The sequence below is a fragment of the Elephas maximus genome, chromosome 26 (genome assembly GCF_024166365.1).
Source record: "Elephas maximus indicus isolate mEleMax1 chromosome 26, mEleMax1 primary haplotype, whole genome shotgun sequence".
In the NCBI taxonomy this organism is placed as follows: domain Eukaryota; kingdom Metazoa; phylum Chordata; class Mammalia; order Proboscidea; family Elephantidae; genus Elephas; species Elephas maximus.
The window spans coordinates 15,690,917-15,745,005 of NC_064844.1; the positions used below are offsets into that span (position 1 = coordinate 15,690,917).

A 54,089-nucleotide genomic window follows, 5' to 3' on the forward strand; every position below is an offset into this window, starting at 1 on the left:
CATTTTCTTTCTCTTCCCTTACAGAGTTCAGATTGCTATTCTTAAATAGGTATGCATAATATACCTACCACTTGGTACCTCGATATAATGGTATCACTTGGTCTTTCGAACCTTTGTTTTCAATGCCTGCAAACTTATAATTTATTCAGCCATCCCAACAGTAACTGACGTTTCAGCTACTTTCAAATCTTCATTGTAATAAATGATGCTATGATCAGTACATGGCTTTTTAGTGGAATCCATCTGTATACAATGTTTTGTCTAATTATTAAATTAATACACACATGGTAGAAAAATTTGAAAGGTCCAGAATAGTATAAAGGACATTTAAACCGCTGATAATCGTACCACTGAAAGATATACCATAGTAAAAACATGGGTCACTGTTCCTCAATTCTTTTTGTATGCATACATTGGGTGTATGGGCACACGTGTATATACAAATATACACATCACTAGCCTAATGATGTATTTGCAATGTTGCATCCTATCTTTTTATTAGCTACTATTGCTGCTAACCAAAAGTTGGCAGTCCCAGTCCACCAGCAGCTCCTTGGAAATCCTATGGGGCAGTTCTACTCTGTCCTGTAGGGTCCCTATGAGTCAGAATCGACTCCATGGCAATGGGTTTGGTTTTTATTGTGGCAGGCAGTTAAGAGATGGGGAAAGGAATTAAGAGTTTGGACTTCATACTCAGACTCTCTGGATTCAAATTTTGCCTCTGCCACTTATTCAGCTAAGCCCTTTGGGTTAACTAAGCTTCAGTTTTCATATTTTATTAGCTACTCAACCTTAAGCAAGGTCCTTCTCTAGGCCTCGGGTTTTCCAAGAGGGATGATAATAGTATCTCCTAAGGTTGTAAGAATCAATTCATATAAAGGATTTAGCAGAATGTCTGGCACATGATGAGAGATCAGCAAATACCAGCTATTGTTACTCTGTGGATGTTTCATTCTTGATAATTTCTTGGAAATCGCCATTGTTTAATGACTGCATAATATTATATCGTTCTTACATGCCCAGACTTATCAGATATGTATTTTTCACAACAACAAAAGCAGTGAGTTTTGTGTACCAAAATCTTTGCCCAGTCGGGATTATTTCCGTAAGTCAAGCACCCTAGAAATGAAATTAATGGTTGAAAGAGTATGACGGTTTTTAAAAGAATTTTTTTTAATTTTATTTTAAATTTTAGTGAAAATATACACAGTAAACATACACCAATTCACCAATTTCTCCAAGGACAATTCGGTGACATTGGTTACGTTCTTCAAGTTACCCCACCTTTCTCAATATCCTTTGCCAAATTATTTCACCATCGTTGACACAAACTCACTTCCCCCCTAAGCTCCTCATCTAACCTTTCGAGTTGCCATTTGGATAACTTAAACCCAGTAACCCAGTGCCGTCCAGTCAATCCCTTGGATAACTTAAAGGACTCTAAATACTAAACTGCTTTGGCACCAAAGAATGTAAAGAACTGAGCTTAAGCGTGCTTTCCCAGCTGCAGCAGCAAAAAGCGCTCCCTTTCTGTCTTCCTGCCCTTAACTTGCATGTGGAGCCACACTCTTCAGTCTCCCGGACTTTTGAGACGGTCCCTTGGTGTGAAAAAGGGCCAGCGCCCGGGAGAGGGAGGAGGAAGGCAGAGCAGGTTGGAATGTCTTAAACGCCCCGACTGTCTTAATAATTGTATCACAGTTGACAGACGCGGCAGCGGTCACGTGACCCGAGCATGACCTCATAGTTTCGGCCTCTCTTCTCTGCCTCCTGCTTCTCGGGCTCGGGAGCCCGGACCCCAAGACAGCTGGAGGAGGGGGTGGGCGATTTCGTCACCCCAAGTTGGCAAGTTACTTAAAGGAGACCCGGGAATTTGGGAACTCTCGTTTGTTCCCTGGGCAAAGAAGAAGGGAACCAACCGCTGGGAAGCCCAGATTTCTCTAATCGCTGGGAAGCGTGAACGTTTAATCGCACCATTAGCAAGTGTTTGCTAAATGCAGCTGGGTGCCCAGTCCTGGCTGCAGGCCAAGCTCCGTGCCAGGCGCCTTGCAAATTTCATCTTACTTCACTCTTATTATTCACATCTTACTGCTGAGGAAACGGGCTGGCAGGGGCGGGGTCGGACTTGGGGACACAGATGAGTAGACTTAGGATCTAGCTGGGGAGTCAGGACTAGCCCGAAGTCCCTGTCAACTGGAGGGAGCCGTGGATGCTAAACTGCGTAAAATCGGCCTCAGCCCCGGGGCCAGCAAGGCTTGGGGTGGGGCACGACCGGCTGGGAAAGCTTCCGGGAAGAAAGAGGAAGGGGTTGAGGCAGGAGGGGAAAAGGCAAGACAGAACACACCCTGACCTGCGGGGCATCTGGGGTGGGGAAAGCGGGATTTCAAAGGAACGCTTAAAATAAAACAAGAAAGCAAAAAAAGACCAAACAAAAGTATCGATAACTGCTTGGCTCCTTTCTCACCAACCCAGCCACCATCGAGAGCTACCCCTCCGCCTCCGGGGCTTCCCTGGGTTCCCCCAAAGACTTAGGGATCCTTCCTAGGCTTGATTTAGCGTTCATCCTAGGCACACGCCCCCTTGCAGGCTCGGGCCAAGCTCCAGGACCCTGGCGCTGTAAACATTTTTGCTTGCAGACTCCTGAAAGAATTTTGAAAATCTACCCTCTTGCACAGTTTTTAGAAGGAAACATTGAAAATTTTTATCATAAGTTTCAACAGTTACATAGGATGTACTCTCTAGTGTATTGCAAATATTGACATTTTAAAATAAAACTGTTACATTAATTAATTACTCCCCCCAAAATGTTTCTAAATACAGTACGATAGTGATTGGACGTCCACCATCATCCCTTTTAAAAATACATGAGCAAGTTCTTCTCTAACAGTTGGAAATTTTTCATCTTTTTTCTCCTTGAACTTGAATTTCCATTCCTCCATGCCTAGGGCATTTTATCCTAGTATCTTATGATTGAAAGTCTTTTACGTATCACCCTATCATACTTCTCTCTATCAAAACTAGATAAAATTCATTTATTTTGAAAATTTCCTGTGACCACAGACTCTAAATGTTAAAGAATATTTTGTCTGGATTTGTACAGTGACTACTCAAAAAAAAAAAACAGGAATCAAACCTATTGCTCTCGAGTGGAGTTCTGACTCATAGACCCTTTAAGGAAGTGGACAGCAGTCAACTGCATCTTTCTCTTGATGAACGGCTGGTGGGTTCCAATTGCCAACCTTTCAGTTAGCAGCTGAGCTCTTAACCACTGTGCCACCAGGGTTCCTTGCAATGACTACTGGTACATCATTCATTAAAACAAGCACTATCGCAAATTTTAACAGATGATAAGGAAGCATTAAAAAAGTTTAATTGGAAATGCATGTTTTAATGAAACTTTTTTTTCTACCTCAAATTAATTCATGTATCCATGGATGAATATTCCTTATTGCTAGAAGGGGTCAGGGGTTGGGGGTCAGTATTAATTCTATTCCTTTTTTGTTTGTTTGTTTGTTTTAATCAGCTGAGAAACCTTGTTCACATACATAAGTACAAAGGAAGGCAAGGAGTTTCGCTACAGCAGTATCACTTAATTTTACAGAGTCCTTTGGATTATATACCAAAAATCACACGGATCGAACATTGAAAAACCTATCAGCTGACGAGAAACAGATTCTCCTTCTCTCTGGATGAAAGCAGAAAATTAGAAGCTAGCTGATTTGCACAGTCACTGGCGTCACTTCTCTCAGTGTGGATTGCTGTTGTGTGTTGTGGAGTCGGTTCTGACTCACAGTGACTCTTATGTACAACAGAACAAAACATGGCACCATCCACACAATCGTTGTTACGCTTGAGCCCATTGTTGCAGCCACGGTGTCAGTCCATTTCATCGAGGCTCTTCGTCTTTTCCACCGACCCTCCACCACTTACCAAGCATGATGTCCTTCTCCAGGGACTGGTCCCTCCTGATAACATGTCCAAAGTATGTGAGACAAAGTTTTGCCATCTTTGCTTCTAATTAGCATTCTGGCTGTACTTCTTCCAAGACAGATTTGTTCGTTCTTCTGGCAGTTCATGGTGTATTCACCGTAAAAAAAATTTTTTTTTTTACCAGGACTTTAATTCGCACTTTGTTGCACTGGACAGCTTTCCTCCAGCTCAATGCACCATGGTGAGATTTGTGATAGTAAGAGGTGTGTCTTCTTTGTGAAAGTAGAATGGCTATTGTGGAAGGGGAGGTAGGAAGGAGAACCAGCACCCCTTGTCCACAGGCGTGTGCTCAGGCAGGACACTTGTACAAGGCAGCACTTGCGGATGTTGAGGACTTGTGTGATTCCCTTAAAGTGACTCATGCCAGAATATGAACTCCTTAGGAAGTCTTGGTGTACCCCAGAGAGCACCTGTACCTTAGTTTGTACTGGTCCATTGCTGGATTGATGAGCAAAGGAAGGGAAGGTGGTGGGTGAGGGGTTCCTGGAGGTTCCGAAGGCCTGTTAGGAGGGAAGGTGCTCTGGGTGGATGTGACCTCCCTGAGGGTGACCTCTCTGTAGGGCCTTTCTGTGGAGGGGTCAGAAGCAACAACCATCTGAATCCCAGGCACCCTACCTGCCATCTGTCTCTCCAGACCCAGATTCTTCTCTCAGAGCCTTCTTTCTCCTTTCAGTTCAACCTGCCTTGAGCTCTTGAAAGAACTTCTCATTCTTCCTTGTGTAGCCGAAGGGCAGTGTGGGTCCCCACCAGACCAGTCAGCGTGGAGAATAGAGTGGGACCAGCTAGGGCCAGGGAAAGCTGGTGTCCCAGTCAGGCCCTGAAGGAGTCCTGGCCTCCTTTGCTAGTGTGCCTCCCCTCATCATCCCAGGGCCTGCTCATTCCTGGGGTCTTCAATGGCCTCTGTGGCACCTTTGTGTTGCTAGAAAAAGGCACCCTTCTGGGCAGCTGCAGCATCATGGGCCAATGGGGTGGGGAGCATGTGTCGCTGGTTGGTGTTAACTTGTCACCACCTCCCTGCCCCCGTCATCCACAGTGGCACACTAGGGAGGTGTGGGGGTGTGGAGAGCACCTCCTGACAATGTCGGAGGGGGTGACGCCGAAACAACCCCAGGTTCTGCGGCAGGGCAGCGGCAGGTGGGCTGGTGGCAGGGGAGGGGCTGCCAAGGCAGTGGCGTCACTAGGGTTGGTGTCACCATCGCCCAGTGCGGTAACCCGTCACTGCCCACTAGAGTACCCTCTAGTGTCCCAGCACTGCTCTCAAATGTTTCTCAGGAGCTCCTGCTGCGATTCCCTGCTGATCGGACTATGACATTCTATCTTAAAAAGTGTCCGGCAGACACAGAATTCCTCACGTGGCTCCTAGAACCATCTAGTCTCCAGCCTGCACCTCACATACATGCCCCAGTGCGTGGGCTCAGCTGAGAAGACAGTATTGAGAGAAACCATTAAACTTCAAGGTGGCTGGTGGCCATGTGTCAGCTTTCTCTTTTAGCCTGGAGCAAGAAACCATGAATCGTGTTTCTCAAATCCCTAAATGCAATCTGGGAAAACCCCACACCAGGATTCACTAGAAAAAAAAGTTCAGATTGATTTCTCTGACAAATGTAACACCTCCTCCCAGCAGGTCAGCTCCTAACATTTGTGAGCGCTCAGGGCAAAAGGACAAATGGAAGGCCACGGAGAAGTGTGCAAATACAACTATAAATCAAGGTACCAAACTGCTAAAATGTCCTGTCCCCCTCTCTTGAAAAAAATATCTTCATAATGACCTGGAAGGTTGAGTTTGAATTTGAATTCCTAGACTCTTCAGACTGCCACGCTGGAGCATGGGGGCCGTGGACAGAGTCAGCTCCTAGCCTCCCCACAGCCCACATTCATGACCTGTGACCTGCCCGCTTCTCTTCTCACCCCAGCTCTGCCTCACTCTTTGGAGGGCCTGGTGTGTACAGATGTGGCAGCCCTGTCTACATATCCAAGTTCCAATCACACCCCTTGTATACTCACTAGCAGTGCCATGTACCCTTGAGAAGATGGACCTGGGGAAAAGACCCAGCAGGCTCTAGACACAGGTTTGGATCTTTTGGGCAATAAATTCCAGGACCCTGTGTACCGAGAGTATGGTCTAGGAGGGAGGAGGTGTGAGCTTGGGTGAGCATATCCACTTGGCCCCAGACTCCTTACCCTTCCCCAAGAGGGGGGCTAGAATGGAGCCCTCTTACAGTGCCCACAGTGAGGTCCTTCTTGTCCAGATCTAAGGGCAGTCCTGCCTCCCAGAGTAGCAGGACAGCACACCCACTCTTCCTTGTGCCCCCACAGCACAGACTGGGCAGGAACCTCAAGAGTCGTATTGAGATATAATCCACATACCCTACAATTCACCCACTTCAGGTGTACAATTCAATGGCTTTTAGTATATTCAGAGTTGGGCAACCATCACCACAACCAATTTTAGAACATTTTTATCACCCCAAAAGAGACCCTACACCCCTAAGCTGCCACTCTCCAATTCCTCCCACGCCCATATCCCTAAGCAACCATGATTCCAGTTTCTTTCTCTATGGATTTGCCTATTCTGTGCGTTTCATCTAAACAGAACCATATAATATGTGGCCCTTTGCTTCTTTCACTTAGCGTCATGTTTTCAAGGTTCACTCATGTTGTAGCACGTATAGGTACACCATTCCTTTTTATTGTCAAATAATATTACATTATATGTATATGCCACTTTTTGCTTATCCATTCATCAGTTGATGGACGTTGGGTTGTTTTCAGAGCCTTGCTTTCATGGACCTCTTGTGAGTGCAGTGCTCTGCAATATTGGAAGTATGCAGCATACACTTCTCTGTGAAGTCTCCTGCTGGTCATTTCCTCTCAGCCAAGCACTGCCACTGTTTCCGTGACCTGCTTATCAATGCTCCATCCTCTCATGGTGCCAGAGTATGGCTGTTTTCCCTTAAAAAGTGGGGAAATGGCTCCCTTCTCTACTGAGGGGCACACATTGTCACCCTCACTTCTCTTCATGTCTCTCCAGCTCTGTTGTTTAGGTTCATCTTCCACATCTTTCTCCAAAAGGACAGGGCAGGAACAGACGCCATGATATCTCCTCCATTAGTTATTGCTGATCCCAGGTACCAACTCATGTAATCCTCTTTTCTTTAGCCAAAAGGGAAAACCCTTGAATGATTCAAGACTCTTGGTTGCAAGTGACAGAAAACCCAATTCAAGTCAAAGTTAATGGCAAAAGTTGAAGCTGAAAAACTTAGGGATGTCTCTAAAGCTTAGAGGCTCAAATCATGCCACCAAGGATTCACTTTCTCTCTCTCGACCTTCTCTCTGTCTATGTCCTCCCATATCTGACTCTGCTTCTCTCTATATCAACTTTATTCTTGGGTGGGCTTTCCCTCTGTGGAGGAAAAGGGCCACCAGCAGCTCTGGACTTACATTCTACCAGCTTAGTGCCCAGTGGAAAGTTTTCCCCGAGTTCCAACAAAAGTCCAGGGTTTGAGACTGACTGGCTAGGCTTAGATTATTTGTCTGCTCATGAACCAATCATTTTGGCCAGGAGATGGAATGTTCTGATTGGCCAAGTCTGAGTCTTAGAACCACCCCTAAATTGGAAGCTGGCCCACTTGAACCTCATGAACTGAGACTGGGGAAGAAGGAGATTCCCAAAAGAACATCAAGGGGAAGATGAATGCTGAGCACACACTACACACACCCATCGGAGCCATTCTATGAATTGGCCTGCTTGGGGTCTGCAGAATCAGTTTATTATACATGTTCACATGTGCCTGAACCCTAGTAGTGAACAGTGCTTAGGCTGAAGCTGAGACCCCTGCTAAACAAAAACAAAAACTACCCATTGCCATTGAGTTGATTCCGACTCATAGAGACCCTATAGAACAGAGTAGAACTGCCCCATAGTGTTTCCAAGGAGTGGTTGGTGGCTTCAAACTTCCAACCTTTTGGTTAGCTGCCGAGCTCTAAACCACCGCACCACCAGGGCTTCAAGGGATCCCTGCTACATATGATAAATTAATTTTTCCAAGATTCTAAAAGTTGATAACCAAGTTATTTTCCTCCCTAATGACAGTGCACTTCAACATGAACAAAGCCAAGAAATTTTGCCCTAACGGTGGAATTACAGACTTGATGGCAAGACAGTGGAGAAAATATTTTGACTCTAAGAGGTCTTTTGCAGACCCAGAGGCACAGCAAGTAGGTATCCACTCAACCTACCCACATTTAGAATCTACATGTCCTTGACTTAATTTCATAGTAATTTATGCACACAGGCATGATAGACACAATCAGGATGGGGAGGTATCAGAGGGCCTGGGGAGTCACTGCCAAGGGTACCCATGTGATGAAGAGATGGATGGTTGTAGGGCGGCAGCACAATGTAGTCTTCCCTAAGATCTCTTCTTACTCTTCCCCTCCCTTTCCTTCCTCCTTTGTCACCATGGCAACTCATGATGCTCCCTTATTCTTTTCCCTGCTCTGGCTCCCTCTGGTCCCCAGGCCCCACCACTCTTTGTCTGACCAACTTCACAGAGCCGGCCTCTATTCACAGCTCTCAGCCTAGGGGACCCCAGCTTTGTCCTCTTTTCACCTCCACCCCCAACAGGGCTCCCATATCGTTTCTCTGCTCCCAGGTCCCTGCTGTGCCCCTTCCTTACTTAATCTTGATCCAGCCTTTAGCCAAATGCCCATCTTCCTTTAAGAAGTTGTATGAAAATTAGATTTTTGCCACTCTAACCTCATTTGAAATGCATTAAGAGATCTGTCTTTTGAAACATCTCAAGGTGAGGCAATTTGTGAAAGGAAGACACATTCCCTACTGCTGCTTCTGTGTTTGCACGTTGTTAGAGTGAATCATGTTCTATTTTTGCACCAGGAGTGTTTTCTGTTTAAAGAAACCCCCAGAATGTCTCTTAGTGAGAAGAGACCTCTATCACAAAGGAGATAACACCTCAAGTTCAGAGACTGCGCCCACAGCCCTATAGCCTTTTCTTATGTTCATAGAGTGGCTAAGGAATAAAAATAAAAAATTCTCAGGTATCACACGAATAGTTGGGATTTCTGGCTGCCCTTAGAAAACCAGACATGGGGCTTGCATCCTTAGATGGTGAGGAGGGGCCACCTCCTTTAGATGGCTCTTTGTTTCTTGTCAGTGACACCCCTCTAGCTTCCTTTTTTGACTTGACCCTCCTGGGCCCTACAGGTATCTGAGTTTCTACCCCCCACCTAACTGATCAGTTTTTACAATAAAGATTGTCACATAGTGCTGTATGACTCACAACAGAGTCACCCGGGGCTCCTCTGAAGTTAGGCTGACACCTGAGAGGAAATGAGCTTTCTACCGCTGTACTGTACTTCTAGAATATTTCAACCAAAGCTCATCATTTTATAGGAACCCATGCGGGCTTTGTGTATACGAGGATATGGAAATTGCCCAGATGTGAAAGCCAGTGGGAGTGAATTGTGAGATTTTTCTCTCAGTCTGTCCACTTCCCTCTATTTCCACCACCTGCATCTGTCTCAGACGGTACCATAGCATCTGGGTCTTTACAGAAAAGGGTATGGCTTATTTAGAGGGAAATCCTCCAGACTGCCAGCTACAGATCCACTCGCCTGACTGGGAGTACCCAGAAGAGGATGTGGGATGGGGTCCAGAGGAAACTATGAAGGACTTTGGTTATTGACCTCTTGCCACTCAAGAAAATGAGGGTGTGTAACCTACACCCTCAAAGACATTTCCCTCCCCAGTCTTTCATGACAGGAAATGAGAGATAAAAACGCAGGCTTCTCAGCAGAAAACCATGGAAGCTGCTACCTCTAGGTGTACACATACAGAAAGACACAGTGTGACCACACAATACCATCTTAAATGCAATCACAGTACTCTTCACATATGTTATCAGAACAGCGCATAATCTTTATCCACAAACTCAAATAGACAAAATATGTCACATTCTTTGTTTTCTTTGAATTGACTTACCGCGATGTTGCTCTCCTAGCTACCAAACCAGAAAACAGCCAACCCTCTTGCCATCGAGTCAATTATGACTCACTGTGACCCTATTGGACAGAGTAGAACTGCCCCATAGCATTTCCGAGGAGTGGCTGGTGGATTCAAACTGCTGACCTTTTGGTTAGCAGCCGAGCTCTTAACCACTGCGCCACCAGGGCTCCAATTTAATCTCAGACTTCCCCACCCCGCCCCCCCATCTCGCCCCAGGATTGCACAGAACCCAGGGGCTTATGTGGAACTCAGAAGATGGGAGTAAGGCTCCACTCTCCAGTCTATGGTGGTCCCACCAACGCCATCTTTGTCCCAACTCATATGGCCGCTTGCAACTTTCAGCTCCTTGCTATGCTTGGTCTTTGCTACCTTCTGGAGCTCAGGCGATTCCTGAACCTCTTTGAGTCTGTTTTCTCATCTGCAAATTAGGTAGGGATGGTAATAGTGGCTACCTTATGGGTTGTCATGAGATGACCTAAAGTGCATTGGGTGGGGTCACAATACACAGCAGGCATTCAGTAAATGAGTTCTCCCCTTTCCATGAAGCCTTCACGGAGGACTCTAGCTCACACAGCTCTGACCTTTCTCAGAGTTCCTATTGTATTCTTTCTTTTGTTCATTCATTGTTCATTCATTTGCTCCTGAAGCACTCACTGGGCAACTGTGGACGTGTTGGGCACCAGCAGTGGGGTGGTCCACACAGCCAGACTATTAGCTTCTGTGGCCTCTCCAGGGCCTGATGCCAGGCCTGGACACTTGCCTAAGAGTTGCCCTGTGGGAGCAAGCGCCTGGCACTGGCCCTGTCTTTGGGGTGGAGGGAAGCTCTTGGACACTCCCGCCCCAAACCGAGGGTTCCCTTGCTCAGCACTTTCTGCCCTGGCTTCCTGGTGGCCGTCTTCCAAGCCCTGCTTTCTGCCCCAGGACCTCACAAAGGCGCCTTTGAAGAAAAGTTCGAGGCCAAGTGACTGTGTCATTTGATACAAATGAGGCCCTAGGGGGGTGAAAATGTAGCATTATTCTCCTATTTTGGGATGTTCTAGCCCACAGGAAAATGGTTGGTTGAATGGGGTGAGGGGTGGAGACCAGAAGGAGAGGAAACACCACCAAGTTGGAAAACCTGAGGCTTCTGTTTGCCCTATGATTAGCAGAAAGCCTGGAGCGTGACCTGCATGCTAAGAGGTGTCTCCCACTCAGCTGGACTCTGCTTGCAGAGCTGGTGGGGGCACGAGGGGGGCCACTTGGCCTGGGGGAGGCCTTTCCTCACTTCCACAGACCACCAGGCTCAGCATAACATATCCCCAGGCCTGTTCCAGTGGTCCACCCCCTCCATCTCCTCTCCCACCTGTTGATTGGGTGGAGGCTGAGGAGACCGCCTCTCTCAGGGTGGGATTTGTTGGACACCACAAAAGCCCGTGCCCCAGAAGGCCTCCATCTATCTCCAGGGCTGGTCTCATGAGTGTGTGACTAGGCAGTGGCACGGGACCCTGTGCTCAGAAGGGCTCGGTGCTTGGTTTCATGCTCTGTTGTCGCCATCTTGAAATTCTTCATATTTTTTGGACTAGGGGCCCAGCATTTTCATTTTGCACTGGGCCCAGCAAATTCTGGAGCTGGTTCTGTCACCTCTCCCAGTTCTTGAAATTCAGGCAGGCAATCAATACACATTCCCTGCTCATTTCCTGCTTACTAACACCTCTTATTTGTATACCAAACAAGACAAATCCATCGCCGTCAAGTCGATTCCAACTTATAGTGACCCTATAGGCCAGAGTAGAACTGCCCCATAGGGTTTCCAAGGAGTGGCTGGTAATTCGAACTGCCTACCTTGCGGTTAGCAGCCAAACGCTTAACCGCTGCGCTACCAGGGCTCCCTCTTTTGTATAGCTCTGTTTTATGGTGTGTTTTCACATCTGTCGTCATACTCAGGGGTGGAAGACCCAATAAGCAAGGTAAGCACGGGCTAACTTGTGCTTACTAATCTTTTGTGAGCAATTTCACATACGCTAACCACATGTGGAACAGTTCACTATAGATTAGTAACACATGTGAAATTGTTCACTACAAGTTAATCATTAAGCACAAGTAAGCCGTTGCGTACCTTGCTTGCTGGGTTATCTGCCCCTCTCAGGGACTGTAAATTTGAAAAGAGGTTTTGATTCTGTAGGAAGGTGCTGTGGGGTTGGGAGAGAGACAGATGCCAGCCATACCTAGAAGCAGAATCTTTGATGTGGTGAAAAAATGGTTCACTCCAGATGATCTGGTAAGCAGGCGCTTACCTTGCCTATTGGATAATCCACCCCTGGTCATACTTAATGGTCTCTACAGCCCTGGGTGTGGGTAACATCCTCCACCCCTCAAGCCTGAGGGGAACGCCTTCTGCAGTGATTTGTGTGATGAACCCAGGCCTTTGACACCACCCTGTTTGCTCTCTTTGAAGAACAAAATCGCCAACTGCCTACCAGTATCTGTAATCCCCTCCTGCTTAAGGGTAAGGAACTTTCAAGTCCGGAGCCGAATCCTCTGCTTCGCTCTTGAGAGCGGACAAAGCCCTATGAGGGTGCTTAATAAATACCGACTAATGAACCTGCAGCTGCTGCTCCTTGGGCTAATTAAATCTAAATAAGTCACGGACTTTAAATTATGCAACAAGGCTTGGCCAAAACAGCTTAAAAATGCGGGAGCCTCAGCTTTTCTGCTGTGCCCTGTGGAAAAATACCGTCTTTTAATCATGCTTAACCTTCCTGAAGGAACAGTGGCAACCTTTTAATAATGAATGAGCGTACACTGGCAAGATTCTCCCAAAGCTACATACAGAGGCGACAGATCAAAAAGGGGGCTGAGGCAGAGACAGGCCTGGGGGGATTCTGGAATTTTCTGGAGAATCCTGGAGTGCTGGGTGAAATTGTTTGGTTTCCCAGGAGCCCAGAGCAGGGACTGGTGAAAGAGCACGGAGGGAGAGGAGCAGAGGGGCTGCCTGTAGGCTCAGCATCCTGAGATAGCATAGCTGGCTCCCGCCATCTGGGGGCTGCGCTGGACCTTGATCAAAACCCTCACAGCACTTCCAGGGGTGACACACTCAGCTATCCCCCTCTCTTCTTATTTCCTATCTTGCCTTCTGTCGTGGATTGAATTGTGTCCCCCCAGAATATGTATATCAATTCGGCTAAGCCAGGGTTCCTAGTGTTGTGTGATTGTCTACCACTTTGTCATTTGATGTGATTTTCCTGTTTTTTTTTTGTAAATCCTGCCTCTGTGATGTTAATGAGGTGGGGCAGGAGGCAGTTATATTCATGAGGCAAGACTCAATCTATGAGATTGGATTGTGTCTTGAGCCAATCTCTTTCGAGATTTAAAAGAGAAAAGCAAACAGAGACACCCAGGAACCACCAAGAAAGCAGCACTGGGAGCAGAGCATGTCCTTTGGACTCAGGGTTTCTGGGCAGAGAAGTTCCCAGTCCAGGGCAAGACTGATGACAAGGACCTTCCTCCAGAGCTGACAGAGAGAGAAAGCCTTCCCCTGAGCTGACACATTGAATTTGGACTTCTAGCCTCCCAGAAAACCAAAAAACCAAACCCGCTGCCATCAAGTCTGACTCAAAAGCCCATGGCCCAGAAGGTCAGGGTGAGGTCAGCAGAGGTCAGGGTGAGGTCAACAGAATGAAGGCATTGCTGCTTAGTCGTGTGGCCAGGGAAAAAACCATGACCTTCCTACTATGGTATGTGAACTGCCCCATAGAGCTTCCAAGGAGCGCCTGGTGGATTTGAACTGCTGACCTTTCGTTTAGCAGCCATCGCACTTAACCACTACGCCACCAGGGTTTCCACTAACCTACTAACCTGTGAGAAAATAAACTTCTCTTTGTTAAGGCCATCCACTCGTGGTCTGTTGGAGCAGAACGAGATGACTAAGACACCTGCTCACACCCCCTCCTCCAAACACACACCCTACAGGTCAATGGCAGTATCTTCACAAGGGAGGACAGGTTGAATTAATGGAGCCCTAGAATTTCTTTTGGATGTGGCAGGGACCTCACCCATCACTCGGAGCAGCACTTCTCAGACAAATCACCCTGGGATAGTGTTAGACATCAAAATGCATCTGAGTCAGTCTGTCTTGGGGCCCAAGATGCTGTATTTTTAGCAGGCTCCCAGGTGATGCCGGTGCTACTGGTCTGCAGATCATACTTTGAGTAGCGAGAGTTTAGGTTTTCAACCCTGGCTGTACATTGGTTAAACTGGGGTGCTCTTAAAGCTACCGAAGCCCCGGACACCATCTCAGATCAGCTAAATCAGAAATTCTGAAATCAGGCCCTAGGCTTTGGTATTTCTGTATACTTTCGTAGTCTAGGTAGGAGTCCCAAAGTGGTGCAAATGGTTAACGCGCTCAAAACCAAAGGTTGGTGGTTTGAGTACACCCAGGGGCTCCTCAGAAGAAAGGCCTGGCAATCTGGCTCCTGAAAAATCAGCCATGGGGAACCCTACGGAGCAGAGTTCTACTCTGACACACATGAGGTTGCCATGAGGCAAGAGTTAAGTCTACGGCAAAACTGGTTTGTTGTTGTTAGGTGCCATCAAGTTGATTTCGACTCACAGTGACACAGCAGAGTTGCCCCACAGGGTTTTCTTGGTTGTAATCATTACAGAAGCAGGTTTCCAGGTCTTTCTGCTACAGAGCTGCTGTGTGGGTTTGACGCGCCAACCTTTCGATTAGCAGGAGAGCGCTTAACTGTTTGTGCTACCAGGACTGCTTGCAACTGGTATTAAAAAAATAAAATAAAATAAAACAGGAAAATCTATTGCTGTCGAGTTGGTTCTGACTCATAGCAACCTTGCCCATAGGATTTCCAAGGAGCAGCTGGTGGACCCAAACTGCTGACTCTTTGGTTAGCAGCCAAGCCGTTAACCACTGCGTAACTGATATAAACAGAAAAACCAAACCAAAAATGCATTGAGTTGACTCCAACTCATAGGACCCTATAGGACAGGGTAAAACTGCCCCATAGGGTTTCCAGGGAGCAGCTGGTAGATTCGAACTGCCGACCTTTTGGTCAGCAGCCGAACACTTAACCACTGTGCCACCAGGGCCCCGCACAACTGGTATAGTCTAGGTAATTTACAGGTGACCCTAATGAAGCCTAGAAAGCCTTACCGATTTGCTTGCTGTCGACTGCTAAATTGGGATTGGAAATAGCTGTGGCCGGAAAGTGGCCCTTGGAACTAAGCCTGCTGTCTTTTTCTTCCTGCAGATTTAAGCAGTCTCCCGACCTGAGTCCAGTCTTTGGGCTCAGGGCTGGAATCTCTGTGATTCCATTTGAGGACCAGGGACAATTTTTCTATCTTTCACTCCCTAATCCTGCCTGAAACTTCACTGTCAGTGCTTCATTACTTGGATCAGAGCTGAGTGGTCCTTTACAATACATAGAATCTGTGACACACTCAGTCTCAGTGGCTTGGTGTGAGTGTACTGATCAGAAGGTCCTTTGACTGGTGGGAGCGATAGAGAGGCCACTGGGCTCTGTTCTGGGGGAACTGGGACCCGGAGCAGGGAGGGACTCTGGACCAAACTTGCTTCCACTTGCAGTTTGCTGGAGGAATCCAGCACAGAAGTGCCCTTCTATGTCCCTGACAAGGCTGCTGTTATGGAAGGTTGTGGAAGGTCATCGAGCCTCTGGCAGAGGTCAGGGTGAGGTCAACAGAATGAAGGCAGAGCTGCTCAGTCGTGTGGCCAGGGAAAACCATGACCTTCCTACTATGGTATGTGAATGTGGCTTTAAAGCCAGGTCCATATTGGCTGCAGCCAGGCTCCACCCAGTTGTCTCAACCACCACGGAGCCTGGCTTTGGGGGCAGTTTGGGGAGGGAGTGGACGCTGGGCCTAAGACAGTAGGGTATGGTAGACACTGTTGTTTGCCTATTATGTCTACCCCTCACTCCCCATTCTATCAATCCTAGTTTTGTTCAAGACTACAACCAGGCCAGTTGCCTTCCGGTTGATTCCAACTCATGGTATCCCCATGTGTGTCAGAGAAGGGCTGTGCTCCATGTTTTTTTTAAACCCACTTTTTGTCATTGTTGTGAAGATATAGGTAACGCAACTTTTTCCAATTCATCATTTTTCATGTGCACAATTCAGTGATACCAATTATACCTATCACGTTGTATAACCGTCCATAGGGTTTTCAGTGGCTGATTTTTCAGAAGTAGATAGCCAGGCCTTTCTTCTGAGGTATCTCTGGGTGGACTTGAGCCTCCAACCTTTTGATTAGCAGCCACCAAGCACTTTAACCATTTGCACAACCCAGGGTCTCCAAGGCTGCAACAGTGCTCAGGTTAAAAACAAAACAAAAACAAAAATTACCACCTCACATTTCTGCAGTTAGGAGTAGCCACATAACCCAGTTGTTTTTGTTTTTGTTTTTTTAACTATTTTATTGTGTTTTAGGTGAAAGTTTACACTGCAAATTAGGTTCTCCTTTAAGAATTTTTATACGTATTGTTCCATGCCATTGGTTACAATTTTTACAATTGTCAGCATTCTCATTATTTCCATTCTGTTTGTTCTGTTTCCATTGATCTAGCTTCCCTCTTCCCTTCACCTCCTTGCCGTCTCATCGTTGCTTTTGGGTAAATGTTGACCATTTCGTCTCATATAGTTAATTGTTTAAGGGAGCACAGTACTCACAGGTGATAGTTTATTTTATAAGCCAGCCTATTATTTGGCTGAAAGGTGACTTGCAGAAATAGCTTCAATTCCAAGTTCAAGGCTATCTTAGGTGATAGTCTTGGGGGCTCCTCTAGTCTCTATTGGTCCAGTAAGTCTGGACTTCTTTAGAAATTTGAGTTTTGTTCTACACTTTTCTCCGATTCTACCCAAGACCTTCTCCTATGTCCCTGAATGGTCAGAACGGTCAGTAGTGGTAGCCAGGCACCATCTAGTTCTTCTGGTCTCAGGTTAGAAGAAGCTGTAGTTCATGTGGACTGTTAGTTCCGTGTACTAGTTTCTTCTCTGAGCCTTTTCCTTCTCTTTTGCTCCATATGAGAAGAGACCAATAGTTGCATCTTGGATGACTGCTCACAAGCTTTTAAGACCCCAAATGCTACTTACCAAAAAGACCCAGTTTTGACCAACGAAAACAGACATCTCTGGGGGGGCGGTCTTCATGGAAGCTTTTAAAAGGCAGCCCCTTTCCTCTTTTCTGACCTGGCAGGTGGACCTGCCACCTGCAGGTATAGCAGTCATTTGAGAGCCATGTGATAAGGATAAAAGCCACATGTTAAGGATGCTAGGAAGTCCCTGGGAGGTGCAAACAGTTAACATGTTTGCCTGTTACCAGAAAGGCTGGACCCTCAAGTCCACCCAGAAGTGCCTTGGCAAAAAGGCCTGGCTATCTACTTCCGAAAAATCAGCCATTGAGAAAACTCCGTGGAATACAGCTCTACTCTGCCATATAAGCTCTGCTGTGACTCCGTGGCAACTAGTTAAGGATGGTGGAGCTGGAGCAGAGTGGGTACTCTATAGCTTTCTAGAGAAGTTTCACCAACCTTGGACTGCCTACCTGGGGCTTCTTAGTAAGTGAGGAACAGAAGCTTCTATTTGGTTAAGCCCTATGGCTGGGTTTCTTTTTATCTACTGCTGAATGCAATCCTCATCCTCAGGACCTCAGAGAGAACGTTCCCGGACTGGAAACGGGAAGGGAAGATCAAGGCAAGGATACAGACAGAAGTTACCTGCTTGTTTTTCGGTCATCACTATCTCACTCTACAATCTTCCGGGGAATTCCCTATTTCCCTAGGGATTAAGTTCATATTCCTCAGCCCATCATTCAAGACCCTATAAAATTTGGCCCCCAAACATTTTTCCAAGTCTGTTACCCTTTATACCATTCACTGGAGCAAGGAACAGCTTTCTCTTTCTCCCTAATACAGATTTTACATTCCCACCCTGACCTTAGTTTATGTGAGTCCTCCTTTCTCCTACCTACCTGTTCCAGGCTTCCTCCAGAAAACTTTCCTTCTTTATCCTTTAATCTTCATCACTGAGCTTCTTAGCAAGGCTGTGAGGTTATCCAAGGCAGGATCTTGGGAGCATGGTAGCATGGAAGGGGCATAAGCTTTGGAGTTAGACTTGGAATTGAATCCTTGGTATGCTACTTCTTATCTGGGGTGATCTTGGGGAAGTCACTTAGCCTCTCTGAGCCTCAGTATCCTCAACCGTGAAATGGGAATAATATAAATTCCTACCTCCCAGGCTCATGGTGCAGGTAGCCTCTACAAATCTTTTAGCGGAGTGTGGCCACATGGCCGGTGCTCAGGAAGTGCTTGTATGTTGACTTGTTGCCTGCTTGGCACCCTTCAGCTGTCCCTCGTTCCTCTCTTATACATCTCTCTCTACCTTCATCTCTTTTCCTTCTGAGTTTCTGTGTTGCTTGTATACCAGGAGATCTGCACCAGGTTGCACAGTAGCCATGAGCTGTTCTCATTTTCCCAGAGGGCAGATGTTAGTCTTAAACCACAGAAAAGGGGAGATTTCATGCCTCGTCTCATGTAATGCTGTGAGATGAGGGATGCTAACTTAACAGGTCAAAGGCATTTAGTCTTTCTCAAAAGATTTTAAAGGAAAATGCATGTCCAGTTCTGTCTGACAACAGGAGGATAGACTAAATGGCCTTATAGCACTTAGCATTTTTTTTTTTTTTTTTTAACAAACTCCTAATTCTTATAACAAGGTAAGCATGTGAGTGGTAACCTCTTGAGATCCTTATCCCCTCCTCCCCGCACCTTGCTCCTACCCCGGAAACCATCAAATTAGATGCTTGTGAGAAGTGACCCATAGAGAAATGTCCTATGGTTGGAAGTTTAATGAGAAATGACAGTTTTATTACTTTTAAGTAAGTACCTGTCACACAGAGATATAAATGGGGGTGGATCCACTGAATAGGGTGGAAAATGAGACGTCACCGTAGACATAAAAGGCGTGATAATGTGTACTGACACTCAAGTCCCAGGGCGGTCTTCTTTCTTTCATGTGCTTGCACTAAGCTCCACTCAGGGGACTCAAGGACACAGAGCCTCGCCCCTGGCAAGACGAGGGGTCAATGAAGGCTTGATGGTTTGCACAGCTATGTCCAGCCTCATTTAGTTTTGCTGCATTGTCACTAGACTGAAGCCTCCTTTGCCATAGTGTGCCAGCCAGCCATCATTTCTGGGCTGGTGGGTCAGGTCAGCCGACAGTCTGCATGATGTGTGTGTGTGTGTTGGAGGGGGGTCTGAGGAGCTCGTGATTAAGGGACTTGAACTATTGTTATAAACACAATTAAAAAAAACCCGAAAAACAAAACTCATTGCCATCGAGTCAATTCTGACTCATGGTGACTCTACTGGGCAGGGTAGAACTGCCCCATAGGGTTTCCAAGGAGCGGCTGGTGGATTCGAACTGCCGACCTTTTGGTTAGCAGCCAAGTTCTTAACCACTGTGCTACCAGGGCTCCTCAAACATCTCGTGTAGCTTCATTTTTGGCCTCCTCATGAGCCGCCTATTGTCCAAAGTCTGTTCCTCTTGGTCGTTGCTGCATGTTTATCTGGGGACTTGTGTACGTATTTATTGTGGACAACCGTTTGCTTTGTATCTGTGTGTGTGTGTATGTCCTGGAGCTGGTGTATTTGTTTGGGGGCTAGCTTGTCTGCATGTGTTTGTGAGTCTGCGTTTGGGCTGGAAGTTGGTTGAAATTTGTGTGTGTGTGTGTGGGAGCACGCATGTGCACACATACACGCATCTTTGACGGTTAGGTTGTATTTGCCAGTTCTTTTTTCTTTTCCCACTTTTCCATTAAGGCAGCATTAATGACGTCCTCTAAGTCCAATTAGGCATTCAATTCCTGCTTCCCTAAACCCCTTAGATGATACCTGTATTCTGCCGCTCCTCCCCACCGGAGGGAAACACACTGCTCAGCAGTAAGGAGACCTTGCCCTTCAGGTTCTGATGGGCCTGTCCTGGGCTCCCTGGAGCTTCAGCTTCACTCCTTTTTAATCGTACTGCCTGAGGGCAGGGCCTTAAGCCTGCGTGGCTGACTGTGTACCAGCCTGCTCAGGCCCAGTGCTAAATGGAACCTTGCCAAGGGCCTTGGGATGATATCCTGACATGTCTCTTAGATGGAAAGAGCTCTGGGAATCTTGGCCCCTGTTTTAGTTCCCTACTGCTGCTATAACAAATGACCGCACACTGAAAGAACACAAATTTATTCTCTTACAGACATCTACAACAGATTGGCGGGGCTGCGTTTCTTTCGGAGGTTTCGGGGGAGAATCTGTTTACTTGCCTTTTGTAGCTTCTGGAGGCTGCGGGCATTCCTGGGCTTGTGGTCCTGCCTCACTCTGACCTCTGTTTCTGTCATCACAACTTCTCTGACTCTCCTGCCTCCCTCTCATAAAGGCCCTTGTGATTACATTAGGAGCTCTGGTGGCGCAGTGGCTAAATGCTTGACTGCTAACCGAAAGGTTGGGGGTTTGAATCCACCAGCCGCTCCGTGGGAGAAAGCTATGGCACTGCAAAGATTTACAGCTTTAGAAACCCTGAGGAGCAGTTCTGCTCTGTCACATAGGGTCGTTATGGGTCGGAATCAGCTCGATGGCAATGGGCTTTGTGACTACATTGGGCCCGCCTGGATAATTCAGGGTACTCTCCCCGTCTCGATATCCTTAACTTAATCACATCTGCGAATTCTCTTTTGCTATGTGAGGTAACATATTCACAGGTTCCTGGTATTAGGAAATGAACATCTTTGGAAGCGTCCATTATTCTGCCTATCACAACTTCCCTACCTCAGAGATGATCTAAGATGGACCCCAAGCCATCCTAAACCTGTCTTCCCCATAGGTACCCAAAGTCACCTATATTTTCTCTTAGAAACTGTCTAGTTTTGCACTGAAGGTTTAGGTCTGTGATCCATCTTGGGTTAATTTTTGTGAAAGGTATACAGTCTGTGTCTAGATTCTTTTCTTTTTTTGCACGTGATGGCCAGCTGTTCCAGCACCATTTGTTGAAAAGACTATCCCTTCTTCATTCAATTGCCTTTGCTCCTTTGTCAAAGATCAATGAGTCTATTCCTGGACTCTTTATTCTGTTCCATTGACCTATTTGTCTATTCTTTCACCAATATGGCACTGTCTTGATCACTGTAGCTTTATCATAAGTCTTGAAGTTGGGTTGTGTCAGTCCTCCACTTTGTTCTTCATTATTGTGTCAGCTATTTGAGTCTTTTGCTTTTCAGTTCAACTATATCCTTACTGATTTTCTGCCTGTTAGGTCTGTCAAGTACTGACAGAGGGGTGCTGAAATTTCCAACCATAAGAGTGGATTTGTCTACTTCTCCTTGCAGTTCTATCAGTTTTTGCTTCGTCTATACTGCTGCTCTGTTATTAGGCGCACCCACATTTACATTGCCTTTTGGAGAATTGACTCCTCTACGATTATATAATGTTCCTGTACATCCTTGATAATTTCCCTTGCTCTGAAACCTGCTTTGTCTGAAACTAGTATAGCTATTTCAGCTTTCTTTTGATTAGCATTAGCATGGCATATCTTTCTCCACCCTTTGAATCTATCTGTCTTTATATCTAAAGTGGGTTTCTTGTAGACAGCATATAGTTGCATCTTTCTTTTTCTCCACTCTGATAGTCTCTATCTTTTAATTGGTATATTTAGGTGGTTTAAATTTAAAGTGATTATCGATATAGTTGGATTACTTGTAACTACTTTCTGTTCTTACCCCCTTTCCCGCCCCCACCCCCAACTCTTCTTTTTTTGCCTTCTGTGGTTTCACTGAGCCTGTTATGTGATGCCATTTTCTCTCCTCTCTTAGCATATCAATTACACTTAAAAAAAAAAATGTTTCGTGCTTCCCCTAGAGTTTGCAATACACATTTACAACTAATCTTAAGTCCATTTTCAAATAACAACAGATAGTACAGGTACATTATAATGGAGTATTCCCAATGCCTCCTTCCTGGCCCTTATAACATTGCTGTCTTACATTTCACTTAATCATCAACTATATTGGTGCTGTTTTCATTGCCAACAAACTGTTATCTGTTAGGTCAGTTAAAAAGAAGAAGAAGAGATCTTATTTTACCTTCATTTATTTCTCCTTCACTAATCTTCCTTTCTTTACGTAGATCCAAGTTTCTGAGCTATATAATTTTCCTTCTCTCTGAAGAACTTCTAACATACCTAGCAAGGGAGGTCTACTAGCAAATGTCCTAAATTTTTGTTTGTCTGGGAAAGTCTTTATTTCTCCTTTACTTTTTTTTTTTTTTATTAACTTTTATTGAGCTTCAAGTGAAGGTTTACAAATCAAGTCAGACTGTCACATATAAGTTTATATACACCTTACTCCTTACTCCCACTTGCTCTCCCCCTAATGAGTCAGCCCTTCCAGTCTCTCCTTTCGTGACAATTTTGCCAGCTTCCAACTCTCTCTATCCTCCCATCCCTCCTCCAGACAGGAGATGCCAACACAGTCTCAAGTGTCCACCTGATATAATTAGCTCACTCTTCATCAGCATCTCTCTCCTACCCACTGTCCAGTCCCTTTCATGTCTGATGAGTGTCTTTGGGGATGGTTCCTGTCCTGTGCCAACAGAAGGTTTGGGGACCATGACCACCGGGATTCCTCTAGTCTCAGTCAGACCATTAAGTATGGTCTTTTTATGAGAATTTGGGGTCTGCATCCCACTGATCTCCTGCTCCCTCAGGAGAGGAGTTGTGCTCTCTGTTGTGCTCCCTGTCAGGGCAGTCATCGGTTGTGGCCAGGCACCAACTAGTTCTTCTGGTCTCAGGATGATGTAGGTCTCTGGTTCATGTAGCCCCTTCCGTCTCTTGGGCTCTTAGTTGTCGTGTGACCTTGGTGTTCTTCATTCTCCTTTGCTCCAGGTGGGTTGAGACCAATTGATGCATCTTAGATGGCTGCTTGTTAGCATTTAAGACCCCAGATGCCACATTTCAAAGTGGGATGCAGAATGTTTTCATAATAGAATTATTTTGCCAATTGACTTAGAAGTCCCCTTAAACCATGGTCCCCAAACCCCCGCCCTTGCTCCGCTGACCTTTGAAGCATTCATTTTATCCCGGAAACTTCTTTGCTTTTGGTCCAGTCCAATTGAGCTGACCTTCCATGTATTGAGTGTTGTCCTTCCCTTCACCTAAGGCAGTTCTTATCTACTAATTAATCAGTAAAAAACCCTTTCCCTCCCTCCCTCCCCCGCCTCGTAACCACAAAAGTATGTGTTCTTCTCAGTTTATACTATTTCTCAAGATCTTATAATAGTGGTCTTATACAGTATTTGTCCTTTTGCCTCTGACTAATTTCGCTCAGCATAATGCCTTCCAGGTTCCTCCATGTTATGAAATGTTTCACAGATTCGTCGCTGTTCTTTATCGATGTGTAGTATTCCATTGTGTGAATATACCACAATTTATCTACCCATTCATCCGTTGATGGACATCTTGGTTGCTTCCAGCTTTTTGCTATTGTAAACAGAGCTGCAATAAACATGGGTGTGCATGTATCTGTTTGTGTGAAGGCTCTTATTTCTCTAGGGTATATTCTGAGAAGTGGGATTTCTGGGTTGTATGGTAGTTCTATTTCTAACTGTTTAAGATAACGCCAGATAGATTTCCAAAGTGGTTGTACCATTTTACATTCCCACCAGCAGTGTATAAGAGTTCCAATCTCTCTGCAGCCTCTCCAACATTTATTATTTTGTGTTTTTTGGATTAATGCCAGTCTTGTTGGAGTGAGATGGAATCTCATCGTGGTTTTAATTTGCATTTCTCTAATGGGTAATGATCGAGAGCATTTTCTCATGTATCTGTTAGCTGCCTGAATATCTTCTTTAGTGAAGTGTGTGTTCATATCCTTTGTCCACTTCTTGATTGGGTTGTTTGTCTTTTTGTGGTTGAGTTTTGACAGAATCATATAGATTTTAGAGATCAGGCGCTGGTCTGAGATGTCATAGCTGAAAATTCTTTCCCAGTCTGTAGGTGGTCTTTTTACTCTTTTGGTGAAGTCTTTAGATGAGCATAGGTGTTTGATTTTTAGGAGCTCCCAGTTATCTGGTTTCTCTTCGTCATTTTTGGTAATGTTTTGTATTCTGTTTATGCCCTGTATTAGGGCTCCTAAGGTTGTCCCTATTTTTTCTTCCATGATCTTTATCGTTTTAGTCTTTATGTTTAGGTCTTTGATCCACTTGGAGTTAGTTTTTGTGCTTGGTGTGAGGTATGGGTCCTGTTTCATTTTTTTGCAAATGGATATCCAGTTATGTCAGCACCATTTGTTAAAAAGACTATCTTTTCCCCAATTAACTGACACTGGGCCTTTGTCAAATATCAGCTGCTCATATGTGGATGGATTTATATCTGGGTTCTCAATTCTGTTCCACTGGTCTATGTGCCTGTTGTACCAATACCAGGCTGTTTTGACTACTGTGGCTGTATAACAGGTTCTGAAATCAGGTAGAGTGAGGCCTCCCACTTTCTTCTTCTTTTTCAGTAATGCTTTGCTTATCCGAGGCTTCTTTCCCTTCCATATGAAGCTGGTGATTTGTTTCTCTATCACCTTAAAAAATGACATTGGAATTTGGATCGGGAGTGCATTGTATGCATAGATGGCTTTTGGTAGAATAGACATTCTTCCTATGTTAAGTCTTCCTATCCATGAGCAAGGTATGTTTTTCCACTTAAGTATGTCCTTTTTAATTTCTTGTAGTAGAGCTTTGTAGTTTTCTTTGTATAGGTCTTTTACATCCTTGGTAAGATTTATTCCTAAGTATTTTATCTTCTTGGGGGCTACTGTGAATGGTATTGATTTGGTTATTTCCTCTTCGATGTTCTTTTTGTTGATGTAGAGGAATCCAAGTGATTTTTGTATGTTTATCTTATAACCTGAGACTCTGCCAAACTCTTCTATTAGTTTCAGTAGTTTTCTGGAGGATTCCTTAGGGTTTTCTGTGTATAAGATCATCTCCTTTACTTTTGAAGGATGATTTCATTGGACATACAATTCTAGGCCAGCATTTTTTCCTTTTAATACCTTACATATTTCACTCTGCTCTCATTTTGTTTGAATGTTTTCTGAAGAGAAATTCAGTATTTCTTATCCTCGTTGCTCTATAGGTAAGGTTTTTTTTTTTTTTTTTTCCATCTGGCTTCTTTCAAAAATTTCTTTTTCTTTGATATTTTATAGTTTCAGTACAATATGCCTAGATGTCCTTTTTTGGTATTAACTTTGTTTGGTGTTCCATAAGCTTCCTAGATCTGTGGTCTGGTGTGAGTCAAAAATTTTAGAAAATCCTCGACAATTATTTCAACTTCAAATATTTCTTCTGTTCCTTTCTCTCTCTTCTCCTGCATTCTTATTACACATATGTTACACTTTTAGTAATTGTCCCACAATTCTTGGATATTCTGTTACACTTTTTTTTCAGTTTTTTTCTCTTTGCTTTTCACTTTGGACAGTTTCTATTAACATATTTTCGAGTTCACTGACTCTTTCGTCAACCATGTTCAGTCCACTGATGAGCCCATTTCTGTTATAGCATTTTTGATTTCTAGCATTTCCGTTTGGTTCTTCCATAGCATTTCTATCTATTTACATTACACATTTGTCCTTACACATTGTCCACTTTTTCCACTGGAGCCCTTAGTGTATTAATCATAGTCTGAATTCCTGGTCTGATAATTCCAAAATCTCTGCCATACCTGAGTCTGGTTCTGATGCTTGTTCTGTCTCTTCAGATTGTGTTTTTTTACTTCTTAATATGTCTTGTAATTTTTTTGTTGAAAACCAGATAGGATGTATTAGGTAAAAGGAGCTGAGGTCAATAGGCCTTTGGTGTGAAGTTTTATGTTTATTTGGCAAGGAATTAGGTAATACTTACTGTTTCTTATAGCTGTAGGTTCAAAGGCTAAAATTTCTCCCTGTGCTCTTGCTTTTGTCTCCCCTGTTCTTGGGTTTCCCCAGAGATTCTTTAAACAGGTCTGAGCCTTGCAGTTCTCTTCAGCTGTAACCCCCTTTTGTTATATAAGAGCGCTACTGATGTTAGGGGGTGTTCTATCATCCTATGATGAGGTCTCAGTCTTTTAGTGAGCCTGTGCTCCTGGGCTGTGATCTTGGGCTAAAGGGGGTGAGAGTTGGGTGTTCTCCTCACCCCATCAGTTAACATAGTTTTCCCTGAGGGCAGGTCATTGTTAAGGAGAACAAAGCACTCTGGGCTTGTTTCAAAATGGTTATTTCTCCCCTCCCCCGCTGGAAGTAGGAGTAGAGATTTTTCTTCGATCCTTGTGGTGAGAATCTGGTAGGGTGCCTACAGGTAAAACTCATAAAATGCAGGGCTTCCCCTAAAGCTATACCACCAGGAGTTTTTACCTCTAGTCCACACTCAGTCTCCAGCAGTTACTCAATTATCCTTTCACTGTCCCTGCTCAATGCTGGGTCTAGCAGTGGTTTCTGCTCTGGGTAAGCTTTGAGTTTTCTGGATCTACCTGTGCCTCCAGTTTTCAGAGTGCTGGTTTGCTCCGTGACCTCAGTTCTCTGTTGGATCTCAGAAGAGTTGTTCCTTTTCAGTTTTTCTTGTTACGGGAGGGACGACTTCCAAATTTACATGCCAGATCAGAAACTGGAAGTCCTCAGGACAAAGTATCTTTGTCCACAGTGAGAACTTGGGCTTAGTACAAGAGGCCTGAACATTTTTCTTTGCACTAAAGTTTAAATGGTGGACAGCAGGGTCTTCCCTAAGAGCAGGTTCTGGTTGGAGGGAGGTACAACATGAGGGAAAGAGGTTCCAGGAAGGGACGAGGAAGAGAGGGTGGTGGCTAATTTCAACATGTCCTGATGACACCCTAGCATGGGGATTCCCAGAGATGAAGAGACTGAAGGCACTTGGAAGTAGAGCCACAAAGTTTTAATCAAATAGAGCAAAATGGCTGCAATGCAGAAGAGGTAATGCTTGGAGAAGAGAAAGACGACCATCTCCTTGGTGACATAGATTATGTGTATAAAGATGAAGCAGTACAGGAACATGGCAAACTGGTTCTGGGGGAGCAGGAGATCCTGGAGCCCTCCTGAAAACTGTGGGGGAAGGAAGACCGTGGAGCTGGCAAACCAGAGCTTTGGTGCTCTGGGCTTGAGAGCCAGACAGATCTGGGTTTCAATTCTGCTCTGTCCCTCCCCACCTATGAGTTCAGGCAAGTTATCTTCCTCACCTCAGTAAAGGGCTAAGACTGCCCATTTCACAAGATCATTAGGAAGAAGAGTGAGACAGTAAGTGAAAAATTCCTAACAAATTCACTGGCACATAGGAAGCACTCATTATGTTTTCATTCTTGAGTCTGCTTTTATCAAGCAAACGCCTTCCTTTCTGCCTGTCCCATACTTCCCATCTGAGTTACACATGTGGGCAGGGTCTCTCTGACTCAAACATCCTTACTTCTGAGCCCTAAGTCTTGGGGGTGTTCTCTGGATGATTTGACCCAACATTAAACCTTGTTTTCAGGCTGTGGCAGAATGAGAGGGGGTCCCTCGGGTACAAATGACTGTTTCTGAGCCCCCAGATCCTGGCACATGTCATATTGGAACAGCCTATGGTCCTTCAGCCCAGAGTTTTGTCTCTTCTGAGGGCAGGTGTTAAGAGACAGGTGGTGAGGTTTCCCTAAGCCCTAGGAGTACTGGGTTGTGGGGAAAGCCACTTGAGTTGTCTGGCCGATCCTGCCTGGGAGCTGCTCTTTTCTGAAATCTATACAATTAGGATCCGACAGTTCCCATTTTAACTATAAAAAGCATCAACTTTTAACTAAAGTTGGTACTGATCGATAGTTAAAAAGGCATCACCCATGGTAAATTCTTTCAAATATTTTTTAAAAATCAAGCTATATTTTGTTGTAAGCAGGCCTAAACTAGGTTAAAAAAAAAAATTTTTTTTTTTTCAATCCATCCACAAAAAGAGAGGGAGGTTGGGGGAGCTTTAAAATTGAGTCAATGTCTCATCTTTTGTAAATACGCAAAGGTAATAAAAACATTTTTGTAAATTATTTCAAAAAGCTGGGGTCCTGGAGGCATTATTGTTGAAACAACTACATAAAACAAAGGCAACAAAATAAAATGGAGGAGGGCAGAAAATGACTACAGTGATGCTCCCTCTAAAATGAATAGCAAGGAAGGCTGAAAATCAGAGGAAGGAATCCGGATGTTCTAATGGACGGACTGACCCAACAGTTCCTTCCCTGCAGACTCAGCGCAGCTCTTGATCCGTGGACTTTCTGAAGTCTGCATGCTTTCAGTTTGAAACGCTGATGGGTGATAATGATGATTTTGATAACAAAACATGCATTCATGAAACCCTTTAGACTTTTCAAAACACTCTCCATGGTCTATCCTTTAAGCAGAAGACAGAGAGCAGATAGAACTTTACAATTTCTAAGGGTTTCTATTTTATCCGGTAAGGAGAAAGATTTTTGAACTAAAAAGGGAAAACCAACATGGTTAGGTGGAGATACAGGCCAAAAGGCATGGTCCAATACCATTTATCTGCTTTAAATAGTAGTTCCAGGCTCTAACTTATGACAAACTGTATCCCAGGGGACTGAGAAAAATCACAAATTTGGAAATGGAATTTACGAAAATTCAAAAATATCAGGCAACATGCCAGAATCGTAAGAGACAGGAAAATGTTTTTTTAGATATTCAAAAAGAGAGAGAGAGAAAGATGGATTCTGGAAATCTCAGCTCAATAAACTTGAGTTGGCCCAGCAAAATCAATTAGCGTATAATTGAATAGGTATTTTCTGAGCAAGAAAAAAGGTGATATTGTTAGAAGCCAGCATGTGTTCATTAAGAATCAATCATGCAAAACCAACTCTACTTTCTTTAAAAAAAAAAAGAAGACCAGTCAACTGGTGAAATGCTTTTAGGTACTGAAATATCTTAATTCTGGGAAACGGTTTGACAGTGTGTCTCAGGATAATTTTTGGACAAGGTGGAGAAATGTGAGCTGGATAAAATCTAGCTCGAGGGTGCTGATTAATGGAACATTGCTAACCTGTAAGGAGAGCTTTAGTGGTATTTACTTGAGGTCATATCCTGTTCAACAATTATAGCAATGACTTGGATAAAGACAGAAGGCAAGCTTCTCAGAATTATGGATGACTCAGAGCTGGGAAGCATAGCTAATACATTACATCCCAATAAAATTGAGAAGGGATGGATGGAAGTTGCTGCATTTGGGTCAAAAAGTGAATTGCATGAGTACATAAAAATGGTAACAGCTACCATTTATTGAGTGCTTACCTAATGTGCCAGGCTCACTGCAAAGTGCTTTACACACATTCTCCCACGTAACGCTCACAGCAACTCTATGAGGTAGGTATTACTGTAGAGATGAGCAACCGAGGCTCAAAGAGGTTTGGTAACTTGCCGAACACCACTCAGCTTATACATGGTAGAGCCAGGATTTGAACCCATGATTATCTGACTTTAAATAGCCCAGTCAACACCGCTTTAAACAAGAACATTTTTCACCATCCAGTGCTTATGATGGCCCAGCTACAGTTTAAAGCACTTCATATCTCATCTGATCTTAAGTAGGTTTTCTTATCCTCATTTAGGACAGGTTAGGAGAGAACTGGAAACCCTGGTGGCATAGTGGTTAAGTGCTACGGCTGCTAACCAAGGGGTCGGCAGTTCAAATCCACCAGGCACTCCTTGGAAACTCTATGGGGCAGTTCTACTCTGTCCTATAGGGTCACTATGAGTCAGGATTGACTCGACGGCACTGGGTTTGGTTTTTGGTTTAGGGGAGAACTGTATATTTGTGAAAGGTTGTGTTAAGTTTTAGCTGACCACAAGGCAGTGTGATTCAACAGAGCAAAAGCAGCCCTGATCAAGGGAGGTGATGGTTCTATCAGAGTCCACTAGCCAGACAGTAGAGGGATTCTGACCTGAGCTCCCAGGCATGCAGAAAGGGGTGGAGAATGGTGGAAGTCTAGCCATGGAGAAAATGTTCCAGACTGGGGGTATATTTCCTGGAGAAGGAAGCCACAGGCAGACCTGTCTCAAGCTATTAAAAAGGCCATCAGGTGGACAAGATGGCTCAGGGGCCCCTCCTGCCGCAGACTCTTTTGAGAGAGCTGGATTTCCAGCTCAGGGAGGAAGTTCTTTCTAACAGAGCTATCCTGTATGGTGTAGGGGTCTCTAAAGCAGCGGGAAGGCCATCTCTGGAAGTGACCCAGAGGGGGAAGTGACCCAGAGGGGGAAGTGACCCAGGGAGCACCTTCCAGCTGCAAGTCCAGGCTCTGCAGGACTGGATGCTGGAGCTAGCAGGTAAGGTGGGCTCCCAGGGCAGGCAGGGTCATTTCCCCGGCCCCCGCCCCACGTCTCAGTCCACCGCAGAGCCTCCTCGACCCCCTACCCTGCGTCTCATCCCCCCGGGCCTCTAGGCCGGCGTCACCCACCAGGCGGGGCGCCGCCTGCTGCTGTAGCTGTTCCATCACCTCCTCGTGCTGCCGCTGCCTCTGGTTCTCCTCGTGCAGGTACTTCAGCCGCGTGAGCTCGAACTCCATGCGCGCCTTCTCCAGCTCTATCTCAACGTTGCGCTTGGTCCCCAGGTCTGGGGGCAGCTCCGCGAGCTGGGGCCCGTCGCCCGCCTGGCCCTTGGTGGTGGGACCAGCCTTGAGGGGCAGTGGCTTCTGCCCTGGGCAGCCTCTGTCCTCGCAAGTCTCCATCTCCTCCGGGTAGTTGCAGGAGGAGTCTGGCTTCGGGGGATCTGCTTCCTGGGCAGGAGTGGCCTGCAGTAACAGTGAGGAGTCAGTACAGGGTGGTTTCCGCCCCGCCCACGACACTCCCCAGCCACAACCCACAGGGTGTTGTGACTTGTAAAGATGTAGACACAGGAGTTAGAAACGCACTTCAAGGAGGCGTCGTCAGGACCTGAGTGTTAAGAAAAAGAGGGCAAGCTAACACTAAACAATGGTGCCTTAAGGGTGCAAGTGGTGGTATGGGGAAGTTGAGGCATAAATCTGTTTTCCTAGCAGGGCTTCCCACCAGTTGGTTCTGGTTCAAACCCCTGCTGAGAATTTGCATTTCTTTTTTTTTCTTCTATTGTTTAGATGGAAGTTTATAGCTCAAGTTAATTTTTCCTTCAAAAATTTACACACATATTGTTTTGTGACATCAGTTGCAATCACCACAATGTGACAGCACACTCTTCATTCCCACCCTGGGTTCTCTGTGTTCATTTGATCAGTTCCTGTCCCTTCTTGCCTTCTCATCCTGTTTTTGGACGGGAGCTGCCCATTTGGTGGTCTATATCTGATTGAACTAAAAAGCACATTCCTCACACGTATTATTTTTTGTTTCATAGTCCTGTCTAATCTTTGTCTGAAGGGTGGGCTTCAGGAATGGTTTCAGTTCTGGGTTAACGGTGCGTCTGGGGGCTGTAGTTTTGGAGGTTCCTCCAGTCTCTGTCAGACTATTAAGTCAGGTCTTTTTACGTGAATTTGAGTTCTCCTGCTCTGTCTGGGACTCTGTTGTGTTCCCTGTCAGTGTGGTTTTTGGTGGTAGCCGGGCACCATCTAGTTCTTCTGTTCTCAGGCTGATGGGGTCTCTGGTTCATTTGGTCCTTTAGTCCTTTGGGCTAGTGTTTTCCTTCTGCCTTTGGTTTTCTTCATCCTCTATTGCTCTGAGTGGGATGAGACCAATTGACGTATCTTAGATGGCCACTTGCAAGCTTTTAAAACCCAGACGCACTCACTGAAGTAGGGTGTAGAACATTTTCTTTATGAGCTATGTTATGCTAGTTGACTTAGATGTCCCCTGGAGAATTTGCATGTCTAAGTTCCCATGAAGTTATACGTAAGAATCACCTGGGAATCTTGTTAAAATGTAGATTCTGATTCAGTATATCTGGGGTGGAAATGCAAATTATCAGCAGGGAACTTGTTAGGCAGGCAAATTGTCAGTTTGAACCTGAACAAACTGGTTTGAAGCCCTACTTCCTACAGAGGTAATCTTTCCACCCCCCGCTATATCTAATGTTGAGATTGGTTAGACACAGGGTACTTTGAGGGCTAAGAGGGAGGAAGAAACCCAGGGCCTTTGTTGAGAGAATCCAGATATATGGGGAACAACCAAAGGGTGATGGGAGGAGCAAGGGTCCCATCCAAGGAGGGAGGGAAGGGCCCCATAGGGAGAGAGATTAGAGAGACCAGCTCCAGCTTCAGGTGACTTCACAGTCTTGTGAAGTGCTACCTGGTCCTTGGCTAGAGTCTAAGGAGGTGCCAGTTACAGGTATGGGTGTATGTCACTTGCCCTTCTTGGCAACAATCTGGAATCTCATAGCATTCAGTTCCTATCACATGTCCCCAGTGTACCCACCCTCACCTGAATGAATAGGCTGGACAGTGAGACCAGACTTCCCCCTTACCAAAGAAGCCTTTGACTTCCCTTCAGCAATGGGATCACCAGGCACCATCTTGGGGAAGTTTGGGCAGCTTTCTCCCCCTCCACGGGCTTCCATCATTTCCCTGTCCTCAGTTGTCATTCAGGAGACCACAATGCTGCTGATGGAGGCCAAAGGACATCTTTTGAGGCACTAACATTTGACCTCACCAGACTCCACAGCCCAGGCACCATCACAATCCCCTGTCCTCATAATAACTTACATTCTACCAGTTGCTAGGGTCCCTTTGGCAAAGGTGTGACACCTTTGAGGTGCTGTTATAAAAAGCTGCAAGGAGGCCCTTTCCCACTACTAGGGACCGTTTTGAAAACTAGAATTCCACCATTTTGAAATCTAGAATTCCACCATTTGAAATCTGATCCCTTGGGTCCTCTTTTAAATGCAGATTGTATTGGGATGAGTTACAATTAGTGTCACAACCTCTGATTACTTATACTTCCAGGTAGGTCATGGATTGAATTATGTCCCCCCAAAAATGTGTATATCAATTGGGATGGGCTCTGATTGCCAGTATTATGTGATTTTCTTGTATGTTGTAAATCCTGCCTCTATGATGTTAATGAGGGAGGATGGGTGGCAGTTGTGTTAGTGAGGCAGGACTCAACCTACAGGTTTGGATGGGGTTTTAAGGCAATCTCTTGAGATATAAAAGGTAGAAGCAAGCAGAGAGACAGAGGGACCTCATAGCACCAAGAAAGCGGTGTCAGGAGCAGAGCGTGTCCTTTGGACCCGGAGTTTCTGTGCAAAGAAGCTCCTAGTCCAGGGGAAGATTGATGAGAAGGCCGACAGAGAGAGAGAGCCTTCACCTGGAGCTGACACCCTGAATTTGGACTTTAACCTACTAGACTGTGAGACAATAAATTTCCCTTTGTTAAAGCCATCCACTTGTGGTATTTCTGTTATAGTAGCACGAGATGACTAAGACAGTATGATAGAATGGATTGAGGAGGACTAGAGAAGGTGGTGGAGGACTGGGGAATATACTTTGCTATCTGCAGTTTTGTGAAAACCACAGAAAAGATTTTTGGTAGTTGGAAGCAGTGTTGCATTGTGGGAAGAGAAAGAGCTGCGTTTGAATGCTAGCTTTGCTATTTTCTCTAGCCGTATGACCAAGGGAAAGTTGTTTTACCTCTCCAATAGTCAGCTTACTCATTTAAAAAAGAGAAAAAATTGTTGCATTTTAGGTAAAAGTTTATAGAGCAAAAAAATTTCCCATTCAACAAAGTGTACACCAAGTGTTCCATGACATTGGTTGCAATCCCCACACTGTGTCAGCACTCGCCCCATTTCCCCCCTAGGTTCCCCATTTCCTTTTGTCTGGTCTTCCTCCTCCTTCCTGCCTACCCATCTATGTTTTTGGGCAAATGTTGCACTTTTGATTTCGTATAGCTGTTTGTTCTATGAAGCATGTTCTTTTTGGGTGTTATTGTTTATTTTATAAACAAACCAAAAAACTGCTGCCATCAAGTCGATTCTGACTCATAGTGACCCTATAGGACAGAGTGGAACTGCCCCATAGGGTTTCCAAGGAGCAGCTGGTGAATTTGAACTGCTGACCTTTTTTTGTTAGCAGCCAACCTCTTAACCACTACACACCAGGGTTGCTGTTTATTTTATAGGCCTGGCCTGTCTCTTGCTTCACTGGAAGGTGGTTTCCAGGAATGGTTGCAGTTCCAAGTCAGAGGGGTGTCATAGGGCCATTGTCTTGGGGGTTCCTCCAGTCTTCAGCCAGTAAGTCTTTCATGAATTTGATTTTTTGTTCTACATTTTTCTCCCTCTTTATCTGGGATCCTCAGTTGTGATCCTGGTCAGAGCCATTAGTGGTAGTAGCTGAACACCATCTAGTTCTTCTGTTCTCGGCCTGTGGTGCCTGTGGTCCCTTAGTCTTTTGGAATAATTGTACCCTTGAGTCTTTGGTTTTCTTCAGTCGCCTTTACTCCAGACAGGAACACACCACTAGTTGTGTCTTAGATGGCTGCTCACAAACTTTTAAGATCCCGGACTCTACTCACCAAAGTAGAATGTAGAGCATTGTTTTTATGCACTACGTTATGCCACACGGGTCTCTGAGACTATGGTCCTTAGCCTTCAAGCATACTATCTTTGTCCCAGGAGGTATTTGGTTGTGCATAAGGTGTTCCCATGACTGTGTTCCTAGTATACTCATTTTTAAATGAGGATAATGATTTAGCCCCTTCCTAAGGTCCCTCGGTGGCCCAAATGGTTTGCACTCATCTACTAACCTAAAGATTGGCAGTTCAAACCCACCCAGTGGCACTGTGGAAGAAAGGCTGGTGATCTGCTTTTGTAAAAAATTACAGCCAAGAAAAGTCATGGAGTCATTCTACTGTGTAACACATGGGATTGCCACGAGTCAGAATCAACTTAAAGGCAGTGGTTTCCACCCCCCATTTTTTTTTTTTTTTACATTGCAGCACTGATGTGATGATAAAATAAGATAGTGTATTTACCCCATTGCCTGCCCATACTGGGGCTAAATAAATGTTCTGGGGCTAAATAAATGTTATGGTGGGTTCATGTCCCTTGAAAATTATGTTGAAGCCTTAACCCTGTGCTTGTAAATATGACCCTTTTTGGAAATAGAGATTTTCTTTTGTTATGTTAATGAGGTAATTCCAGACTAGGGTGGGTCCTGAAGCTAATCACTTCTGAGTTATAAAAAGAGCAGAATAGGTGCAGAGACACATGGAGGGGGAGGTGCCGTATGAAGACAGATACACACAGCAGATGTATCTCCAAGCCCAGGAATGCCAAGGATTGCTGGCAGCTACTAGAAGCTGAAATAGACAAAGAAGGACCTCCCCCTACAGCCACACCCTGAATTCAGATTTCTAGCCCCCTGACTAAAATGTGAGACAGTAAATTTCTATTCTTTAAAGTCACCCACTTGTGGTATTTTTGTTAGAGCAGTACTCAGTGACTGAGACATCATTATTATTAAAATGGGGTGGTTTTGTCACTGGAGAGAAGAGAGTGCTCAATCTCTACCTTCTGTCCTTCTTAAAAATCCAATGGCACAACCATTTTGGAAAAAAATACAGTGCTTCCTTAAAAAGCTATAAAAAGAAATACCATACAATCCAGCAATCCCATTCCGAGAAATCTATCCCAGAGAAATAAGAGCTGTCACACGAATAGATATATGCACACCCATGTTCATTGCAGCATTACTCACAATAGCAAAAAGATGGAAACAACCTAAGTGCCTACCAACAGATGAGTGGATAAACAAACTATGGTACATATCCATAGTGGAATAGTGTGCAACAATAAAGAACAATGATGGGTTTGCGAAACATCTCACAACATAGATGAATCTGGGGGGGCATTATGCTGACTGAAATAAGCCAATCACAAGAGGACAAACACTGAATGAGACCACCACTATAAAAACTCAGGAGAAGATTTACACACAAAAAGAAACAATCTTTGGTGGTTATGAGGGAGGGGAGGGAAAAACACTAACTAGACAATAGGTAAGTGGTAACTTTGGTTAGCGATAAGACAGTATACAACACTGGGAAGGTCGGCACGACTTGATGAAGGCAAAGTCATAGAGGCTTTGTAGGCACATCCAGACTCCCTGAGGGACCGAATTACTGGCTGAGGGCTGGGGACTACGGTCTAGGGGGACATCTAGCTTAATTGGCATAGTATAATTGATAAAGAAAATGTTCTACATCTTTCTTTGGTGAGTATTGTCTGGGGTCTTAAAAGCTTGTGGGGACCCATCTAAGATACTCCACTGGTCCCACCCCATCTGGAGCAAAGGTGAATGAAGAAAACCAAAGACACAAGGGACTCATGGACCACAACTATCACAACCTCTACCAGACTGAATCGAGCACAACTAGTGGTGCCTGGCTACCACCACTAATTGCTCTGACAGGGATCACAATAGAGGGTTCCAGACAGAGCTAGAGAAAAATACAGAACAAAATTCCAACTCGGAAAAAAAAAAAAAGACCAGACTTACTTGTCTGGACAGAGACTGGAGAAACCCCAAGTATGGCCCCAGGACACTCTTTTAACTCGGTACTGAAGTCACTCCTGTAGTTCACCCTTCAGCCAAAGATTAGACAGGCCTATAAAACAGACAATAATACGCATAGCTCAACCACGTATATGAGACTAAACAAGCACACCAGCTCAGGGGCAAGGACGAGAAGGCAGGAGGGGACAGGAAAGCCAGACAAATGGAAATGGGGAAATCAAGGGTGAGAAGGGGAGAGTGTTGACAAATTTTGGGGTTGGAAACCAATGTCACAAAACAATACGTGAATTGTTTAATGAGAAACTAATTTCTTCTGTAAGCCTTCATCTAAAGCACAATAAATAAAAAAGAAAAGAAAAGAAAAAGACTACTTTAACTGAACCATGACATTCCTTTCCTGGCATTATGGCAGTAACCACAGGAGCTATCTCACAATTACCATGTAAGATGTCAGTCGTGCCTCAAGGACTAGCAGTAGGGTTGCCAGATAAATCCAGGATGCCCAGTTAAATTTGGATTTCAGATAAATCATGAATAATTTTTAGTATAAATATGTTCTAAAAATCACATGACACATATTTATACTAAAAAAATTATTCATTGTTTATCTGAAATTCAGATTAAACTGGGCATCCTGTATTTTTATTTGCTAAATCTAATGATCTTAGCTAGAAGAGGCTGCACACAGGGGAGGATTATATATGGCCACATGATCAACTGCTATTAAACCACACCAAGTCCTGAAATGTACAGTAGGTGCTATGGGGAGTTGTATCTGCTTTTGCTATATATCAAACAATCTCAAAGTCTCAGGAACATTCAAAAATAAGCATTTATTTAGCTCAGGCATCTAAGAGTTTGCTGATCCAGGCTGGCTCAGCAGAGGGGTTGGCCTAGGCAGGTCTGCTCCACATGCCTCTTATCCTCTTCTCAGGAACGGTGGGCTAGACTGCGCATGCTCTTTTCATGGCAACTGTAGAGGCACAAGAGTCCTGGAACTGGTATATCAGCACTTCCCTTTTATTCTATTGGCCAAAGCTAGTCAAGAATATTTTACTGTTTTCTCTGATTTTGTATTTGGAATTCCCCATAATAAAAAATTAAAGGTAAAGAAATAAACCACCAGGTTAAGAGTTACCTACTACCTTGTGGGCTTCTTATAGACTCAGACTGTCCCAAAGACATGGCACCTTGGGTCAAACATAGAGTTAAACGATGGGAAAATGTACGCTGCCCCTTTGGTTGCCGAAACTGCAATGATATATGGTAAAAGGTGTGGATACAGGGCAGGATGAAGAACTGAGGTCAATTAGGCAATCTATCACAGTAGTCAAGAAGGGCAGAGGTAATATGGCTAGAGGAGCTTAGGAAGGTTTGGTGGAAGAGGTGACAAGAAGAGTGGATGGAATTTGGGTAAGAGGAAAGGATCAACATGAGCAAAGCCCTAATTGATAATTATAATCCAGTTGCCTCTCCATTCCTGCTCTCTGCCCTTCTCTACCCTGCCCTTCACTGACCTCCATGAAGTCCATTTAATTCATTAAGCAGAACAGTGCATTCTGAAAGCAAAGCAGAGTTTGGGACTATCCCTTTTCCCAAGGAGAGGGCATCACAAACCTGTCCTTTGGGAAACTCCTCGGGAAGTTGGGGAGATAACATCTTATGAGCCTTGGGTTGGTTTGGCACGCTTGGCAGCCATGAAAAGGTCTCCCTCTCCCTCCCTCACTTAGCTCAGGAAAAGGGAGGTTATAGTAAAGCCACATGAGGGAAAAAGGGAGACCAAATCACATGGGAGCCCAGAAACAAGGACAGGAAATGACTGGCCTCATGGAGACTGTGCTGGACCCAGGACAACTGTGGGGATCCAGCAGCCATTGCCGGTACGTCTGCGCTTTGTGACACAGCCGATTTTGGTGTCTCTGCTTCTCTGCCTCCTTTCACTTCTCACCAAGATCCTTCCTCATCTTTTTTCCTGCCTCACAGCTTCAGTGTTTGTAAGGTTTCTGCTTCCTCCAATTTCGCTTACTCATAACTTCAACTTGCTAATGATGCTTCGTGGTCCAACCGCCTGGCCTCTGTCCGTGCATCCTGACAGTGTCGTGTCTGTCCTAACGGTCTGCCTCACTCACAATTTCCTACTAGATTTTTGCAAAAGCAAGAGTCAGAATGACCTGGTTTGTCTCTATTTGAGCAGAGCTTTTCATTCCAGCCACTGGGCAGCCTACAGATTGAGAAGGGGCCCAGCGCAGTTTACTGAATGGTGAAAAAGTGGAAGGATAGGGAGGGGAGGGTCATATAGTCCAATGCACACCAGCCTTAAGTCATCTGCAAGCAGGAGCTGTCTAGTGGGCCAGTTTCCTTGAGGAGGGGCAACAGGTGTAGCAGGCACCATGGGGAAGATTGATGAACATGCTCATAGAGTCCATATCAGTTGTAGGTTTAGCAAATAGCCGGATGGGAGACTAATGTGTGAATACAGTGCTTACAAGCTTTCATGTACATTATCTCCTTTGACTCTCAGAATACCCTTGTGAAACCATTTACAGCAGCTACGATTATTGTTGGCTGACAAGCCAGGAACTCGAGTCACACAGAGAGATAAAGGGATTTGCGTTTGGATGCGAAGGACATTAGTGGTTGAGTCAGGACTGGAACGCGGGTTTCCGCACTCCTCCCCCTGTGGTTTTGGACTAGACCATAAGGATGGTCTTTGGGCTCCAACTTTAAGAGGTGAGATAGTGTCTGCCTCCTAAGAAGAAAAGGAATATGTGCAAAGATGTTTATTACAGCATTGTTGACAACAGCAAAAGACTGGAAACAAATCCCCACCACAAAGGATCTGGTTAAACCATGAGAGCTGTATCCGTATCAAGAGCACAACGCAGCTGTCAGGAAGAATAAGATTCAAGGAAATTAATAAGATAATGCATTAGCACAAATATAGAATGCTCTCCAAGATCTATCATTTATTGGAAAAGCAATAACAGTGCTTTCATATGTATTCAAATATGAAAATATGTTATAGTTGTGTATGCCTAGAATATGCCTCGAAAGACATGCAAGAGACTGGTCCACGAAGACAGCCTCTGAAGTGGGGGAGCTCAGGAGTTGGGGGCTTAGCGGGGGTGGGAGGCTGATGCTCAACTGTATGCCGTTTTGAAGTCTTTGATCTTTTTGTTTTCAAACTATGCTTCTGTATTACACTGTCAATTAAAATATTAAAAAGTGTCCAGAGGGGAGAAATCTGCTCAGCATCACACTCTCATCTAGTTGATTCTGGCTCATAGCGACCATAAGGTTTCCCAGGCTGTAAATCTCTACGGAAGCCGACTGCCATGTCTTTCTCGTGAAGAAGCACTGGTGGTTTCGAATTGCTGACTTTGGGGTTAGCAGTTGAGCACTTTAACCAGTGTACCACCAGGGCTGAGCATAGGTGAAGGAAATGTAGGATGTGTAACTTGTTCTGGCTGAGGACAAGCAGGGATTTGGGATCCACTTGGTCATTCTTTCCTCTGTCCTGTTTTCCACTCTTCAGCTCTGATCTCCATTTCAACCAGGTGTCGGTGGAGATGTCTTACTACTGAAATGACCTCTTCCCTTCCCGGCTGTCTCAGGCACAGGCTCTGCTGTGACTTTGAGATGTGTCAGCTCAGGTGCGCTGGAGGTTTTGCAGGATTATAATTATGATGATAAGAAGAGTTTACATTTATTGAATGCTAACCATGTACCCCAGTCGCTAGAAAGTGTCATTGTGTTTGGTAGGTTAGAGGGTCAATAAAAACAAGGGGAACCCTGAGTGAGATGGATTGATACAAGAGCCAAACAACGCACTCAAACATACCAACGATCATGAAGATGGCACAGGACCAGGTGACATTTTCTTCTGTTATACATCAGGAAATCAAACAACGTATTGCCTTGGGCAAATCTGTTGCAGGAGACCCCTTTAAAGTGTTAAAAAGCAAAGATGTCTCTTTGAGGACTAAGGTGTGGCTAACCCAAGCCATGATATTTTCAATTGCCTCATATGCATGTGAAAGCTGGACAACGAATAAAGAAGACAGGAAAAGAATTGATGCCTTTTGAATTATGGTGCTGGGGAAGAATATTGAATATACCATGATCTGGAAACCCTAGTGCCGTAGTGCTTAAGAGCTACGGCTGCTAACCGAAAAGGTCAGCAGTTCAAATCCACCAGGCACACCTTGGAAACTTTATGGGGCAGTTCTACTCTGTCCTATAGGGTCACTATGAGTTGGAATCTACTCTACAGCAATTGTTTTTTTTTTTGGTTTATGGACTGCCAGAAGAATGAACAAGTCTGTTTTGTAAGAAATAGAGCCAGAGTGCTCCTTAGAAGGGAGGATGGCAGGACTTCGTCTCAGATACTTTGGACATGTTATCAGGAGAGACCAGTCCCTGGAGAAGGACATCATGCTTGGTAAGTGGAGGGTCAGTGAAAAAGAGGAAGACCCTCAATAAGATGAATTGACACAGTGGCCACAACAATGGGCTCAAGCATAACAATGATTGTGAGGATGGCATAGGACCAGGCAATATTGCATTTTATTATATATAATGTCACTATGGGTCAGAACTGGCTCAATGGCACCTAATGACAACAACATACATAAGGTTGCAATGAGGCAGAACTGAGTTGATGACGACTAACAGTAACAACAACCAAGTACCAGGTGCTGGGAATTTTTCATAAACTATCTTAAATTTTGAAACAACCATATGAGTTATTATTTCTGTCTTTATCAAAGTGGGAACTGAGGTACAGAGAGATTAAGTAGCCTGCCCACAGTTACACAGCAAGGAAGAGGCTGAGCCAGGGTATAAGCCCAGGTGGCCTGACTCCAGGACCTGAGCTGTTGGCCACTCTGTGGCCGTTGGGAGGCTGTGCTGGGCTGGGCTGTTGTAGGCTCACTCCCCTCCGGGTTAAGAATATTGCTGCAAGAGGGGTGAGGTAAGAGGAGAGAACATCTTTCCGCCATCTTCTGACTTCTCCAACTGAAGATCTTGTTCTTTTAGTCTGGAGGTGGCTGTGGTGTTGACGAAAATGTACCAGCTTTGGAATCAGAACATCTGGGTTAGGGTTCTGGCTCTGCCACTTATACCTGGGCCAGTCACTGAACATCCTGCACCTCTGTTTCCTTATTTATAAAATGGGGATGTTAATTCTGGATCTACCTGCCTTAAAAAAAAAAAAAAAAATTTTTTTTTTTTTTTTACAGGGTATCAAATGAGAAAATGTATGTGGACGTACTTAGTAAATGGCCATATACTTAACAAATTTAGTCAGTGGTCTTTTCTACACACTTCCAAGGTGCCTAGCCTCATGCTGCTCCTTGTGGGTAGGAATGGGAAGACGTTCTTCAGGACTGTTCATTGACAATGTAGCATCATCCCCAGCCCTTCCACTTTCTGCATTGCAGGGGCAAAGCCTGGAACTACCACATTCCAGGTTAGATCTGCCCATGAGAGGCACTCATAGGAGATGTCAAAGGCACAAGAAAAGGAGGAGCCATTATTTTCATCTGATGGTAGCGGGCAAACATGTAATTAGTCAACAGACAGGAGGTAAACTTACATTGGTTTCCAGGCCCTATCTTGTTAAATAACCACTTTGGTGCTGCAGGTAACTGAGCTAATTATCAATGGAGGTTTCCTGAGACTTCTGTAAACTTTTGTTCTCCTAAAAGCAGTGGTGGTTTTCCCTCACAGTTGTTATTCCAGCCCTCCTGGTGGTTCTGTAAATACCAAAGTCCCTATATTAAATCCCTTCCTGTTAAAAATACTTAGAGTGGTCCTGACTGAACCTTGGGTGAGAAGAACAATGATTCAAGATGCTTTTCAAGGATTAGTTGGGGAAGTTAGACTGAAGAGGGAGCAAGAAGGTGCCTGATGAGAACCTTTCCAGGGAATATGCAAGGATGTGAATGCCTGTATACGAGTGTTGCATCAGGCAGGGGTCCAGTCAGGAGATACAAACCGCACAGGAATCGAATACGGAAGGTACAATGTAAAGAATTACTAACTAGTAACAGGGGATTTGGCACTCTGCTGGCACAAATGGCTAAGTGTTTGACTGCTAACTGAAAGGTTTGAATCCACTCAGGGACTCCGTGGGAAAAAGACCAGGCGATTTGCTTCGGTAAAGATTACAGCCCTATGGGGTAGTCCTACCCTGTCACATGGGGCTGCTATGAGTCAGAACACCTAACAGCAACACGGGATTTACTAGCTGGGGGTAACCAAAACCAAACCAAACCCACTGCCCTAGAGTTGATTCTGACTTATAGTGACCCTATAGGACAGAGTAAACCTAGGGGTAAACAGAACCCTAAATAATACGGGAAGGAAAAAATTGGGAAGCGGTGCCCCTCCAAGGCTGAGATTCAGGCCTCATTGGAGAAGGTGTGGCTGTAGCCCAGTGGATGGTGTAAAGGTTTGCGGAGGTGCTGCAGGTTGACGCTGGTGAGCAGGAACCCGCCCATGGGCTTGCTGACAAGATTCTCTGGGAAGCTGCCTTGACAGTGCTGTTGAAATCACCAAGAAATTTCTGCAGAAAACCTCTGCTGGGAAACTTGTGGGAAGCTGCCCCCACGGTGCCACTGAAACTCTCGAGATGGGCACCACTAGATGTGTGGAGGCAGGCCAAGCATTGCAGCACTGCCAACAAGCAGAGAAGACAGACACCAGAACCCGGAAGAGAAGACCCTTACTCCTGTGATGTCTCTCCAGCGCCCTCTACTGGCAAGCTTAACATTGTGCCAGCTGGCCAGAGAAACGTTTATAGATAGGGTTCCACTTCAGGGTCACATGAGGGGCAATGAAGGGTGGATCTGCAGCTGAGAGGCAATTAATTGATAACTGGTACAGCTTGTGTATACCGGTAAGTCAGCTCCCTCTCAACACATCTGCCCCATTGCTTTGAGGGAATGTCCTGCCTTTTGAGAAATTCAACCCAAAACAATATTTTCTGAGCCCCTCTCTGGCAGGTTTACAGCCCTGTGCTAGGCACTGTGGGGGGAATACCAAGAACCATCAGATGCAATCCTTACCTTTGTGGAGCAGATGATCTAGTTGGAGAGACGTGGGATGTTTCTTGATGTTCCCCAAGTACGCCCTCTCCTTGCCTGCCTTCCTGCCTTTTTGCTTGCTGTTTCCTCAGCCTAGACACCCTCTTCCTCTTATTTCCACCTACGGAAAGTTCCTGCCAACCTTGCAGGCCCATCTCAGATACCGACCGCCTGTTAATCCACTGCATCTCTGGCTCTGGCATGCAGGGGCGGATTACCTAATAAGCAAGGTACACACAGGCTTACTTGTGTTTATTCACCCATCTGTAGTGCACAATTAGTAAGTAAACACAATTAAGCCCCAGCGTACCTTGCTTACCGTAAGCCTGTGCGTACCTTGCTTACTGGTTAACCTACGCCCGCCTGTATGTTACAGCAATCGGGGTGTTCTTTTCATCTTTTCCACTAACTTAGGGGGTCGCTAAGGGTGGAGACATGGCCATGCTGAAATGCACTCGGTAAAGGTTCGGTTCTGACAATGGCTCTGGCCAGCCTGCTGGCCCCCTTCTGGCTAGTGAGTGGGACCCAGGCCTGTGTGTAAGCAGGCAGACGGGATCCAGGAGTTAGACCTTCTAAGCAGAGCCAGAGGCCGTGCTTCCTAACCAGTTGTCATTTTATTCCTCTGACTTGATATGGGTGAATCAGTGGTAGAAGAATTCCTACCAAGTTGGATGTAAATCCAAGTCTTGTAAGTTTAATTCTATTTTAAATGCCTGAGAAATAGGGTGGGAGGTGTGGGGACTTTGCTATTTTGGCATAATTGAACAAAGCTGTCTTCCCCCAGTCTGTAATTTAGGTAGGTCCCATGGTCATTCATGGACTGGGTTTGTCAAAGCAAAGCCCACCTATGGTGATTTCAGAGACACCTGAGTAAAGGTGCCGATGTACTCTAACCAGGTAGGCGCTCTGGAAGGAAGGACGGTTCCCAGGAAGAGCCTGTGTCAGGCTGGAATCCTGGGCTTTCTTCTTTTCAGAGCCAGAAGGGCTGGGAGACCCTCCATCCCTGACTGCAGTAGCTCTTAGTAACTACCTGCTGATTAACTCATTTGAGGGTCAGAGAAGGGGCCCAGCAGAGTGCATGGGAGATATTCTGGAGCCGGAATAGGAGGCTGGGAGTTCTAGCCCAAACTCCGCCACTAGCTGCAGAAGGACGGCAGACACGTTATTTAAACCAGCTTATTTTTTCTGGTGCAGCTTCTGCAGCTGAAAACCGGGGCAATTAAGGAGTCCCTGGGTGGTACATAACTGAGAGGTTGGTGGTGCAAATCTACCCAGAGACAATCTCAGAAGAAAGGTCTGGCCATCTGCTTCTAAAAACTCAGTACTTCCCCGGAGGTCATGGTCCCCAGGCCTCCTGTTAGCCCAAGACAGGAACCATTCCCAAAGCCAACTCTTCAGACAGGGATTGGACTGGACAATGGGATAGAAAATGATACTGGTGAAGAGTGAGCTTCTTGGATCAAGTAGACAAGTGAGACTGTGTGGGCAGCTCCTGTCTGGAGGGGAGATGAAAGGGCAGAGGGGGTCATAAACTGGTCGAATGGACAGGAAAAGAGAAAGTGGAGGGAAGGAGTGTGCTGTCTCATTAGAGGGAGAGCAACTAGGAAAGGTGCATATAAATTTTTGTATGAGAGACTGACTTGATTTGTAAACTTTCACTTAAAACACAATAAAAATCAAAAAACAAAAAACAACTTAGCCCTTGAAAGCCCAACGGAGCACAGTTCTACTCTAACACACATGGGGTCGCCATGAGTCAGAACAAACTCAAAGGTAACTTATTAATTTATTCTTTGCACAGGGCTGAAGGGGAAACCAACCGACTAGTGAAGTGTTCAGAGCTTCATCTGAGGCTGTTATCATTGTTGTTTCCACCTTACAACATGTGGGTTTGCCACCAACTGGCCACTTTCCCAGCTCCAGGTGCTTTCTTAGCGGTGGGCTGAATGAGGCAATGGGGGTCTCTCCCATGCTTCTCCCTTCTTACCCTTATGACATTGTTAAGTTCCCTTAAAAAAAAAAAAAAAAGCCTCAAGGACGTTCATCTAAGAATCCTTTTTTTTTTTTTAATTTCATGGGAGCATACATTCTCCGCCCCCCCCAACCTCAAAGGGAAGGTGACTGCAACCTTGTGAAACCTGTGTTGGCCAAGACTGCCCCCTTGTGGTCCCAGCTTGTCCTTACTGGGAGGCTTTCCCTCCAGGAGTTTCCAGTGTTTCGTAAACAGAAATACCTGGACCAGACGGAAACACGGGAAACAGACTGACAATGGAAGGAGCCATAGGGGGCGTCCAGCCTCAGGGACATCTAGCAGGGGGTGGTTGGCAGCTGTCCTGCAGGGAGGTGGACGTTGGCCCCTGGAGGCTCCTTCCAGCCAGCAGGGAGTGCTGGAGAGCTGGGACAGCAAGCAACTGGGTTTGTCTGTCTTAGGCTTGAGGTAAGACTTCAGAGCCTTGAAGGGAGTAGGGCTATGGGGCTGGGGGCCTGAAGTGGCATGACAGGTAGGAAACTAAGGAGGAGGGGAGATCTGTCAGGGAATCAAGTAGGGGCTTAGGAAATAGGGTGAGGACAAGAGTAAGCGCTCAGGTCTTGGAAATGGAGTCACAGGTGGGGTTCACTTACTAGAGCTGAGAGACCTGTCAGAGTAGACCTGGCCCTGAGGCTGACTGATGCCCTGAGTGTGGTGTAATCTGGAGGTGTTATATGGCCTCCAGGTTGACCTGAGTCTCCAGAGTTGGGCTAAACCTTCAGGAAACGACTAAAGTGCCTCTAGCTGTACATAGGGAGTCCCTGGGTCGTGTAAATGCTTAACACGATCAGCTGCTAACCTAAATGTTGGAGGTGTGAGTCCACCTAGAAGGGCATTGGGAGAAAGGCCTGGTGATTTACTTCCAAAAGTTAGCCATTGGAAACCCTATGGAGCACAGATCCACTCTGACACCCATGGGGTCACCATGAGCTGGAACTGACTTGACAAATAACTGGTTAGCTGTATGTGAGGAACTGTCATTCCAGGACAATGTTTCAATTTCTGCAAGGTTCTATGTAAGACCTGACCTTGGCAAATTCTGAAAAAACTCAGTTCATTTTTCTTCTTTGTCATCTACTAGCAGGGCTCACCCCCTTTGACAGCTCAGACCCTGTTCCTCACCTAAGCTCACCCCACTAAGACTCTGCTCTGAGCCTCTCACTAACTTCCCCGCTCTCTTAGTCGTTTAATGCTGCTATAACAGAAATACCACAAGTGGATGGCTTGAACAATCAGCAATGTATTCTCTCACACTTTAGGAGGCTAGAAGTCTGAATTCAGGGTACCAGCTACAGGGGAAGGCTTTCTCTCTCTCTGTTGGTTCTAAAGGGAAAGTCTTTGTCATCAATCTTCTCCTGGTCTAGGAGTTTCTCAGTGTAGTGACCCTGGGTCCGAAGGACACATTCTGCTCCCAGCTTGGTAGTAGGAAGTCCCTATCCTCTCTGCTGGCTTCTCTTAAAAGAGGTTGACTCAAGATACAACCTGATCCTGTGGATTGTGTCCTGCCTCATTAATATAACTGCCTCTAATCCTGCCTCGTTAACACCGTAGAGGTCAGGATTTACAACACATAGGATAATTACATCAGAGCACAAAATGGAGGACAACCTCACAATCCTGGGAATCATGGCCTAGCCAAGTTGGCACACATTTTTGGGGGACACAGTTCAATCCATAACACCTGCCTAGAAAACAAAGCTGCCATTGGAGCTGTTACCCCAAGAGGCATCTAATCTACAGACAGATAATGGCTCGACATGTCACTCTTCCCAGGCATTCTTACATTTTGATGAGTATCAAGCCCTCTTAACCCAAATGATGGAGTTTTAGGTGTTGAAGCAGAATAATGGTGAGAAAATTGAGTATTTGGGGAAGGCTTCCCAGAAGCTCTCTGTCTTAGGTTGGGTTCTCTAGAAAAGCAAAACCAGTGCAATGTATAAATATATGCACAGATTTATGTCAAGGAAATGGTGCACGTGGTTGTAGAGGCTCGAAAGTTCCAAGTCCGTGGGTCAGGCTTGAGGCTTCTCCTGATTCACATAGCTGCAGGGGCTGGCGAACCCAAGATCAGAAGGTCAGACAGTAGGCCTCTGGCTCACAGGCTGCCGAGGTTGATGAATTCCAAGATTGGCAAGTAAGACAGCAACTAAGCCACTAGCCCAAGCCCCAAGAACTGGAGGTCCGATGAACAGGAGCCAGCTGCAGCCTCCAGAACAAACAAAAAGCCAGTAAACCTTGCCAGGAAATCCACCTATATCGGATACAGGCCACACTCCCAAGGAAGCTTCCTTTCAACTGATTGGCTTCTCACAACAGATCTCATCATGGAGGTGGTCACATTATAGCGGATCTCATTATGCAGGCAATTACATCATTATATACCTGCCAAACTATTTCATAACTGCCAAACCACTGAGAATCACGGCCCAGCCAAGTTGAAATAGCCTTAAGCATCACACCTTCATTGACAATGAAAATCAACTCAAAATACAAGCATAACCCTCCTCAAAAACCCAAATATCAGTCATGGCTATGTTGTCTGTGTTGTTAGCAGGATTAGAAATGGTTCACTTTACAAGGACTATATCAGCACCTATGTCTCGCTTGCAGCTTGTAGGAGTTTTTGACGTTTTGCTTCCAGATGTCATCCTTAGAGCAGCATTTCCCAGAGGGCATTTCCCAGGAGGCCAGTCCCAAGGGATGTACCATGAAGGTCATGTTTCCATGGTTAGGTAAGTTTGGTAAACCCTGTACACCAGACCCCCTGCTAGAAAGTCACAATTTACATGAGCAGATGAAAGGAGCTGAGAGGTCTGGGGGTGAAGGAACCTGTGTACTTTTGCTTAATGCTGATTTCTCCAAATTTGTTTGACTTTAGATTCGTCTTCCTTGCATATTATGTATTTTCCTATCTTAGAGCTGGTTTCCTGCAGAGCTGACTTGGGGAACCAGCTTTGGGTCATCTTCCTCACAGGGATTACCAACTCATAGGCTGTATTAGACGGCAGGTCAGAAGGAAGCTTTGACTTGCAGAAGCTGTCTGAGAGCCTCTGACCTTGGTGTGCCTGAGTTCCCTGCAGCTTCCAGAGGCTTCCATAGTAGCTCTGAACCACCACCATTATCTCCCTTGGGTACCCTGGGGCACACTTCCAACATGGGTTTGAAAGTTGGGTTGCCAGATTAAGCAACGCAAATACTAAAAATAGCAACTAAAATTACAGTTTATTGTTGTCGTTAGGTGCTGTTGAGTTGGCTCCGACTCACAGCGACCCTATGTACAACAGAATGAAAACGTTGCCTGGTCTTCACCATCCTCACAATCGTTGCTATGTTTGAGCCCATTGTTGCAGCTACTGTGCCAATCCATTTCATTGAGGGGCTTCCTCTTTTTTGCTGACCCTCTGCTTTACCAAGCATGATGTCCTCCTCCAGGGATTGCTCCCTCCTGATGATGTGTCCAAAGTAAGCAAGATGAAGTCTCACCATCCTCGCTTCTGAGGAACATTCTGGCTGTACTTCCTCCAAGACTTATTTATTCATTCTTCTCACAGTCCGTGGTATATTTTACATGATATATTTACAGAAGAACCAGCTAGATTTGAATTTCAGATAAACAACAAATACATTTTTAGTGTAAATATGAAAAAAAAATTTTTTTTTATGTCCCATACGGTATCTGGCAATCCTACTTGGAAAGTGACCGAGAGGAGTGGGAGTGCTGTCTGGGAACAGGGAACCACTGAGAGCCAAAGAAGAACCACTGTGGGTGCCTGGGCCCCAAGCCCCGCCACTGCCAATTGTTTATGAGGGTGCCGACATGAAAGGACTCGGGCTAGGGCATCAGCTTGTTTAATTCTCCACAGGAGGGATTGTTATGGTCACTCCTTTTTTTTTTTTTTGGCCGTAATCTTTTTTTTTTTTTTAATTGTGCTTTAGATGAAGGTTTATGGAACAAACTAGTTTCTCATTAGACAGTACACATACTGTTTTATGACATTGGTTAACAACCCCACGACGCATCAACACTCTCCCTTTTCAACCTCGGGTTCCCTATTATCAGCTTTCCTGTCCCCTCCTCCCTTCTAGTCCTTGCCCCTGGGCTGGCATGCTCCTTTAGACTCGTTTTGTTTTATGGCCTGTCTAATCTTTGGCTGGAGTGACTTCATGACTGAGGTAAAAGGGTGTCCAGGGGCCATACTTCCAAGGTTTCTCCAGTTTCTGTGAGGCCAGTAAGTCTGGTCTTTTTTTATGAGTTAGAATATTGTTCTACATTTTTCTCTAGCCCTGTCTGGGACCCTCTATTGGGATCCCTGTCCGAGCAGTCAGTGGTGGTAGCCAGGCACCATTTTAGTTGTACTGGACTCAGTCTGGTGGAAGCCATGGTAGATGTGGTCCATTAGTCCTTTGGACCAATCTTTCCCTTGTGTGTTTAGTTTTCTTCATTCTTCCTTGCTCCTGAAGGGATGAGACCAGTAGTGTATCTTAGATGGCCTCTCACAGGCTTTTAAGACCCCAGACACTACTCATCAAAGTAAAATGTAGAACGTTTTCTTTATAAACTAAGTTATGCCAACTGAGCTAGATGTTCCTCAAGACCATGGTCCCCATAGACCTCAGCCCAGCATTTCGGGCCCTCAGGGAGTTTGGATGTATTTACGGAGCTTCCATGACCTTGCCTTTACAATTTGTGCTGGCTTCCCCAGTATTGGATCACTCTTATTTTATGTGTGAAGAAGCTGCAGCTTAGAGAGGTTAAGTGAGCTGCCCACATCACATAGCTGCTGTGTGGCAAAGTTGGGATCCAAACCCAGGTTTGTTTTACTCCAAAGTGTGGTTCTGTACTTCCTCTTGGCCTCAGCACTTAATATCCAATACCTGTGGACTGAGCCAGTGGCTCTACAGCCCCCAACAAAGGGGCCGAGAGAGACCCACAACTCTTCCCCTCCCCCTTCTCCAGTTGCCCTCTGAGATTCCTAGTGACCAGTATTCCAGTAACAACGCTGCTGACTTCTGTGGAGTCTAAGGGAACCAGTGGGAGTTTTTGATTTGACAAGACTTAATTGAACCTTCTCTGTCCTAGCTTTTTGCTGCTCACCATCAGTCAAATGTCACCTTCTCTGTTCTGCTTGCCCCAAGCAGACTGTCTCTTGGGGCCTGGTATCATGTGGAACGCCAATCTGTTGCAATGTTACTATTTGCTCATATGTTTGCGTACCTCTGGACCCCAGGCTTTTTTAGGATGGGGACTGCCTGGCTCATCTCTAGCCTAGCACCTAGCGTGGTGTCAGGTATATAGTAGGTGCTCAACTAAATGTTGAGTGATGAGTGAGGCAAGACACATTTGAAATGCTAAAAAAAAAAGTATATGATTAAAAGCATCTTTGCTGTAGAAAATGGAACCTATTACTTGCCTTTAGTCTGGTTTCTTGGCATTCAAGAGTAATTTTTTCCTGGGTATTCCCTGGTAGATTTTGAAGTTTACTCTAGAAGCTGGTCCCAGGAAGCATCTCTCTATTAGTAGTTCTGCTTCTATCCAGAAGATGGCGGGCGAGGCCAGCAAGAAATCGTGGGACTTCAGGCTGCCAGAGCCAGGCCTGGGCAGGCTACGTATAAAAGATTCAGGAACCCGATAACTATTTGCCAACCTTATAAATGTACTTCTGGCCTTCGAGGCAGGTTCTCTGGCTGACCCCTGTGAAAAGGAGTCTTTTGGAAAACGTGTTTAAATGAAAAAAACAATAACAGGTCGTGAAGGGGCTGGTCTTGTGTAGCCTCTTGACTCGCTGTGGAAAACGAACGAAGCATAAACTAGACACAGCCCTCAAACCCTCAACAACTCTTAGGACAAACACCTCTTTGCCTTGTGAAGCTCTGGAAATCACTCTCAGGTCAGTGGCTCTGAGCAGTCCTTCCTCCTCTAACCTCCATAGTTGACTGGAAGCTTCTGGAAGGCAGGGGTCATGTCACATCCATTTTTGCTCAGTCTGCACACTCAGCAGAGGTCAGTAAAGATTTTCTGACTGGAGCTGACTGGAAAGAGGTGAGGGCCTAACAAAATGGCCTGGGGAATTTCCAGCACGGTGGGAATTTGCCAGATAACTCTCTTGTGGGCTAATGAGGCCTACCAATATTTTCTCCTCAAAGCCAGCTGTAATTACTAAGGTAAGACCATCATTCCCCGCCCCACCCCAGGGAGCATAGGTGTGACTGTGGGAAGAGGTGAAATACCTCTCTCAACTTTCTCTAAAAGCAGATATTAAGGCTGCAGCCACCACCGCTCCCCTGCCCCCATTCTTCTTCTGACCTAAATCCTCCCCTGAAGCTGAGCTGGGCTCCAGGCCAGGGTGTCAGCCGGTGGACAAAGGCGCCCTGTTTCGAAGGCCTGGCTACTGTGTTTTCCTACACGATCTGACAAACGGTGTTGAACTCCCCCAAGTCAATGTGATAACATAGAAATATACAAAGAGAGCAGTTGCCTCAGTTCTACCTCCCAGGAAACCCGAAACATTGCCCCCTCGTGTTTCTACCAAACGGCAACGGCAACGGGGTTGTTTGTATGAAGCACTCTCTCCTCTACTTCAGGTCTGGCTGATCACGTGGTGGACTCTGTGCTAGATTCTTCCTCAAGCTGAGCTTGCCCTATTTTTTTCCCACTGACTGGGGAGCTGACCATTACTCACTGCTTCTCCTCAGGGTCTTTGGACCGTGAGTGAGTGACGTCTCCAGTGATGACCTGTTCTTCCCCTCCTCCTTCCCAGTACCCTGGCTCTTCTGCCTCTGGCATTGCAGGGAAGTGGGAGAGAGCTGAGCTAGGCTGGAAGCCAGGTCTAGTTCTGCTGAAATGACCTATTGCTGTGCAGCCTTGGGGAGACACATTTTTCAGTTCTTTGGGGCACAGTTTCTACCCTTGTAAAATGGGGATAATAACGCATGCCCTTGTGAGTTGTTTGGAAGCCATGTTCACATGTACCCAGACAAATACAAAGTGTCCCGAATAGCCAGCAATTATGTACAAGGTCCACCATCCATCTGTCAGTTTGTCATACTCTCGTGGCTTACATGTTGCTATGATGCTGGAAGCTATGCCACTTGTATTTCAAATACCAGTAGGTTCACGCATGGTGGATAGGTTTCAGGGGCGCTTCCAGACTAATACAAACTAGGAAGAAAAGCCTGGCAATCTACTTCTGAAAATTAGTCAATGAAAACCCCATGGATCGCAACAGGATATTGTTCAATAGAGTACAGAAAGAAGAGGCCCCTAGGGTGAAAGGCAGTACACAATGGCCGCAACAATGGACTCAACATACCAATGACCATGAAGATGGTGCAGGACCAGGCAATGGTTCGTTATGTTGTACATAAGGTCATCATGAGCTGGTGCTGACTCGAGGGCAACTGACGACAACAATATACAAAGGTGGCAGGCACTGTAGCCCGCAATACATGGGAGCCTAGCATGTGGTCCCCACCTTCAAGTCCTATGAGCCAGTCGAGAAAGTTGGGCATATATGTAAAAATCTGACTTATCTCAGTGCGTAATGCCTAGAGAATACTGTTGACAGCGCAGATGATAAATAGTTTCTTGGCTCAGGAGGACGGGCTCTCTGTGAGCCTGGAAAGTGGAGGGAGAAGGAACATGAAAGAAGGAGGGAAAGACTGAAGGATGAGAGGAATTTAGACATGTGCACATTATGGGAGATGGTGTGCCGGGTGGGGGAATGGCACAAGGACAGAAATCCATGGGACATTTCCAAGGAACAATGGATACATATCATTCTGGCTTAATCAAAAGCTGTATGTGTGTTTGTGCAAGTGTGTGCATGTATACACGCAAGTGCAAGTATACCCATAGAGAAGATTAGTCTGGAAACTTGGTACGAGGTCCAATTATGGAAGGATTTGAAGTCCCAACTGATTACTTTGGGAAACGTTGCAAATTTATGAGCAAGGATTACATACAAAGTAGTGCTAGGAAGATTAATATGGTCATTTGTGTATGAGAGAGGGCTGGAGAGACCAAGGGCAGGGACCCTTGAGGACACCATTGTACGTTCTGGGCCAGATAGGACGAATGAGACCAAGATGGCCACTGGGGGACAGATGTAAAACCATCAGGCAGGAAGGATCAACAGGGCTTGACTGAGCGAGGCGGCATGGCCTCAGAGGTTCAGGCCTTGGAAAGGAGGGAAATGATGGTGCCTTGGAAGAAACAGGGAAACAGGCAAGGCCATAGAGGACCACCTAATATGAAGAGAGAAGAGTTCAGCTTGAGGTGAATATGTTCATTTGGCCAGATATAAGCGGTGACTGGTAGGAAGGAGAGCTGAAGCCCACAACTGGATAACATTTCTCTAGCAGATTTTCCTCACCACTAGGGTCCCCTTGTCCCTCACCCTGCATTGGGGGTGTCTCTAGGGAGGTGCAAGGGATGTGACTGTAG

General features: G+C 45.5%; 1 protein-coding gene across 1 annotated transcript; it reads right to left on the minus strand.

Annotated features, from left to right (window-relative positions):
• Window positions 1-26,768: 26,768 nt before the first annotated feature.
• TMEM247 (transmembrane protein 247) lies at window positions 26,769-43,658 on the minus strand. The gene is made up of 5 exons (XM_049870156.1): window positions 43,600-43,658; window positions 32,479-32,614; window positions 30,509-30,841; window positions 26,943-27,131; window positions 26,769-26,807 (listed from the first exon to the last, which is right to left on the minus strand). Exons 2-5 carry the CDS (start codon window positions 32,593-32,595, stop codon window positions 26,769-26,771), a joined length of 678 nt encoding a protein of 225 aa, XP_049726113.1. The 5' UTR covers window positions 32,596-32,614; window positions 43,600-43,658.
• Between the last annotated feature and the right edge of the window lie 10,431 nt (window positions 43,659-54,089).

Coding starts and splice junctions, on each gene's coding strand:
- TMEM247 (XM_049870156.1), bottom strand. CDS start 32,595: ATGACAACTGAGGACAGGGAAATGATGGAAGCCCGTGGAGGGGGAGAA. Junction 30,842..32,478: donor GGAAGTCAAAGGCTTCTTTG/GTAAGGGGGAAG, acceptor CTGTTACTGCAG/GCCACTCCTGCCCAGGAAGC. Junction 27,132..30,508: donor AGCAGGCGGCGCCCCGCCTG/GTGGGTGACGCC, acceptor CTTCCCCCACAG/TTTTCAGGAGGGCTCCAGGA.